This window comes from Haplochromis burtoni, unplaced genomic scaffold (genome assembly GCF_018398535.1).
Source record: "Haplochromis burtoni strain Fernald_Lab_line unplaced genomic scaffold, NCSU_Asbu1 Contig_63, whole genome shotgun sequence".
NCBI lineage: Eukaryota > Metazoa > Chordata > Actinopteri > Cichliformes > Cichlidae > Haplochromis > Haplochromis burtoni.
Window position 1 is genome coordinate 1 of NW_024582424.1, and position 60,528 is coordinate 60,528.

At 40.5% G+C, this 60,528-nt stretch overlaps 1 protein-coding gene across 1 annotated transcript; it reads left to right on the plus strand.

Moving 5' to 3' along the window:
- Positions 1-14,286: 14,286 nt before the first annotated feature.
- LOC102288646 (adhesion G-protein coupled receptor V1) lies at positions 14,287-42,854 on the plus strand. The gene is made up of 7 exons (XM_005922915.2): positions 14,287-14,532; positions 19,741-19,919; positions 22,901-23,058; positions 28,837-28,958; positions 35,437-35,622; positions 38,882-39,059; positions 42,414-42,854. The coding sequence occupies exons 1-7, from the start codon at positions 14,521-14,523 to the stop codon at positions 42,530-42,532; spliced, it is 954 nt and encodes a 317-aa protein (XP_005922977.2). The 5' UTR covers positions 14,287-14,520; the 3' UTR covers positions 42,533-42,854.
- Positions 42,855-60,528: the final 17,674 nt, after the last annotated feature.

Here is a 60,528-nt window from a genome sequence, read left to right on the forward strand (position 1 = left end):
GAGGGCCCTCATAACGCTGCTTGCAGCTTTAATTTTAATTATATTTTATTTATATATTATTGACAAAAAATATAAATTCTTATATTGGATGTATATATTTACTTGTCAAAAACAGAATGGAATGGAAATGTGTGCATGCTTGAACACGTCCAGTTTCTGTATGTGGGAAAAAAATTATATATATATATAAAATACTATTAAATTACTCTTCCTTTGGGATTAAACAGCCCACCGCCACGTCTCAGACAGACATTCCCACACACATTCAGTAAAGTGTTTACCCCTGTGTTGCCATTGCTTTATTCCAGTACATGGGAGGTGTTTAGGTGACTCTTACTTCTGGTTATAAAGGATTTCCTGTTAGCTCTGGGACCAAATCCAGCATTCAGAAGTCTGCCCTTGTATCCACATGCACAAAGTCACACACACATAAACACTACGCTAACTCTTTTTCCTCTTGCACAACAACCACGGCTGTCATTTCCCATCTCTGAGGAGAATACAGAAGTTGTGTGCTTGCTGACAAGATTCCTAAAAGTTCCCGTCTGGCGTCACTGTGTATGTGCATGTGGTGAAGGAGAGGGGTAGGGTTTGAACGAATGCATGCAGTTTCTCAGGTGTTCAGGGAGGGGAGACGTATGAAATGTGCGGTCAAAGACGTAGTTTTGTACAGAAGATAAGATCAGCAAGAGTCTTTCTGAGACTCTGTTTTTCCTGAGGAAATGTATCTGTTCCCGTCATGAATCAGTAAACATTGGGGGGTTTTGAATGTTTTTTAGGGTCTGATTCTCTGGTTGACGTCAGAGTACATGCCTAGCTTGTCCTATTGTGTGTTTAAACCCACAAGAGTTTATAAATCAGAACACAAAAGAAGGAAAATAGCAAGAAAATATAATGGTTACCAGCCTGTCCCTCTCAGACAAATGTCTCAAATTTTGTACAGTTTATATCTAAATCTTAGGATGTTATTGTTTCGTGCATTTATTAAAAAGTCAATAGCAGGCTAAAACACAGCATGTCCCTATTAAATGCATTACTGTCTCAGAGTTGAGCAAATGGCACACAAGGTATTTAAGGGTATAAGTGTCAGTAGCTGAGGCCTGTGTCACCGTTTGTGTATGGGTTCCAGGAAATGCTCATGTTGCAGGAGCCACGGTGTGTATGTGTGTACCTGTGTGTGTGTGTGTGTGTGACAGAACAGTGGAGGGGTAAGTAAGGCCTTTTGGGAGATACTCTACTCGAACACCTCGTGCCTTTGTTTCCCTAGCTCCTCTTATCTTAATTTGTTCCATCTATTGTTAAAGTCAGCAGCATTTTTCTTCTACACGCTCACTATTCATTGTGTCCATGTCTCTTACCTGTTACTGAAAAATGAGCCAACACTGTACAGTAATAGCCAACTGCCTGACGTTCTCTTACCTTCATTTCCTTATGTTCATCTGTTTTTTCTGTTTCTCTGATTTTTCCCCTTCTTTCACCGCTTTTACATGACAAAATACTGAGTAGTGTCCCTTCTTCTATTCGTTGTCCCCTTTATCATTCTGGCAGCAGGTAGCCTTTGCTTGGAGCTGTGACATTACCAGCAAAAGGCTGTTTCACTCTGTCTCCGTCTCTTCTTTCTAACCCTCTAAAGGTGGCTGGGTGTAACTGGTGTGACTCATTAGTTTAAACAGTGACAGTATATGTAGATGTAGCAAAACAGTCTGCAGGCTGTGGATTACCCTGAAGAAAGAGTACAGAGTACACACAGGAGACAACATTTCTTTTTACCACAATAGCAAATTAAACACAAGGTAATGAGAATGCACACAGGCTCAGCTCACCTGTACAATAACCCACAGGTTAAGCAGATATGCAACACTTCTGCTGACATGTTGTTCCTTAGGGTTTGTGTCCGAGCACACTACTGCAGATAAAGAAGAGTGAGTGATTCTCAGACATAAACCACTTGTGATAATTGGACTCTCTATCCCTGGCTCAGTTCGCTGAAACACTCAGGCTAAATCTCCCTTCTGCCACCACAGTATGAAAATCAGCCCTGTTTAAATGAATGACGTCAGTCTATTTTCTTTCCTGCATTTTCTTTGCAAAATTTTTGAGCATCAACCGGCTTTTTAAGATCATGCCACAGCATCTCAATTGGATTCAGGTCAGAAGTTTGAGTAAGGCACTCTGAACTCTTCTTTTTTTTTCTTAAGCCTTTCAGAGGTGGACTTGCAAGTCTGTTTGGGATCATTGTCCTGCTGCAGAACCCAAGTGTTCAGCTTGAGCTCATGAACAGATAGTCGGAAATTCTCCTTCAGGATGTTTTGGTAGACAGCAGAATTCATGGTTAGATTTACCACAACAAGTCTTCCAGGCAGCAAAACATTCCCACTCTACCACCTACCATATTTTACTGTTAGTAGGATGTGTTATATAAATGCTATGTTATTCTTATGCTAGATGCAACGTGACTCAAACCTTCCAAAAAGTTCAGCTTTTGTCTCGACAGTTCACAGAATATTTTCCCCCAAAAATGTGGATGATCAAGATGTTTTTGGCAAATGTAAGACGAATCTTTGTATCTCTTTTGGTCAGCAGTGTTTTTTGTCTTGAACTCTCCCATGGCTGCAATTGTTGCCCAGTCTCTTTCTTATTGATGAATCATGAACTCTGACTTTAAGCAAGACATGTAGAAGCTTGATGTTGTTCTGGGTTCTTTTTTGACCTTCTGGATAAGTTGTCGATGTGCTCTTGGAGTAATTTTGGTCGGCCGATCATTCCTCGGAAGCTTCATCACTGTTCCAAGTTTTTTTCATTTATGTATAATCAGGGCTGGACTGGGACAAAAAAATCGGCCCGGGCATTTTGACTAGAGACCGGCCCACCAGGTATTATAGGAAAAACCATAAATCCTTTGAATGAAAACAAACGTCGTTGTAACAGTGATGTACACCGTCTTGTTGGTATATATTTATCAGTCTAATAAACTTAAACCTACACCATCCTCCCTATTCTGGTATTCTAAACAGTGCCCGAAAGTAGACTGCTTGGTCGAGTTAACCTCCTGAACTATCTACAACACATGGTGAAAACCTGAAATTAAGACAGAGAAGACTAGAGGTGAGACATGACCATTACTGATTACTGATGACAGATTTAGATATATTTTCATAAACTATTCATGGCAACCTTTAAAAAATGAAAGGAGACAGGAAGACAGGTGAGAAAGAATAAAACTTAATTGACTTTTTGATGGCATTTTACACACAATACTGGTACAGTATCTAGAAAATGTGGGAAAATACTGGCATCATATACAGTACTTAGCTACTTCTGAAGAAATTATGATGAGACCCTAAAAAAATTACTATGTACAATAATGGATTTCTATACCTTTTACATCAGATGAAAATGTTTGTTGTAAGATTCAGATAATTATTTATTCAAAGTTTTTAAATGACATAAGAAAGAAAAGTATTTCTTTGTGCCCCCTTTTCCCTGTTAATGCCCTACCTGCCCCCCTGGCAAAACTTTGCTAGATCCGCACCTGCACAGTTACCAGCTGTCAGCTACTTAGAAAAGGATCCTGGTGTTATTTGTCTCTCAGAAACAGTTCATAGCTTTCCTTCAACTCATTCATGTCACCTAAAAGGTAAACCTGTTTCTCCATCACCTGTTCAGCTCTGATGATCCAGTAAGGACATCTCCTAGTTTCATCTTCATGTTTCCCTCTCACCAGATATACAAACCGATATCATGACCAGCAGGTTTACAGCTGTGGCTCCGGCAAACATCAACTGATACTATAAATTAATATTAAATTAATTCTAACCACAGCTGATCAAGTTTAAACGTGCTGCTGTTGTTTAAGCGCGACATCTGCTGGTTATCGCAAAGTGGGCGATAAACAAACAAGAGAAAAGCCGATTAGCTGATCATTGATCAGTTTCATGATTGAAGTAGCAACAGGAGAGAGAGGAGAGAGAATGACAGGAGAAGAGGCAGCTGTGCAGCAAAGACACAGAATAAATCCAGCTTTGTGTCTTTTTCAAACTGTGTTCCTTTTCACCTCAAAACGAAACGCGCAATATTTTCTCTGAATACGAGACGATTCCGTTTTTTTACGGGACGGTTGGAAACTAATAACTAACCTTATAAATAGAATAAGATAAAACAAGTTCAACATCAATAAAATCATAGCACCTGCCCAGCTGTATATAAACTCCGTCATGCTAGCTAGTACGCAGTACGAGTTATTGTAACTGACTGTAAAAAGTCAGCATAACGAAAATAAACTCCACCTAAACTTGGTTTATATCTGACCCAGATAGACTGCAGGTCATAACTTCTTACCTGAAGTTCAGTTCACATATCATACTGATATGAATCATAGCATATTATGGAATTCCAAAAATGGCTGCCAGGACAGCTGCCACCACACTGATGTGACACACTACAAATCAACTCTTTGATGCTGCACTTAAACATTCATCAAATATCACGTACACATATACACATACTGTCCCTCAAGAAGACACTGAGAAAAAATATAGAATAAGATTGAGACTGTAACTTTGCCATAAGTCATAGGTGTCAAACTCTGGCCCGCGGGCCAAATTTGGCCTAATTACATTTGGCCCGCGAAGCCATACCAAATTACTATTAGAGCTGGCCTACTGGTATTATACAGCTAATATATATATTGTTTAGTATTAAGCTTTGCTTGTTCCATATTCAGCTTTCCAGCAAAACTTATTTGAGTCCATAAGAAAAGATTCATTCTTATATCTGGAGGAAGATTTTTTTTTCAATAAATATTAACGTTAGCCCGCGACTTTGTTCCAGTTTTGAATTTGACCCACTGTGTATTTCAGTTTGACACCCCTGATTTAAGGGATTTGGGACTTGATTCAACAGGTCTGCCAGTAATCAGGCCAGAGTGTTTTTACTGAAGCTGAACTTAGTCACAGTTAATTCATGATTTAATGATTTAAACTTAACGAGACAGGTTAAGTTTAGATAACTTTTCTCTCTTAATCAATGAAATCATCATTTAAAAACTGCATTTAGTATTTACCCAGGTTATCTTTGTCTAACATTAAAATTAGTTTGATGATCTGAAACGTGTAAGTGTGACAAATAAGTAAATCAAGAAGGGGGCAAACACTTTTTCACACCGCTGTATATTGTAGCCTGATTATCTTCATCACTGATGACTTTTTGTGCAGATAAAGTAAACTGCACTTTAGACAGCTTACTGCTCGTTTGCATTACACTGCTGAAGTACTACTAAATTTGCATTTCCATATGTTTAAAAGACATTACATATCTGTGTTTTTGATCTTCTAGCTGCATGTGTGCCTGTTTATTTGTTAATATGTAGCAATGCAAATGGATTAAATCTAGTGGTTGTTTAACCATATGTTGTGTTCAGAGAGCCTAACTTTTTTAGCCTCTGAAAGTTACATATAATTCTTTTCTGAAAGTGGGCTATTGTGACCTTAGAAGCATCTGAACTTCTATTTTTACACATAAAGCTAAAAGTCACAGTAGATCATTTTCTACAGTTGCCTGCCTGGTAGCTGTGAAAAAGAGGATGCATCCAAGAGCAAGTCCCAAAAGCAGTTAATTCTGAGTGTGGTTTTTTTTGGGTTTTTTTGAAAAACTGTGATAAATAATTGTGATAAGTCCTGAAAGCATATTCTTATGGACAACTGTAAAACTGAGTTCTAAAAACTTTCTTGCCTAAAACTTACATTCATTACCTGCTTTAACAGTTAAAGGTATTATATAAACCGTCTGTGCATAGACTCTCCTGTGGCAAGTTAAGTCAAGGGCCTGTTTTATTCTGCAGTTACTGTCATTTCTGTAAATATGTTTTTCTGTCACGCAAGCTCCTTTTAAATTTAAGGCCAAAGTGTTGTGACTGCAAGCATCAGGACCGTTGAGACTGTGAATGATAAACAAAGTGGGAGCCTACAGTTGTCAAAGTCCCCAATATCTTGTTCTATTTTTGGAATTTGACAGCTTGTCTTGGCAGAGCTTTGTATGTTGAGTTGAGTGAACATTGGAAGTTTAGAAAAGTGTTTACACCGAAACTGTTGAGGCCATTCCAGCATGATGTTTGCACACGTTTTCTAGGTTGAGTTGAGCAGGATGTCTCCCTGTTGTTGTCACGTATAGCACATAAGACTCGCAGTAATGGTTCTGCTACTGCCACGTTGTACAGTACACGTTTTTGTGAGTCCTTTAAAGCTGTTGTAGATTTTACAAACTGCAATGAAAGTTTGTAAAATCTACAAACTTTCATTGCAGTTAGCAAAACAGAGCTAACAGAGTTAGCTCTGTTTTGCTAACTCAATGGACCGAAATAGAAAATGTGAGCCACCCAACTTCCTCAGTGAGTCATAAAATAATGAACTTAGGAAGGAAACGGCATATTTCCTGAAAAGACTGAGACATATCTATATAAAGGCCTTTTGTTCTTGGGTTACCAGGAGATTGTAATCAGTCTGCCTTGGCAGTTTGTTTGTAATGTGTGTCTAATTGCAGCATTTTCCTGAACATGATTTAATAACTTGAGCTTTAAATGATGAAAACTCATATTATTTAAAAAAAAAAAGGGTTCCATGGTCCATGGATCATGGAAATGGTCAGACAGGCGTACGTGATATAAACACAAATGTTTGCAATCTTGTTAAGAAGTGACCCACTCATTTAACCCACTCCCCCCAATATACACACATAACCCCTGCCTTACAAACTTTGGCTGAGCAACCAAACCCTCATCGCAATAACCTGTAGGGGTCACTATAGCTCCATGACGAGAGCCAAGTTCAACAGCAGCGGTGAATGAAGTTTCTGATCAATGACTTCCCTGAGCTCTGCTCATTTTTATGACTAGAGCTTTTTGAAGCCCACAGAAAATCCTTCACAGGCACAGGAGGGAACATGTTTGACTCACATTTCCATCTCAGTTTTCTTTGAATGAATTCACCTGTTGTGGAATGCAAGTTGTAAACAAGTTTCCTCATTAGGCAGAATTTTAACTGCTAGTTATAAAGTGTGCAGTCAAGATATTGTTTATATCCAAGCAATCTGCAAGTACCTTGCAAAAATTACAAGAGCCCCCAGTTAAATTACAACTAGAAGATTAAGTTGAAGGTCCAAGCAACCTGTTTAGTCATAATTTATTGAGTTAGATAGAAAGGGCCAATTGAGACTACTATTTATTAAATGCATGATGTCACAGCAGTTGGTCTTATTAAGTCTAAATTACAAAGGGAGACACCAAAGTAGAGTATATGATAGATATGCTGGCAGGAGTAGCATGAATGGAGCAAGCAATATCTTATCCAGAGTTTTTCACAAATTGATTGGCTTTACAGCCAGCCATTGCCACACCCTGAGGACTGCTCCAGATCAATCAGTTTTCTTAATCAATGGCTTGTTAGACGGAAATGAATGAAACAGCTTAAGAAGGTCAGTGTAGGTTTCTGCAGGCTTTGTGATCACTGTAGTTAGACTTGCAATTATCCCGAACCTTAGAAATATTGCTAATCTGGAAGAAGCAGGTAAGCGTGGAAAGACTGTTCATGGCGGGGTTGTCATAATCAGATGTGAATGATTGTAGTAGAGAGTTTCTCAACATTTGTGAATAGAACACAATTTGACCTATATTTTAGCCTCCTTGATGTTTTGCTGTATGACATTTCATCTGTTTATGCAGAATAACATAAAGCAAATGTCTTTACTGGTCAAACCATGGCAGAAAACTGAAGAAGTCAGTTTGAGGGCTGAATCACACCCACATCATGAATGCACTGTGGGACACACAGAGGTTTGTGGTAGGGCAAAGTAGACCCATTGAGTGTGTGAGCTTAGGGAGCTGACCTTGAACAGCTGGTTACAATGTTTTTATAGCTCTGTGTGTGTGTGTGTGTGTGTGTGTGTGTGTGTGTGTGTGTGTGTGTGTGTGTGTGTGTGTGTGTGTGTGTGTGTGTGTGTGTGTCCCATTGCTTGCAGAGAGTTTTCTGTCTGGTCTCCAGATTTCCTCTCACCAGATGTTGAAGAAACAAATTCAAGAGACTTCTTAAAAGTAGCCATGTTGAGATCAAAGCAGCTTCAGTTTCCAGCAGTACTGAGGCTCTTTGACTGAAGCCTAAATAGGAGAAAGAGGAGGCCTGTTAGGAATGCAGCTAAAACTGCTTCATGTGGGTGGTACTATTGAGTCCTCTGTATGGAGGAGTTAGCATTATTGCTGGTAGCTGTGTGAGTATAGAATAAGCAGTGACAAAAAGATCCAGCAATAACAAAAACAACAATGTGGTTAGTTTCAACAGAGTATCAGTAGATTGTTTATGTATTGATATCTATTGATATTTTTCATTCACTTTTTGTGTGAATATAAGGACGAGGGGTCTTAACAAAGTCAAAGAGACAGCATAAACAAGCCTGGATTTCCACATTCCCCAGACTTTAAATAATGACCCTAATGACACTGTGAATTTGTTGACAGCTTTTGAGTTTGTCCCCTATTGCTGAATCACCTCTGCCTCTGAAAGCTTGAGACCTGCAGGCTCTCACACTATTGTTTATTCTGGAAATACAGTATATCAGTTGATCCCAAAATACACGGCGGACGCTCCTGATATCATCTTCCTGTTTTGTGCAAGCACATACATCCAATTACAGCACTGCAGTCTGTCCTCACGTAAGCAAAAGTAGCTGCAGCGTTGTGACTGTTTGGATGTGAAACAGAACAAAGAGGGTGGGTGTTTATTTGCTAACAGCTGGCTCAGCAAGTATGTCCCAACCAAAGATTCAACCCAAAACACCTGTGAACTTTACTTTTCCCTCAGACCTTTAAGCAACTGAGCACACTTGAAATAGCTGATCATTATCAGATATGTTGGGAGCATATGTGATTTTGTGAGTTGCATACAGAGGCTTTAAGTTGCAAAAATACTTAAATAGTTTCTTTTTTTTTAAAAAAAGCAAGAGTGCTACTCTGAAAATGTGACAGTAGGAGGAATCATTTTCAGTATTTTGATAAAGCTGCGTCATGTCAGCAAATGCTCAATCGCTTCTTCTTCTTTGCAACACACACTGGCCCACTAACCCACCTCTCAGCCACTTTTGTGTCACCTGTTTCTTGCAACTGGCTGCACTATATGTATCAGCACATTGAGGGGCTGCAGCATGCAAAGACTCTGATGCAATTCTGCATATTCTAGAAAGGTGTTTCTGAGGTGTTTGTGAGATGAGGAGGTATGAATGATTGCGATTAGAGAAATAAAACTGGTCCACGGTAAGTGAGAAAATTATGGTGGAAATGAGAGTGAAGTGGTAACGTTATATATTTCTTTTCCCCTTTTGTTTTCTTAAGCTCTTTCTGAACAAAGGCATAAGAGGAAACACCCAGGGTGCAGGCTGATGCTGGAGCCAGCTAGATCAGACCGGTAGCTGTTAGAGAGTAGGGGGTGGTGAAGGAGAAGGGAGGCGAGAGAAGAGGAGGGGGAGATGGGATGAAGGGTGGAGCAGCGGATGGGGTGGGAGAAGGGGGAAGAAGGGAAAAAAAAGATGTGACGAGGAAAGCTGGAGGTGGAGGAGCAGGGGAACGCAGAGGTTAAGTGTTTCGGGACACAATATGAGATGGATACTCTGGCAGACAGCTTAGACCCCACTCCATCAGTGATGTAATGCATATGGCAGATTCTATTTTTAGCCATCCTAGTACACTTAGCTCAGCATACAGGGCGATCGATCAGCTGCACACTCACTGCGAGTATTAGAGCTGCAGCCAACAGCACCTAAATATTTTGCCTCTGTGCAGTTTGATGTTGTAGGATTTCTCCTTTGTCGTGTTAACAAGTAAATATGTGTTTTTGGTGGCATTTTGCACTGTATATTATGTGTTCTTTTGTCTTTATCTTGACGATGTTGCTGTCGGTATCATTTAGATTGCCAGGAAAAGTTCATGAAAAAGGGCATTTAGTTATTTTTATGCCAGTTTGTTACAATATGTTAAATGGCCTGTATTTGTATAGCGTTTTACTTAGTCCCTAAGGACCCCAAAGCGCTTTACATATCCAGTCATCCACCCATTCACGCACACATTCACACACTGGTGATGGCAAGCTACATTGTAGCCACAGCCACCCTGGGGCGCACTGACAGAGGCGAGGCTGCCGGACACTGGCGCCACCGGGCCCTCTGACCACCACCAGTAGGCAACGGGTGAAATGTCTTGCCCAAGGACACAATGACCGAGACTGTCGGAGCCGGGGCTCGAACCTTCTGATTATGAACTGCCAACTCATGAGCCATGATCGCCCCCTATACAATACAAAAATGTGTTTACATCTTGTCCAGTGAAAGTAAAATTATTCCCAAGGCAGTAGGAACAAAACAAAGCACAATAACAGCAGTGAATGGGGTGCTTCCAGGCCACAAAACAAATGGGGGCTTTCTGACATTTCTTGGAAATTTAGCCAAAGCGATGAATGAATAGTTATTGAAGCTCAACGTCATTGGTCTAATGACAAAGTCTGTGGATGAAGAGCTGCTTCTGTATTATTTTCTGTCTAATTTTCTTTGTTATTTACTTGTTTTCAGTTATGTTGTGGAAAAAAACTGCATGCCTGAATTGTATCTTTGTATACTGGGGTAACCGATTACCAGGACAGCTGGATGTGTGTGAGCTTTGGTGATTCCTGTTTTATCAGACACAAGAACATGCAAGCACACACACAGCACAGACTTCACTGACAGGACTTGTATTTAGAGTCCTGTATCACCTCCCAGTGTCGGCTGTGAATAAGTCTATAGCCTGAGGGTCTAGACAGGTTGACTCCCAGTGTGTTACACAATAGGGGAAAAAAGAGCCTGGAGACAAAAAGCAGATCAGTAGCTTATAAACTACCTGATAAACTTCATGTCCACACCTGTCACTTCCCCTTACTCTACCAACCTATTCCATATTGGTAGGTCACACTGCGAGTGGACTGAACAATGACATTCATACCTTCTTTGCTAACTTCTGTTAGCTAATTAGTTATAGCTATCCATGACAAACTGAGCCCTGTAACAGAGGCATCCTATTAAAAAATATAAATATAGTTTGTGTTTAATGTAACCAGTGATTCATTACCATTCTGACAGTTGGCTATAATCCCATTATAAGATTTCCATCTGAACAGTGACTACTACCCAAATGATCACTCCTCTCATCAAGTTTAATAAAATTTCTTTGGCCACATAATAAGGGGAGTAATCATAATGATTAAAACACTGTAAGCATCAGGGTGCGGCTGTGTGGCAGGCAAGATGTGGATTCAAATGCAGGACTTGGGAGAAAGAACATGAACTCAAAAAGCAGCTTTAATGCTGAACTCTTCACCTAAAATACAAAATAGACAGCGACTAAGCAGGCGCAGACGATTCAAACGCGAAGAATCTCCTGGGAAACATGGAACTAGAAAACACACAAGCACTAGGGATTATGAAACAAAGGACAAGGGGAGACTCAGGCAAGATATGCATACACAGGTAACGAGGGGAGATGAAGCAGGTGTAAGGACAGTTACAGATACTAATCGGGAAAATGAGCCGAAGGAAGTGAAACCTAACACAAAAACACGGAGAACAATACCATAGCAAGTCATGACAGATTTAGCTAACTTTGATTCAGTGCCCTACATAAGAGTTAGTTGTCAACCACCTGATATGAAGTGTGATGTATTAATATGTCCCTGTTGAGTGGTAACAATAGAGTGAGAACAAAAGCAAAAAAGAGAGCCTGCTCCTCATGTGCTTGTGTGTATCTGTCCGTACTACTACCTACTGAATGCCTGTTGGACAAGGCAGATAAAAAACAGACGAGTTCTAATCAAATCAAATCTTTAACTTATTCAGAGTGGTTGCTTTTACCTCGCTTCTGTTGTTGAGAACAAGAACAGTACAAAAACAGAGCCTCGTGCATTTCTAAGAGGCAGTTACATGTTCAAAGCACTGCATACGTTCATTTCAGTCCTTTCCCTTTCCCCCATACATAGCTGTTTCTCTGTACCTGTCATTTTGTCACCGCCTGCTATTAGGTTCACTTCCTGCGACTATTAAGCTATTTCACAAAAGGCTATGCTAAACTTGTGTGGATTCATTGGTCAAAGCTGTATTATTGCATGAAACGGACACAGAATCTGACCTAAAAAATCATGAAACTCTTACAATGAACATAGCCAAGATGCCAGTGAGGCCTTGGACCTCACGTTATTACACGAGGTAATTATACTTTCTAGTCACTCTTGCCCTTCTTGCTCTGGCACTTTTTGCTTAGTACCTATGGTCAGGCCACACCCATCTCCCAGCAGGCTGTTTATTTCGATTCCAGCTACGTACTTGTGAAGTTTTGTGACTTTATCTTGTACGTTTGCAGTTTTCTCCCAGATATTTGAATCACCTCTGTGGTGTCTCTTGAACCATCATTTGTCCACACAAATAGCGAAAGCAACATCTTAGCTACACAATCACAGCTCCAGTGTCTCAACATGTAAACACCTACTAAATTATTTACAAAAAAAAAAGTTATCTATTCCAATTTTGTCATGATGATGCATACAAACTCACACACTCAAGGTGAAAACAATATTACCTGTGCTATCACAGCTGCTGATCAACTGAAGTACACATTAAAGAGAATGTTTAGTATTTATTGTTACTCTGCTTGGTTTTTCAAAGTTATAATCTTGGTGCGTATATCTACATCCCGTTGGCTCATGATTTTATATCTTGCAGATTTTAAGCATTTGGTAATTTCCCCCCATCATTTTGCTTTTAGGCGACATAAGCATAACTCTGCTAAAAATACCTAACCCTGTTTTTTCCCATAAGCTACCCAAACAGCTTGTTGATTCAGGCATCATTCCAGGTAGCTCAGGCACGAATTTCCTTCCTATGCCATCCTATCCACATACACACCCTCCAGGGCTTGGTGTACCAATGAGAAAGTGACGTATGATTCTTAGTTTCCTTAAAATAGGGACTGACTTTTCCTCTCGCTCAGCAAGAGGATGCAGACAGGGTTGGGAAGTGCTGGAAAATCCAGAAATGGACATTTTGGGATTTCCTAGGTTAACAAAAAGTTAGAAAATATGACCGACCAAAATTTCAGTGGAAAACCTATAAAGAATAGACATTCGAGAAGTGACTGCATGATGTCAGCCTATTTAAACATGCAGTATTTGTGGTGTCATCTAAAAGGCAACAAGTATAAGCTGTGGGTCGATGAGTTTGGAAAACAGGTTTCACCATGCTTATGCGGTAACTGTACAGACTGACGTGATGAAATCAATGAAACCACAGAGTGCTACTGGCTTACTAAAGCGCACGGTCTATATATAATGTATATTGTAGTATCAGTATACACTGAGGTGTTTCAGAGAGGTAGATATCTGTATCTGATCTGTAAAAACTGTGACTGTTAAAGTCAGACCTAATTACTCAAAGATTAGATGCTAGTTAAAATTGAAATTTATTCAGCAGACACCTTTCTTATTACCTAAAGCCATTTTTGCTACTTGTTTGTTGACAATAATGAAAACGTAGGCAACACTTGAGACCAAGTTATCATTTTTCCCACAACTCTCAACTCCTGCTGTCGTCCATTCACCCCCTATCTGGTCCATGGCACTGGTAGTGATCCGACAGGCTGCAGGTTATGTAACAATCACCCGGCCGCTTTGGCACTAGAGTTTAATAAAACTTTCTGATGGACAACAGAGCAGCAGTATTTTGTGCTGTTCTCATGGGTTTTCGACACAATCCTGCCTCTAATCATATAGATTGCATTTTTGCCCCATTGCATTCATGCTTATGAAACTCGCTCTCCCTTGCTGCTGTCTCTTTTGCCTTCTCTTGCTCGCTCTGTCTCTCACACACACATATGCACACTTTCCACAAGCTGTTTTTGTAACGTGCATCACCCACACATTTTTGCATTCTTTGTGTGCGTGTGGGATGAAAGGACGATATGACAAAACATATTTATCAGTGTTGTAGATGCTTTTACTTCTTCTTCCGCCTTCAGAGCTTGCTGCAAGGTGATGTAACAGGTCTGCAGGATGGGATATCTCTCTTTGGGAGGTGTGCATATCAGAGTCCTGCAGTCTTCTTTAAAAATGTATACACTATATAACAGGCAATAAATGGCCTCATGCTCAATGTGGACTGCTGACACTGCACTCAACCTGTGTGGGTGTCAGTTTGGCAGGCATGCAAAATCTGACTGTGTTGTGCAAAATCTGCATATGCAGTAGCTGAAATGAAAACTTGTTGCTTTGTCTTTATAGTCACAAGGATGAAAAGTTGAGTTAAAGACAATACTAAACTATTTCAAATGTGTGTTTCTCTTTTTATCATGTTTGTCTGCAGATTTGTTTCCTGGTGTCAGCTTTCCGTGGCCAAGTGTTTTCAGAGGACAGCTGTGCTACTCTGGCGCTCTTCTCTCATTATTTCCATCTCAGTCAGTTCTTTTGGATGCTCATACAGGTAATGATAGGTTCACAGTGAACACTAGATACATGTGAGGAGGAAAAAATATATATAACACTTTTGATTTCTGACAAGTGGAAAAAATGTATCTTTCTGTAACTGCCTTTTGCATTTGTGCAAACAACATTTGGAAGAAGCGACTGCTATGGCAACTGAAGATTGATGAGATACAACACATGTGCTACGGCAAGGGGGAGAAAGGACGTCAGGTCACCCAAGACTGGGTACCAAGTATGACTGAAGGAGCGTTAGGTGCGAGAGCAGCTGACCTCACTTGAAGAGGTATACCAGAGAGACAGAAGCCAGGGGAATAAACCGCTCCAAAGAACCAAGGCATACTCTGCTAATTGACGAGAGACACCCAGAATAGCTAACCGAAGGCCAAACAGTCCTAATCCCCAAGGATCTCCAGAAAGGACCAGTCCCATCCAATTACCTGCCTCAGTACCACGTGGAAGCTCCTGTCAGACATCATAGTGGCACATGGCTCAATACATAAACAGGGCACAAAAAGGAATTGGCAAGGAATACCAGATTGGCAAAACAATTTGGTATTCCTTCATCAGGAACTCAATGGGGATGTGGTGAACAACACTAGAGGCCAACTTCAAGCCTATAGCACATGTCACCATCAAGTGTCATTGACAAGATTGGCTACAGATACCCACTACGGAATAGAACAATCATCAGGCGCCATGGATGACGTCAAGCTGTATGCCAATAGTGAACGACACATTGAGTCACTGATCCACAACACTAGGATCTATAGTAATAACATGTGAATGTGAATGTCATTTGGACTGGAGTGTAGGCAGATGGTAACAAAGAGATGGAACATACTCAGAACTGAGGGGATCTCACTACCAGAAGGCAACATTGCAGACACTGAGGACAGCTACAAGTACCTGGGAATCCCACAGGCAAATGGGAAACACGAAGAGGCGTCTAAGAAAGCTGCAACCACCAAGTACCTGCAGAGGGTAAGGCAAGTCCTGAGGAGTCCGCTGAATGGGAAGAACAACACATATGCCCTGCCCATGATCAGATACCCTGCTGGGATAATAAACTGGCCAAAGGAGGCAATAGAAGCCACTGACATGAAGACAAGGAGGCTCCTGACCACATATGGTGGGTTTCACCCCAAATCCTGCACTGTGACACTTTACGGAAAATAGCCACAACAGACCATGTGCTTAGTGAATACCTCAGGCAGTAGAAACCCAAGAAAGAAGTGGAGAAGGAGAACAACCATCACGGAAGGACAGGCCCCTGCACAGTATGTACCAGCAGATAGAAGAAGTGGCTGGATCCAGAGATCCCACCAGTGGCTGGACTGAAAGACAGCACAGAAGCACTAATCATCGCAGCACAGGATCAAGCTCGGAGCACAACATAAATAGAAGCTGGGATCTACCACACCAAGCAAGACCCCAGATGCAGGCTGTAAAAAGATGCCCCTGAGGCAATCCAGCACATAACAGCAGTGTGAAAGATGCTAGCAGGCAGGGTATGCATGGGACGCCATAACCAAGTTGCCAGTATAGCATATAGAAACATCTGCCATGAGTACTGCCTGGAAGTGCTGAAGTCAAAATGGGACATGCAACCAATTGTGGTCGAGAATGACCGAGCTTAGGTCCTTTGGGACGTCTGTGCTGTCTGTTTAAATATGCTTCTCCACCTTCCTCCTGCCTATTTTATCTCATAATTTGGCATTGCCAAGGTTCCTATTCTTTCTTTTTATTTCATACATATGGCATTTGGTTTATGTGCAACAGGCAGTGAAATTTGATTGTTTTACCACATCTACTGGGGCAGTCATAAAGTTACCAGTGCACTGCACTGGCATGCCCTTTGCCCAGGATCACCTTATAATACCTTACAAGGACCCTAAACAGCTCCTTCTTAACAAGACCTTCTTATTCTTTTATTTCTTTCTTTGCATTATATTGGTCAACACCAAAGCCACCCAAGATTTTTAGGAACATGAAGACTGTAAACATACATCTGTGCATTGTAATTGTAATCCTGGAAAGAGTTTATTGATGACTTATGACCTGCTGCAATAGCAAAGGAATGCAGGGAGAGGTTTCATCAGCAGCTTTAGTGCTGCTGCTGCGGTGATAAACCCTTTTCCTAAGTAATCCGCCTCCTAACGAGTCCTGAACTGCAAAGAAACAAAGGTAGTTGCGTAATACAGGAAATCCTTGGATGTTTGTTTATTTATTTGTAATTTTTGAAATATAACCTGATTAAATAGATTTGACAGACATTAGACAATAACTTTATCTATATTATTTGTCTGTGCCATACATATGTATTTGTTGTGTAATTCTTCCAAACAATCTTAAATCCACTTGATGACAATCAAGCTGAAGGCTCAGGCTCAGTTGTTGTCATTTTTTGTTTTTTTAAGAAGGGAAATGGGATTTATCACCATCATAAATCACAATTTATGCTATTATGAGTCAAACTGAATTCACAGTAACAAAAACACCGTCACATAAGACACATGTTACCAATAGGAATGGTATCCCTAAATGAACTTCCCCATCTACCCATCTTTTCCTACCTGTTGTCCTTCTCTTGCATAACATTTGCCTTGTTCTCATCAATCTTCAACCTTTTGTAACATGTGACATGCGTACGTGAACATAACCAGTGTTTACATAGGGAACATAATATGTAATAATGTTATTGGTAAAGTATTATAAGATTAGCTGTGGCATAAGCTGACCACAGCAGGGTAATACTGGAACCATGCAGCGGCGTACGTGTTGGACGCAGTGGGCTTTTTCTCATATCTGATTGTTTACTATGACTTCTGGGAGATTTTAAGGGATAAAGTCTCGGGCCGAAGGCTTTCATGTGGCTTAAGCGGTGTTAGAATTTGGATGGGCAGATCTGGAGCTCAAATAAAATTGGTTGTGACGTGCAAGCTGGTTTTAGACACACATGGTAGTAGTTAGTAGGGTAACAGCTGACTGGATCGAGTGAAGGACACAAACAGTGATTCACCCTGTAAAGAATTCAAATAGGAGGATTAATGAAGCATGAAGAAAAAACACTTAGGCTTTTGTTGGTTTATTTATATACTCACTCACAGATTTGTTTTTTTCGTAACATGCCCTGTTCGTTAAGGTTGAATTTAAATAGAGAGCCAGACTGTGTGATAGAAAAGGCAGATATGTTACAAAGGTAAGGAAGTGTTATTCATTAGAAGCACAATTTCAAAAAAGACGGGCGAACAAAGCAGGACAAAAGGAAGAGAGGAAGAAAAAGTAATACAACGTAAAGGCCAGGACCATGGCATTGTTCTTTAACACCCCTTCAAAAAATATCTTGTTATTTCATAAATGTCAACTCTAACTGTGAATGTAGCTGACAAGAAAAATATTACCGCCACCTTGGCTTTCACTGATGCGGGGAACCGAGACCCTTCCATCCTCACCAACATCTCTGCATTGACCCCAGTGATGTCTCACCACTCAAGTTTCCCTCAGATCAGGTAGCTGCTTTCAGATAAGTGGCTTATATGAGTGGGCGCCAGCAGCTCATCTCAGGGCATGACAAAGACCTGAATCAATAACAGCAGTGTGAGTGTGTGTAATTGAGAGTAGTGAGAACGGGCACGTCCAAAACCTGATCAGGGGAATATGCACTGGCATAAAGCTTGAAAACACACAATAATGTGGCCACTGTCCAGAGCAGCTATGTGTTGAATGCAGAGGTTTGCAGTTAACATCAGCTTACTAAAAATTGCACATTATTAAATAAGTGTACAAAGTCTTAAAGGCATCAGGATTAGGATTTCTGGGATTTTTCCTGAGCTAGCTAGTGAAGCCAGGATGACACATTTCTAGCTTGCTAAATAATATCTTTATGTGATAATGCCTGTCCTGTTTCCTCGCCAATTAGTCATCCAGTCATTTGGGACTTTTAATACAACACCAATGGTTCATGTGACCAATTTACAACTGGTATTTACCTTCAGTGGTAACTTGCGGTTTTGGCTTTATTTGCACTGCGGAAACTAAATATAGCTCATATCTAAAAACTTGGTGAAGTAGTCCCAACATGATCTGCACAAAGCATGAACTGTTTTTATTGGAAAATTACAAGACCAAGCAATATGAAAAAAGTTTACTTAAACAGTGTGGTAGTAAATATTTAAAAAATACTGCATTTTTTTCTGCGGTGAGATTGAGCCAACCTATTATTGTGGCTCCATGAGTGATATGGCCACTGCAAAACAACAGCTCAGCACAAAGTTGCCCATAATCCCTTTACTGTACCACAATGACTGCAGTTTTCTCACAGCCAGTGAATAACACTTCTTGAATCTGACTGACATTATGTATTATCTCAGGGGAGTCGAGCTGTTACACAACGGGAACCGTACAGTCTTGTTTGCTGCATCTGCTGCATCTGTGTTTGTGGGTTTGTGTTCATGTTGGTGTGGTTATGAAGCAAGGTCTTTTTGGGTCAGTGGTTATACAATATTGTTACGGTAGAGGTTGAGCAGAGTAATCATAGGGAGAGGTCAACATCATTTGACCTTGTGTCATTAGTTGCATCACATCTTCCTCTTTGCAAATGTGTTGCTCGAGTGCTTGCAAACAGATAGACATTATCAGCTGTTATTCATTACAGCTGTTGACCTGTTGCATACATTTTAATAGCATTTCCTTTTTTTCATGTTCAAATGTAATACTTTATAGACTTTTGTTTTTTATGTATGTTAGATGGCAAAAAGCTTGTAAAACAGCTCGTAACGCACCATATATGAGCGAAATGTGAAAGAGAAAATGAAGTGTTAGTGTGCTTGACATGAGGATAAGACATCGTCTGCTTGCTGTCAACAGGTGTTCACATAAGCCAGTTATGCAACAGTGGATGGCTTAGTAAAGCAGATAGATGAGACTATAAAAGCCTTCTAGATAACTAAGCAAACATAGATATTTTTGGGTGTGATATGCGGATGGATATACTTGTGTGTTTTTGTGTTTTACTGACTATAAAGACCAAATGTGCACACAACCGAGGAAGGTTTAAAAATCATCAAAGGGGAAGATGTCGAGCCTTTTCTCCCCCTTTTATTTATTGTGCTGCGATAAGTTTAAGATACATTTCATAGTCTGTAAAAGTTACTTTTTTATTTTTATATCCCCGTGAATAAGTTGTTTTCTCAAACTGTTTTCTCAGGCGGTGAACTTCTGGCAAGTGCTCGTGATGAATGATGAGCACACAGAACGCCGATACCTGCTCTACTTCCTCCTGGGGTGGGGACTTCCTGCTTTGGTCATCATCATCCTGGTCATCGTGTTACTTGGTGGCTTTGGATGGAAAATACATGAAGTATATGGACTGGTGCAAGGCGATGTGTGAGTTAGCAACACATGTAAATACACACACAAGTGGTCTTTTTGAACTGATGGCATGTATCCAGTGAATCGTAAGTACACTTAGGAGAGTATTTGTTAAACTGGTATGAGTCGTTTACAGTGATTTCAGTTTCTTTTTTAAGCTTAGGGAAATTCCACTTCAGACTAGGTAGAGCAAACAGAGCCAGTGAGCCTGCCCAATCAAATGACTGAATGAATGAACGTCTCATGTTTGTTTGCATGCCTCTCCCCACACTGAAAAACTTCAGTCTCGGAGGTGGAGTCTTTGAGAAATCACGCCATACAGAGCCTTATATAGCTGTTTCCCTTAAATTACCTAAAGCACAGAAACAATAGAAGAAATCACTGTGTACAAAAAACACATACAAAGGTCCCAACACAGGTGAGTTGCCCGTGTCTTTATGTGCATCCATCTTCCATGTCTTTCATTTGTGAACAAATGTTCAATAATAGTCAAAGAAGTATGAAGCTGAAACTCCTAAACCACATCTATAATAAGTCAATGGTCTAAGGTGTGCCTGTTATCCTTGGGATCAAGTATCTGTGGGTGTTTCCTGTGGATGGGAGTGTGAAACAGTGAGCGCATACAGGAGAGATTTAAGAACATAGAGGAGTATTCAGTTTCCCAGGAGCACACCTTCCTCTTTGAGGACATAAGGCAGCTTTTCACTTCTTTTCCTTCTCTCGCTCTGTTTCTCTCCTTCGCTCTCTCCTCTTCGGTGTTAACAGCTAGTCTCTTGTTTTCTCACCACTCGTTTCAGTTTCGCCTTGCTTGCATACAAAAGTGTTAAGCTCACACCTTGTGTCAATAGACTTTGTATCCTTTAGACTTAATTGCTTATGGGAGCACATTTTTTTACTCTGTCTTTTTGCTTTCCACTACTACACTCACGCTGTAGTAGAGAGATATGAAGATTTATGGATAAATAAGTGCAGAACGGTGTAAAGTTACCATTTCCATGCCTCTACCATCACTGTTGTGCTGGGACATTGTCTTTCATATAGACCAGTTTGTACTTAACCCCAGCTATGTGCATTGAGCATATTAAGGATTTCTCTCTTCTGATGGTTATCACATTATGAGGCAGTGAGTGACTATAATGTCCTGTGGTTTCTGCCTTTTTTAATCTTTATTGTGGATCATATGTTGTACATCTTTAAAAGGAAGAAAACAAAAAGCCAACTTTAACATTGAATCCTCTCTCACCACCCATGGACAACTGCTCAGCAAAAGTGGTCATAAACATTTCAGCAGCATTAAATTTTGTTTTGAATGAGTCTAGTTTGAGACTGATTACACTCATGAATATTTTGACCCTTTTGTAGTCTCAAGTTGCATCTTCCAAACATGGGGTCTTGTGATCACATGATTTAAGTAAAAATGTTATCATAGAGTGGTAACATAGGATCTTACTGTGGTATACATTTAAAAGAAAATCCCAGCAGCCTTTGGATGAAAACCCTCTATAAAAGGCATGATTAACTTTCTTTCTCTCAAGCTAAGAAATGGGTGCGTTAGACCCCTGGGTAATGTTTTTTTTTCATTCAATTCAGGAATCCCTGGGATTTCCCATCCTTGTGAGACTTTCACTATAGTTAGAGGTCATCCCCTTAACAAGGCCCCAACAGTACAGCTGTCCATTTTCCACTGTATTTAGACTAGGGGCCCGGCTGTCTTTTTGTGACATGGTGATCCAGCGCTTTATTTGGCATAGCTCATCTTATGTTGTGACTACGACAGATCCAATTATTTTTCTGCAATCACTCAAACATGCGGAAGTCCTGTCTGATTTGATGCTCGCACCGAACCAGAGCGTGAATGTGTTTTGTGAAAAGGTTGTGGTCACATCAGTGTTGTTCTAGTTGTTTGGCAACAAATATCAAGGATGTTGATTTTCCCAGAGGAAAACCGCAGTTTTCTTTAATAAAGATAAACATGCCTGAAAGATCCTGAGACGGTAGTTCAAGAGGTTCACCGGGAAAACAGCATAGAGATAGACTGTATAATACTGACAGTACCAACTTCTTACTGACATTTTAAAAAAAAATTGTATTAATAATTCTCCAAAGAAAGTTCTTCTTTACCTGTTAAAAAGGATGAACAGTGGAAATCACGTGACCCCTATGGATATATATTCTTATAATTGCCGATGGATTTATCGGTGGTTGTGTCCGATGTGTCACAAAGCAACAAAGTATAAAGAAGAGTTGCGTTATGATTAAATTAAATTAAATATAGAGCAGTTTAATATTTTCAGTTTTTCCAGACGTTATCTGTGAGTTAGATGTGTTCTTTATGCTATGGTGACACAAAGGATCACTGTTTGGAAATAGCAGCCAAAATTATTGCAGCCGTGTGAAAATTTCAGATTAAACAGAAATATTTATTAACTGCTTATATTCAGAGTCTAGTCAGAACCTCACAACAGAAACAGAAATAACAAATAGTGACATAGTTGCTGCAAAATGATGATTTAACTGCTAAACGACAAACATTTCGCTCTTATACAGGACTATAACTACAATACAACCAGATGGTAACCAGCTATGTTAAGTCCCCCACTCCAAAGAGATGTGTTGCAGAGAAGTTAATTGCAACATGTCGCCAATCTGTCTGCTTTTATAAATTAGACAGCAGTTATTTGCAAGCCTTCACTACTCTGTCTGAGAGTAATTGCAGTTGGTGTGATTTGGACCCTGACTGTTTGGAGATAAGTTGCCTCCCACCAGATAACCCGTGCAGTCACCTTGCAGTCAAAAGAAGCAGCTCATAGGTTGAGAATGTTGCATGTTCAACCTCTGGGGAACCCGCTTGTTGCTACAACTACTTGAAGTTGTTTGCAGAATATAAAAATAATTCAGTGCAATCATCAGACAACTGGAGATTTTTTCCTAGTTGCAAGATGGCTTATTGTAAGTTTTGTAAGTGTGTCTTTCATCTTATTTTCCTTATCTTCTAGGTGCTTTATCCCAAACATCTATGTAGCTCTGTGCACGGCAGTGCTGGTGCCTCTCATCTGTCTTGTTGCTGTGGTGGTTGTATTCATCCACATCTACCAAGTTACTGAGCAGTGGAAGGCCTACGATGACATTTACCGTGGACGGACTAACAGCACAGGTAAAAACCAAATATGTGACTACACACACAAACACACACAAATATATTAATGTATGCATAAGCAGAGATTTTATTATTTTACCACTTCCTGTTACCACAAAGAGATCATGGGAGTTACATCTGCATTTACACTCAGTCACACCCAATTTCTTTCTTTCGTGGACATGTACAAACACCACTAGGATGTCCCTCTGGAACGAAGCTACAAACAACATACCCTTATTTTGGGCAGAAGCTTTCATCCCCTATTTTCCAGTTTGCTGTTTGCTGGAGACAAAAACAGATTTAGGGTTTTTGCAGAAAGTGCAAACTTTCAGTTATCTAACACACACAAAAACACCCATCAGCACAATGTAGTAGTAGGTGTGCAAACTTGTACATTTCCAACTTGTAGATTATTCAGAATTCTTGTTTGCACACACACATCCATCATGGATTTATGACCCGCACGAATCAGCTCTGTTTATACAGTGCAGTTAGTCCCTTTGGCCACACATGAAGATTCAGCCAAACCACTTTACTTGCTGATCATCGGGGCTGCAATCAATGGCCATCAGTGGGAATCGGCAGGCTTTAGCTTGTTTTGCTCAGTCAAGGCTCTCCGGTGACAAAGCCAAACCTGAATTAGTGCCAGTTCTTTTGTTGGCAAGCAGCTTGCCCGCAAACTGTGCAGGAGTGTTGAGGCAGTGTAGATGCTTTACTGAGTTGCAGGTATGTGTGCATTATTCAAAAAGGAACAGCACTTTCTCATTCACAAACCAGGCTGAGGCAAAGGGCCAGCCTGTAGGATTTGTACTTCACATGAGCAGTTTTTTGTGAGGAAAGCGAAAGAAAATAGAGTAAATTGGACAAACATTTATGTTTGAAATATGATACTCTAATGTGTGATGATTCACAATAGCCTAAACTTTTGACCTATACTGTACATACATACACAATTGTACATATCTACATGCACATATAAACATAACATGCCCACAAACACACTTTAGTGCACATTGTATACTCCAGTGTTTGCAGTGTACTCTGCTGTTGTCAGTGTCTCAATATGTCTAAAGTCCAAAGAAGAATAAAACAATTATGGGAGAATATATTTATTGCTGTAAACACAGGCTACCCTTCTGCTCATTTCCCGGAATTACTTAAAGGTTGTATGAGTTGACTTAAAACAACAGGAACTGAACCCTGCACTATGCAGCAGCATGACAATCATGACAGTCAATAATTATCCCTATTATTTGTCCACTGCTTGCAGGCTCTGTGTGCGCTTCTGCAGTAATCCAAATAATAACTATTCATATTAAGCACTTAGAGTAAACTCAACCTTGACTTTCCCAGCCAGCTGAGATTCGTGCAGAACCTGCTGGACTGCTGATGCTATTTTGACAATGAACGCCATGTGCATGTTTTCAAATTCCTTAGTGAAGCAACAACCGATGAGATAAGCTAACAGCTAATCTGTGTCTGTCTGTGTGTTTGTGCCTGCGTGCCTGCGCACGTGCACGCAAGATTATGAGAACCGCACATGTAAAATTCACAGGACTGTGTGAAATTTAGCAGAACTTCTGACGTCAGTGAAATCAAGGAAGTGCGTTGGTGGGCTTTCATTTATGTTCCTCCCCATCAACAGATTTGAGAAAGTCTGGAGTTCTGCCAATGCAGGGCAGCGAATAATAATAAACGAACAAAAGGTACAACAGTGCATATCAGAAGCACAACAGTGAACCCTTATCTTGTGTTAGAAAGACTTTATGTTCCTGTGTTGCGCAAGTAACCAGACTTTAAGTTGAATGAATAACTATTATTGTTGCAGTTTTATGGCACTTAATGTTCCCTGGCTCCACTTTTAGCATTGATTGGTCAGCAGTATGGAAACACAAATAAATGATGGATAATGTTTAATTACTTAATATTGTTTTATTTACTTTGTGTGTTTGAGTGTTGCTGCTTTATTTGTATGCTAAGCGCATGCTTATATTTGTCATATCCTTATTAGTAATGGCCTTGAAATGCACATCCTTATTTGGACATTGTACTTTAACAGCTGATTGTTTTTATCATCTTGTTTCTAGTATTATTTTTTTTCCTTTGGTCATTACTCCTAGCTGTAAGTAGATGCACTCAACACACGCTTACTCCTGCTTGTTGTTATTACAGCTGGTGACTTCTCTGTGACCTTAATGTTAGCACGATCTCGAGTTTCTTTCTGGTTGTTTTCCTTCTGTGCATGCTCACTTCTCAGTTTGTCTTCTCACACCAAGAACGCTGCACTGGTCAAATTTGAACTTGAGCCTGTCTGCTTGCCTGTGGATGAAAGCAGCGTGTGTTTGTTGTACAGAAAGAAAGATAGCCATGACATCATCGAGCTTCTCTGAAACACAAAGCTTTTGCAGAGGATTGCATATGAATTCATGTCTGCTTATGCATAATATGAACACACACACACATGCACAGCCACACAGGCTCTTTGCTTCTACTTAGTGGTACAAAGCCAAACAGTCAGTCAGCTTTTTGCAGTTAGTCTCAACTCGGCTCTGGGAACCTGTTCTTACTGTGGGAGCTCTGGCCTGTCCACAGACAGGAATGTGCTTACATGGTTGGAAAAAGTCTAACCAGGGAGGGAGGAGATGAAGACAGATGTGCAAGACACACTAAAGCCAGAGAGAGAGAGAAAGAAAGAAATGGGAAAGATAGACGATAGAAATTGATAGATGGAAGATAGGAAAAAGTTGTTATTTAACCTACACGTGTTTGTAGACAGTTTGTCCACATAAGGCAAACCGAGATGAAGTGTGAAATAATAATGCATCAGAGGCCGTGACCAAGGCCAACAGCGAAGAAAGCACTAAAAAAGTATGATAGAGCTAAATAAATAAAAATACTCTGTGATAAGGAGCAGAAGTTAGAGCAGGGTGGAAATGACAGTGTGGTGGATGTGGCACCTAAGTGAGGGGTTTTTGTGCAAACCTGGGCCCGTGTCCTGTGTTTCCATCCTACTTGTGAAGAGAACTGTACACTCTGTCCTACATAACACCTTTCATGCAGACTGTAAGGAGAGTGACTCAACAGTGTAATTTTGAATCTGATGTTCCCTTCAAATCATCGTAAAAACAGCTTTTACGCCTCATGTAGCTGTAAAATTTATTATGTTTATCTTCTGTGACCCTGCACTTTTCACTTCAATACACACACACACATACACAGCATCACAGGTATTGTGAGCCTAATAAAAATGTCTTTTACATTCTTTGATAATGCAATGTGGAGTTAGTTATTAATCTAATGTTTCATAAACAGATCAGTACTGTAATCAAAACCAGTTTCTTTCATCTCCGGCTGCTTGCAAAAGTGAAGCCATTCTTCTGTTTCAGAGACTTTGAGAGCTAGCCGTGCCTTCATTTCATCTCGCCTCGATTTTTGTTGATACCTGAGTGTTTACTCAGGCGTCAGTCTGTCATCAGTTAGCCGACTGCTGCACGGTTACTAACTGGCAGAGCAAGCAAGACCACATATCTCCCATACTAGCATCCTTACACTGGCTTCCAGTCAGTTTTCAAATTGATTTTAAGATTTCATTATTCGTTTTTAAGCCATTGCACAGGTTAGCACCCTCATACCTTTCTGATCTTTTGAACTGGTACACTCCTGCAAGATCATTGAGGTCTGCAGATCAAATGCTCCTAGCTGTCCCAAAGTCCAGATTGAAGCACAGAGGTGATCGGGCCTTTGCTGTGACTGCTCCTAAACTGTGGAACAAACTGCCCCCTCACATCAGGACCTCCCCAACATTAGACAGTTTAAAACCCCCTTTTTTCTTGTTAACCCACTTTTATTCCTTTGCTTTTAAATCAGAATGAGTTTGTACTACTTTTATTTGTCTTTTTTCTGACTCAAATCTTCTCATTTTATGCTTCTTTTCTTAAATTTTGTCATGTCCTCCTATGTTTTTATCTCCTTTGATTATTTTATATGTACAGCACTTTGGTCAACAGTTGTTTTTAAATGTGCTATATGAATAAATCTGACTTTGACTTTACTGAATAACCCTGCACTTTATGTGTTAAAGCCATATTTTAGCTAAAAATCTGTATATATCTGTATATCTGTAAATCGGTATTGGTTGCCAACTGCAAGCACCTGATGATTTGACTACAGGCTTAAGTTTCTCAGTACTCACTTGTCACACCCTGCTTTAATCCCTCCACTGTTTTAGCTTTTTAACTTTTCTATTCTTCTCCCTACAATTATTTCAAGATGTTTATCTCAGCATATTAGCTAAGTATTAATAGGAGTCAGGCTAGTATTTGTATGAACAAAGCAAAACTCATCACTATGGTGCAATACTCTTAATTTCATGGTGGTAGCACTCCTAGTGTTTTTATTTGAGATCCCACATTTGCAACATACTTAGCAGGGAGGATGGGTGTGGTGCTGGTAATGTGGATGTGTTTTGAATATTCTTTTGACAGTGTCCAAATTTGACTAGTGCATTGCACTTGTGTTGGTTAGCAGGCTAACAGATATCCTCCCATTTTTGTACAGCAAGAACAAGCAGGTTAAGAGAATTATTTGTGCAAGTAATAATGAAGTGCACTCCCTTTGTAAAATGTTCTCTGCTTTGTAAGGACCACTGGATACTTACTTAATTATCTTAAGTCTGTCCCTACTTCAGTGGGGTTTTTTCTTGAATTGTCACATCCTGAAGTCTGAGGTGACAGGATGTATTCCTGTCAGTGGGCTGCAGGTTGACTAGCTGCTATGGTCTAAAAGCAGTAAATGCTAAGAAGACCTTTTAAACTATGCGCTTTTTAGTCGTATTGGTGAGATCAGTACACTTTGTGTCAATGTACAGTTGTTACAAGGTTTGTCAAAGTGTTACTCTCAGAACTTGGGGGTTGTTTTTTGTTTGGTTCAGTTTAAAATAAAATAAATAAAAAGCCATAATTCCCCCTTTGGTAAATGTGTAAATGTAAATGTGTGATGTTTGACCTCTGCATGAGGACAAGTATTCGTATGTTTCTCCATTTTGACAATCTATTTTGCACCCTTAAAATATAAAGTACATCTGATGTGAAGATGTTGACACACCAGCTGCCTGTTTGCACAAAGAAAAGAATTGTGCACACTGTCTCTTAGATCATTTTCAGCCCATTTTAGGCAGCTAAATGATTTAGTGGTATCACAAATGCTGAATGGATGAAGCCCTGGATAGAGAGTACAGCTCTGATCGCATGTGTGCGTGCGTGCTTATTGGCATACTCAAGTATGAGTGTGTGGCTTTTTACCCTCCCTTATATGTCTCCTCAATGTTGCTTGAGTCTCTAATCTGAGTCCACGTAAATCCACATGCAAACCACAGGAAGTCAGAGAACTGTTGGAGCAGAAACGCTGCATCAGTGTTGTATTAGGGTTGTAAAATGTGGATCATTAGACAGCTCCTGAATTAGATCCCCTTCCTCCTCTTTTACCAGACCTTGCTTTGGAAGAATGAGTATTACACCACAGCATATATAGTTTAATATCAAGAAACTAGAGAATCTAAATAGAAATGATAACACACCAGCAGCTATATTAATTCTCCATCAATTACTATGTAATGTACGGTAGTTATTCTGCAATATGTTCAAATTAATAAGTGCATGAATGTCATACAGATAAAATAGTATCTAGAATCTCAGTTCAGCTGTAATGTATAATGTATTGTATTGGCTTATATATATTTGAACAACAGTGCTGATATTGTTTTCATTCTGTTCCTGTTGTTATCTTGTGCTCCAGAGGTGCCGCTGGTCCTCTACCTGTTTCTGCTCGTCTCCCTAGTTTGGTTGTGGGCAGGACTCCATATGGGCTACAGGTACCTGTGGATGCTCATCCTCTACGTCATCTTTAACTGCCTGCTGGTGAGATCATTTCCTTTTCTGTTTGTTTGTTTGTTTCCTGTTTGTGCATATGTTTTCTTCTTGTTGTAATTAGAGTACAGTTAAAAGTTATAAAGTTAAAGCACTTCTTTTTATATCTTCAAGCTCGATGTGTGTACTCTTTCTCCAGGTTTGATTTTTCTTATGAAAGATATTGTTTTTACCTATCCAATCTCAAATTTTCAGCTACTCTCTGAGCTAAATGTTGCTGTAGCTGAAAATTTGAGAACGCTGCAGAGTGTGTGTGTGTGTGTGTGTGTGTGTGTGTGTGTGTGTGTGTGTGTGTGTGTGTGTGTGTGTGTGGAGAGGTATGATGAAGGGAAGTCCATTCACTTTGAAGGCCAGCTTTGATGTATCTGACGGGCAGAGTAAGAAGTGCCTCAGGTGTGGAGAGAGAGAGGCAGGGTTATCACTGTGTCATGTCTCACCAACGCCTCTCACTGCTATGTTTGTCCATCTCTCCACTTTATTTTTGTCTTTTCTTGGTCCCTTTGTTTGCATCTTTTTATAGTTTATTTACTCCCTCTGTTTCTCTCAGTTCTGTATTTCAGATGTCAGTGTAGCTAAGTAAAGATATTTCAAATGCAAGATAGATTACTCTACCACTAAATGCAGTCCAGTACATATTTAAATATTTGCACAGTGAGATCATTTTCACAAGCATGCCTCTGCATCACGCCACTACAGATTCCAAAAAAAGAAATAAGGATGGGAAGTGTAGATGCTGGGCTTCAATCTAGAGGCTTAATAAAAAATATAGTCCCTATAACCAATTTCCACCTGTTCAAAAGAAACTGGACAAAATGAGGACTGTCATTAATGATCAAATATAAAACCTGTGCAACGATATCATCGTGAACTCTGGAACACATTGTGCAAGTTTTTGTGGATTTTTCTGCCTTCAGTTATGTCCTTAGTGAGGGAAACGCATGCTTACTCATGTAACTGAGACATTTGCTTAAAAACTTTTGTCTTCTGGTTACTAAGGATTTAGCTGTGGCTCATTCATATCAGTAGCTTTATTACTTGTCTTTAAATTGTCTTCTGTCAATTTTACTTAACCTACTAAATCATACATTTTCTGGCGCAAAGGTTTAGTTTTGTAGAAGTGTTTAATGCATAATGTGTTTTTTTAAGAAGATACCCACGAAGCTTTCTGGATCAGTTGTGCTTAGTTTTGCACAATTGATTGTTTTCTGTCTTATCTAGTCCCTAAATGTTTGCAGTGATCGGGTAGACCACCATGTGCCTGTAACATGTGCCACAAGAGGTCTGTGACAACCAATGTTGATATGTAGCATCTACATGCTAAAGACAACAGCGCTTAACATAAGTAAACATCTCCTGTTAGTCCAGTGACTGAAGTGAAGTGATGTCAGCAGCAATGGTCATTGTCGCACTCGACACTTCTTCATGACCAGCAATACTTTGTCCATCCCTGTGACATCACATAGCTAGTTTGATTTTATTTAAAATGGACTTGTGATTGTTAATTTACATGCAAAGTTTTTAAATACATTTCCTCAGTTCTGCTTGTGTGTCTTTTAACCTGGGTAAAAATCCTCTCACTTAGAAACATTTCAGACTAAAAGCCTTTGTTTCCTCTCTAAATACTTTGATTTGTTCTTGGGCCCCCTCATTAGGCCCCTGAGGTATCAAAGTTCTTAGCACTGCTGTCACACAAACATACATCCGCCCACACAATAGTACAAAAAAATCTCCTCTTTACGCTAATTGGCAGATGACTAGTAGTTTGATAACACTTTTGCTCTCTAAATGAGGACTTTTGGGCTTTTTGGTGGCGACGTACAGTAACAGCTAAAAAGAGCTTCTTGCTACCTTATTTGTATTTCAGCAACTTAAATGTAGCTTAACTTTGACTTCAGATAGGACAAGTTCTATCAAACTTTGTATCATCTGGAAAAAAAGAACTGCTGCAATTGATTTTCAGCCGTGCCTCATACAAAGTTCCAGCTAAAACAGCAGCCTCTGGGGTCTGCACCAAAAGTACCAGAAGTAGGGATTTATCAAAGTGGAACGGGTAAGGGTCCCAAAGGTACATTGTGTCCAAGGATATTGATTAGCCATAAACAAACTCATCTGACCCACTTTCTACAAAGCACCACTAAAGAAAGGTCAGGATGCTGTAACCATGTACGAAGCATGGCTGTTATCATATTTATTTGTATGCAAGATTTGGGTTATGTGTTTTTTTTAAAGCACATTTAATTTGTTTAGCGGTGATGGAGGAAAAGCGTTGCTGTGAGAGGACTCATTGATCATTTTGTGTCACTGCAGAACTTCCATTAGGGACTAAATCGAAAAAAGAAAGTAAAGTTTAAAGAAAGCAACTGTGATACTTGCTCTCTGTCATGAACACTCGAACAGCAAGATTTAACAAAATATGATGATTGTCACATTTCTTAACAGATATGACTTGGTAACTAGAGTAATCTTACTTTTGTTTCATGATTTTGTGAACTCAAACCCATATGGAATATTTTTAGGTTAACTAAAGAAATTAAACTGAGATATTTTTCAGGACACGGTGCTACAGGACTGCCTTATTCTCCCAGTATTATTATTCCAGTGCATTTTTGAACATCTTATCCTTCCCATAGGTTTTCAATGCCGTGAGCTTGGAATTTGTTAGGCTGTGCATCTCTGCTGCAAAGTCAAGTACACTTGTTTTTTTGTTTTTTGTTTCCTTCATGCCGTGAATTTTCCATTAGGAGAATTTTCCATATTTACCTCATTGGTGTTGTTGATGTTAACTGCTGATTACTGAACACCATTAAACAGCTGCAGATGTTACAGCTGTGCACAAGTGTCTGTTGCAGAGCCCACATTGCTCTTTGGTTAGGTGCTGTAAAAACAACCTCTTGTTGCCAGTTAAAATCAAGCTGTGAAATACATCACATGTTTGCAGCTATACTGTGGAAAATGTGACTTTTTAGCCAACAGGCCACAGGGTTTTCTTTTCTCTCTACAAGCCTTTGATCCATCCTTTTACATAATACAGCTGTCAGTCACATCATGCTGAAATAGAAGACAATAATCAAATCACAACAGCACAACCCTTCATTATCTCCTCCTGCACGTTCGATGTACTGATAAACACTACGTCACTGTATCCGTGTTGTCAGAAGCCTCACAGCTGTGAAGCAGGACCATGCTTCATTACAATTCAATTCAACCCCCACTTGCACATTCAGCCTTGGCACTGGCTAAAAATAGGACACAGGATATGTGTATATTTTTATGGAAAAGAAGGCGGTAGGCAATTAGCTGTGTGAAGCCTGGAAGTATTTAGGGTTTCGGTCAAACAGCTCTTTTTCTTTTAGCACAGAAAGCACAGAAAAATCTGCAGACACAGCACTTTTTGCAGTTGATGCAGTTTAGTATATTTAATCACTTTGAAAGAAGTCAGAAAACTTGAGAGCTATTTTTTAATTATCTCAGTTTTCTAATTTTATCATCTTGCCCCCCTGACAAGCAGTACATTTCTTTAGCTCGTTGCTGTTGTCATTTTTAAACGCCCTACTTAAAAACCCACAAAACAGAATGCTGTGTAAAATTGTACTCAAAACTTTGCAAATTATTTAAACACCATAATTAATTTAAAGTAGCACAAAGGCAACATGTCAAACTATGAGATTTTATTGTTTTTGATTTGATTCATTTTAAGGTTGATGCGGGCGACATGTTTTGAAGATGTTAGGAAACAGACCATAAAAGAGAAGCAGCTTAAATAAACCCTGCAAATCATTTGAAAAATTGAGAATAAACTTTCTAAATATGAAATTAAAAAGAATTTGAGGATTTTGTCATCTCTGAAATGTAAGATCCTTTGTGTATCTCTGTACACAAAGGAGAAGGCCAAAAATGGCACAAATGGCAGTGATGTGAGATTCTTTTTGTGAATGCCTGCACTTCCTCCAGGATGAACACAAAGGGACCATCAACTTTGTTATCAGCACACATTTCAAAAGCCAGCATGAGGGTGTTAGTGCACCTAGCATGAATAAGTTACCAGCATCTGAAGGAACTCTTAATGTCTGCTACCATCCAGCAACTGTTTTCTTTCAACAAGACACAACCAAACTACATTTGTATTACAACAGCGTGGCCCTTTTGTAAAATAGCCTGCCTGCAGTCCAGGTCTGTTACCTATTGAAAAAAAAGCTGGCACATTATGAAACAACACTGCAGTGAAGAGAGCACCAAACTGTTGAGCAGCTTAAATCCTCCACCTAAGAATGGGAAAATATTTCAATCTAAAGAGTTGTTGTTGTCCATGTTGTCTTTGTCTTCTTTAAATGTCAGGATCATTATGATTTCAATCATGCAAATCATTGCTTTCATATGTACATTTTGCTCAGCACCCCAAATGATTTTAAACAGGGTTGTATCCAACACAATCAAATGCTCCTTCTCACGGTCCGTTTCACATCCCTCAACACCATCCCGTCCTTAGTGTCCTCTTTTGGACTTTGCCTTCGATCTTCAAAGACATGGACTCAGCGATCAGGGAACACTTACATAACTTACCTATGGCTGTTAAGCCTGTTCCTCAGGCCACACAGCTTGCTAATGATCTGTGCTAATCACCCACAGTGCTGTTGTAATGCAGAAATGCTCATGGATAAAGACATACACACCCGTATATGAATACACACCTGGCTGCTTTCTGTTCCATGTTACATGCGAACACACAAAGGAAGACTAATTACCTTCTTCAAGCTATACGCAGAAAATCCAAATATATATATCCAAATATAAGGTCATAACATCATTATGACTTTACATATCCCTCAACATAGCTCCTAGCCATGAAGTGTCCCATTTACTAAAGGACATGGTTTAAAGCTCTCATTTTGCAATTCATGCACAATTACCTACAAGGCACACTAATTTATGGGAACACAGTGTACGATTCACCAATCTGTTTAAGTCACTGTGTCAGAAAACAGCAGAGTATACGGCACTGTTTTTAACCTGCAAGGTCTCCAGTGAGCTTATAAACAGGCTTTCTTTCCTTCTCATAATCTGGATATTCCAGTTTTATAGTGCCCCCATAAACACACAGTTCTGATTTACTGTTCCTGCTCTCTTCCTATTAATGTTTACTGTGGCCATCCAGGCTGCTTATAATCCCGTTCTGTCAATAAACTCAAGATGAGTAACGTTGATTGCTCTGCCAGGAAAGTTGAAGCTTAATTACAGACACGAACCTTATGTCACAAAGTTTGATTTAAGGATTTGAATAAGTTGGGGAGTTGCACACACACACACACACACACACACTGACAGATTGATATTTATTTTCACAAAAAAGCAAAGTGTTTACATTTGGTTTTATCAATGAAACAATCAGTCCGTCAGGTTTTGCCTAAACATATTTTATTACTGTATTCATTATTTTCTTCCATGTTGTCCAAAAACATACTTTCTCTCCCCATGTGTAAACGTCTTTAATAGATCTGTGTTGGCCTGTATTCACACCCGCTTGTGGTTTGCGCTCTTGTGCGTTCCGTCTCTGTCTGTGGCTGCCATCATCGCCCGATGATGGGTGTTGTGAAATATGGGCTGGATTCGTGGTATTTGACGCCCTGGTGTTTTGGGGTAATTCGCATCCTGGTGCTGTTGACCAAGCAGATAATGGTAATGATGAAGAAGTGGAGGAGGCAGAAATACCAGTATGCCAATGATGTCACTGCCCCAGTGGTGAAGTAATGCTTCAGTAATCATGCTGAAAGAAGTGAAAGAAGTTTAATTCGGAATGCAACAGCAACACGCTGCACAAAAATAATAATGAGTATAGTATTATTTAATATCACATATGTTTATGTAATATGTACAGAGCTTAACAAATCTATTAGACTACCACTGAGTGTGAGGTTTAAGCCACAGCTGATCTAAATCAACAGTTCTGGTAATTACTGAAATCATTTTTTATGTCTCTGTAATGGTTAATCCACCAGTTATGTGCAAGCTCTTTAATCCAAACAATATTTTTATGCTAAAATCTATTTAATTTTATTATTCATTCATAATTTTATTATTTTACAAAACAGTTGGAAAGAATAGTAAAGCACATTATTATTTTTAATTAAGCTCCAAAAGTACAGTTATTTACTTGCATTCTTGAATAGAAAATTAGGTTTGTTTGATGAGTATTTTGTGAGTTTTCTTAGAAAATGGGTTTAAGGAATAGCTATATAATTTTTTATCTTTTGACAAAATTTCTAAAATATTTATGTCTTTTTGCTTTTATGATAGGTGGTCTAATGAATTTGTGACGCACTTTTTTGGATCGTTTGGTTCTTTTACCCTCCAAGCCTGCCACTGCAGATTGATTGAGCCGGCAGTATTACAGATTTCAGATTAATCATACTGAAGAGCAGAGCCATAACTTATTCCTAATGTTGAATTTTTCTCCCCACTGCTTTCTCTACAGGGCTTGTATGTGTTTGCTGTGTACTTCATCATGCACAACCAGCTGTGTTGGCCAACTAAAGCAAGTTACACAGTTGAGATGAGTGGACAGGATGGGCCGGATTCTATGTACCAGGGAATGGGACCCACCCCTGTGGGAGGCGACATCAGCAAATCAACTCAAAATCTCATCAGTGCCATGGAAGAGGTACACATACAGAGCTTACATTGTCATCACATTGACACGCTTATGCAATCAAAGGCTGACATATGGGAATAGTTGGTTACACAGATTTACAGCAGTTATCGTGCATGTGTTGCCTAATCTCTGATGCCTGGACTTTTCACATTTGTATTTGACTTACTGATTAAGAAATCCTCATTTCAGGCATGAAAAGAAAAGATTTTGTTCCCCATCCAGACTGTTGAGGTCTGATGATGACTTTAACTCCCATTCTGACCACACATCCATTACAGTTTGTGGTTGAGTTTGTTAGAAATGTGTAGAAATCTTGCATTTGAATGGCAGATGTGGTGATGACGAGAAGAAACCATAGTGACAACCATGGATTACATGATAGAGTAATCATTTGTTTTGAGGAACTTCTGTGTCAAACTACTGTGAAATTTAGTTTTTAAGACTAAACTTATTTCTGCTTATTCTTCTTTAACTCTGTTTCCCACGGCTCGTTTGCACGTTCGCCGTTGTCTAGTTTACATTTCTAGCACATTCATACTGATTCACTTAGATTTTTCAGACTGATTCTCCTGCTAACAGCCCCATCAACTTGTTTTGTGGTTTTGTGACCCTTCTGTTAGACTTGTGCATTGCTTGCAAGCACAGAAAACATGCTTTACGCAAACACACTGCTACACTAATTCTGCCAGTCGTACTCTGGAGAATACCCTATAAGGACTGAGCTGGTGTGAGGGAAGGACAGAGAAAAAAAAAAACAAGGGTGGCGGGTCGGTGTTGTGGGGGGGGGGGCTTCTTTTCCCCTGGGAAATCCACCCTCCCTTTCTCTCTCTCGATCTCTCTCTCCACACGTAGGAATCCGGTAATCTTGTTTTATTCATGAGAGCACACTCTCGCCTCTTAAAGATTTGGTTACAGCCCAAGAAAGAAAGGTGCAGTTAGAGACCCCTGAGAAAAGCAGCACTAGGGGTAGATTCTGGATTTTGTGTGTGTGTGTCTGAGAGAAATGGACCGCTTGAAAGGAAATTAGAAAAGGAAAAAAAGTAGGTAACAAGTATAAGAACACATATTGCAGGTGGTGACTAGCATATTGGCCTCATCTAATCACTACAGCCCTCCAAAGTGGATGTGACAGATTTGAAGTGCCTGGTGGTGCTTAATTCACCTCACCCGTACACTCTGTACTGGTAACAGCAAGCCTGAGAAGCTTGTACAACACGTACCCACGTTTATGCACGTCCATGAACAGATGAGACATTCATAATGAATTAATACAACAGAAAACACGATGAGATAATGGAATAATCTGGTTCTTGAGGTCAAAATAAAAGAGATATCTTCTGGTTCCTCTCTTTTGCATTTCTTTTGTTCTTTCTAGTAACTTCTGTGATTTGTTGTGTTAATGCACGGACATTCATCTTGAAAAAACCCTCTATATACACAGACAAGATGCCATTTGTATAGCCGTTAGTATGATTCAGTAAGAAACTCTACACTGACCTCACTTTCACCCCTTGCACCCACTCTGACCCTGTGGGATGACTTTAATTCTTTGGGGTGCTTTGACACCATGCACTCTACATAACCCAAATTCATCACAGTCATGATTACTGTTTGCATATGCGAGTATATGTTTGACCTCAGTTTATCCTGTTTTTGGTTGTTTTTTTTGTGTTTGTTACATTAAAGACTCATGTTTTTTTTACAGCTCATAAACTTTCATAAACCCATATTTTATTCACAAAACACTACGGAAACCATATCAAACTTAGAAAACTGAGAAAATGTATCATTTTAGGCATAATATTAGCTCGACTTGACTTTGATTGCAGGAATATATCTTCAAAGATGAGATAGGCGCTACAAAAACCTGGAAATGTAAGTGGTACTAAACAGAAACACCTGGAGGAACAATTTGCAGCTAATAAGGTTAACTGACCACAGGTCTGTGAAATGACTGGGTATAAAAGGAGCATCTTAGAGAGGCAGAGTTTCTCAGAATTAAAGACGGGCAGATGTTCACCAATCTGCAAAAAAAAGCTGTTTAACCCTCTCAGGCTCAAATTAAGTTTTAGTTGCTAATGCACAACCAAGTCCTGCAGTGGTACTTCTGGGTAAAAAAAACTCATAAAATATGTATGTGGGGTAATCAGGTTGTTAGTTTTTAACTGTTGCAAATCTGCAACGCCTGCCTCGAGAGGGTTAAGGTATTGCAGGTAATTGCTGAAAAAGATGTTGATGTCTCATCATCAATCTGGAGGAATTTCTGTCCATGAGAGAAAAGGCCAAAAATCAATACTGGATTCCTGTGATTTTTGGGCCCTCGGGCAACACTTCATTAAAAAAAAAGGTTTTATTCTGTCATGGAAATCCCTGCAATCCCTGCCCTGGGCTCAGGAACGGTTCCACTAATCATTTTCTGTGAACACAGTTCACTGTGCCATTCACAAATGCAGGTTAAAACTCTATCATAAAGAAGAATATGTGAGCATGATCTAGAAATGGTGTCCTCTTGTCTGGGCTAAAACTCATTTAAAATGGACTGAGGCAACATGGAAAACAAATGGTCGGACGAATGGAAATTCTTTTGGGAAAACACGGACACTGCATCCTCCAGACTAAAGAGGAGAGGAACCATCCGGCTTTTTGTCAACACCCACTGGAAACTCTGCTTCTCTGATGGTATTGGGATGCAGCATTGCCTGTGGATTTGGCATTTGTATCTAGAAAGGCACCAACAATGCTGAAAGGTATATACAGGTTTTAATGCTTCCATCCAGATGTTCACATTAGTCCTATTTCACCAAGACAATGCTAAACTGCAGTGTAGTACACTGTATTAGTGTGTGCACTGTATTACAACGTGGCTTCATAGTAGAAGAGTGCAGGTGCTGAATTTGCCTGCCTGCAGTCCAAACCTTTCACCAGCTGAAAACATTTAAAGCATCAATAAAAGGAAAACTGTGACAAAATAGATCCAGGACTGTTGAGCAGCAAGAGTGGGACAACACTCCTCTCTCAAAAGTCCAGCTACTGGTCTCCTCAGTTAGGTTGTTGTTTTTATGTGTGTGTTCAAAAATCACCCAATTGTACAGTTTCTCAGTTTAAACATTTGATATGTTTAGTAAGAATAAAATATCCATTTCTGAGAATTTCTAATTATTTCTTTCTGTTTTTATTTGCATTTTCACAGCATCCCAACTTATTTGGACTCTATGTTATATTTGGTGATTTTTTGGCTTGTCTATTTAAATACACATTTATCTATCAGGTTTCAGCAGACTGGGAGCGAACGTCACTGCGGCCTAGCATTCAGCCCAGCAGTGTGTTTAAGCCCAGTCCTGTGATGGAGACGTACACCACCGAGGGAGGCTTCATCAACACCAACCTGGTCACTGCAGATGAGGATTCACAGGAGTTTGACGACCTCATATTTGCCTTAAAAACAGGTGAGGAGAACTATACTACATACCTTTCAACAGATTACACAGGAAGCAAGTGTCAGAAACACAATTTGATACTGAATATTCCTTTGGGTGTTTTTGCTGCACTAAATATTTTGACATAAAAGGACAAACACAGTATGCTTGAGAAATAAATCCAATTTCACCAGTTGTGTGGTAGGTCTCAGTCAGACTACAGTAAAAACAGGACAACAGCCTCTGTGTGACCAGGATAAAATTAATGGCTGGGGAGTGATTGGATCCAGTTTTTTGATGTCCGGGAGTGCTTGCAGGTAGCTCTAGCAACTGGTTTGCCAGAGGCCAAGCATGCAGCACCCCCAACCTGCAGTTGCTTACATCTATGTGCTTATAAATTATAAATTATCATCTGTTTACATTTGGTCCAGTCTGTGGCTGACAGAGTCACACCTGATGCGTAGATTCTGCCTAAGTCCAGCTCTGGGCCCGGTTCAGCATTGCATTTCTGATGTTCTGATGGGTTTTTTTTTTCAAAAACAGATTGACCCAGTTTGACCCAGTTTAGTCTAAAACTGATAGCACTGACTCCACCTTATTGCCATTATATCCCTGTTTTATCACCATCTTGATGCATCAAAGTCAGTTTGGAGATGGCGTCTGACTGCAAGCATACTCAGACCTGGTCCACATCTTTGAAGCAACCATTTCAAAAGCATAGAGATCAGAAGTTGATTGCACACAGTCGCTGTAATTTTGGTTGTGCAACAGTAGCCAACCATTTCTTTCCCCGAGTGTGACCGTAGCCTAAAAGCAGAAAAAGATGTTATGACTTCCTAAAATTTAGATTGAACGATAACACAGAACGAGAGATGATAAAAATCAGCCTGTGATTAAATGCCACAGTGTGTGTGGTGTGTTTGAGTGTCTGTGTGTATATGTGTGTGCATGTGTTTGTGATTATTATACCCTGTACATACATAAAGCATCTAACAGTGCCTAATGCATCCATTAATCCAGCAGTATCACTTCTGCTTTGTCATTCATTTGTTGACCTTAAGTCTCTCAGCTGTCATTTTTCCTCTATTGCCATCCATGTTTAATGAACCGAGGGCCTAGCCTGCTCATCAATACGCAACCAGCGCATGTAAACACACAGACACTATTCAAATCATTGAGACTTTGCTTCACAGTGTCCGAATGAGCCGTTTCCACACGTCTGAAATCAAGGTCATCCACTGCAGACAGTCTGAAAGTCGTGCCTGAAACATACAAAAGAGTATTTGTATAGTTAATATTGTATTAGATGCTTTTGTAAGTCTTACCTGTACATCATGCAGTCAGCCGCTAGTGTTAAATCTCAGTAATATAAAAGACATTACAAAATGGGATGCCAATATGTCAGCAAACTAGGTTAATGTTACCCATTTAACGGGTAAAAAACCTACTGTTTCAGCTCATCGTCAGTCATTGTTATTCCCAACCTATAACGAGGACTCTTGATGAGCAGCTAACTATTGCAGCAGCAAGAATATCTCTCACAGCTTTGGTGTCACGTCATGGAAAGAATAAGTGGCTGGTCCTCTAAAATTGCGATTACTCTGGAAGGGATAAGAAATACATAGTCGAGATAGACCAACCTGATAAGACTCCAAAGTTAATGGGACTGTGGCAGGTCACACTGAATTTCACAGGTAATCTCTTGGGGTTCAGGGAAAGAGAAATAGTTTTCAGAGGGAGTACAGTAATCATTAACAGTTCTTCAACAAGCCAGGCTTTTGGCAGCTTTCACGGCATTGCAAGCTACAGTCCTGCAGCTTTATCTGACTTTGTGAGAAAGCTTGTTCTGTTTGGGTCATACAATACCTGACTTTTCAGTCTCGAAAACCACACCAGGCTCCACTATACTGAAGAAACCCCCTAAAAGCAAAACTTGTAGCTGTGGAGAGTCAGATTAACAGCAGGCATGTTGATAGATGCATTTATGTGAAAGTTAAAAACTTAGACAGAGAGAGAGGTTCTTATCCTCTTATTGTTTGTGTGGTGACAGGGTGAAGCAGAGCCACTGTGTCTCTGTCACTCTCCATTTCACTCTCTCTGTTTCTCAAAGAGTACCTGCTGTCCTGATTTGTTGTGATGTTTGACTTTGAATAACCTCCGGGATGCAAAAGACATGCCAGGGAATTTATTGGTCCCCACAGCAAACTCAGCGCTATGAAGTAATCTCTCATATTATTCAGCGTGGTAAGGAGGGAAGTTTGCAAGGTTTAATTAAGTCAAAGTGTTTGGCTCTATCCAGATCTTTGGCATGGCCTCAAGAAAATAAAGGTAAATAAAAGTTCCTGTAGTTGATCTTTGCTGTGTGCAAAATGAAGCGTAAATCTGAAACTTCTGTTAAAAGATGTTTTCGTGAAACTCGATACTGCGCTGATGTTTACATCTCAACTCTGTCATTAAATTATCATTTTTTGCTCCACCAGTCACAAAGGACACTCTTTCATTTCATACTTCCCCTGACCTTCTCTTTGCTCGTACCAGCCGTGCTGAACTTATAACCTGGGCTAATCTCAAGCACTCAGTCAGCAGTAAAGATAATTTTCCTATTATAATTACATAATAGGGTTCCAGCTGACAGGGGTCAGCAAGTATTGCAGTAATCTGGGTCTTCGCACTTTGTTTGATCGTGAACCATTAACCACATATCGAGGTGCACGCTCTTATCTTGGCACCTGCGCCCGGTGCTGTTTTGTACAACTTAGAGCTGATCATTAACACGGCATAGGATGGAGGTTTGAAGGATCTTATTTTGCAATCATCGCTGGGTGAGTTTCAGTGCAAATCCAGCAACGTTGGCGCTCATTATCCAACTCTTCTCAAGTATGTCAAGCTGAAAGCATCCAGAAGTCACCAAAGCACAAAAGAACAAGTCTGATGATGTTTTTTATTCAGATAAAATCTGTAGCAGCCCTAGCGTTTATAAAAAACAAGTCCAGTTTTGCATTTTTAAAAAGCATGTGTTTAACATATTTTTGATTATGTTTTACCAACATGCAGTTACGTGGTTTACCCATTAACATATAATGAATTATTTTGTTTCTCTACCTGCCTCCAGTCCAAGCATGTTAGCCTGTTCCCTTCACGTCTCATTACCATGACTGATCAGACTTGATATCCCAGAGTTCATGACATGCAGGGATGATTTCATAATAGAGCAAAATAGATCATTTGCTCTATAAGGACCGATTATAGTGGGTATTAGGTGGTCCAACTTACTAAGCGCTATAAGAAGAAAAATGCACGTGAATATACTGCAGAATAGAATGTATAAAAAAATACAACGTATCATATTTTTGATAAAAATGCAATGTTTTTGTTTCTTCTTAGGGACCGGCCTTAATGTCAGCGATAACGAGTCCATACCAGGAAGCCACGACGGAGGGAGCGTAACCAACTCCCAGATAGTTGAGCTTCGGCGTATCCCCATCGCCGACACACACCTCTAACCTTCACACCTCACACAGATCCCACGTCCCTCTGTTTTTCATATCACAAATAAAGATTACAAGACAGTATTTTTATATTGTAAAATCCTTTGCACTAAAACAGTTTTTGAATAGATGGTTTTCATATAGATGTTTGATACTGTATGGGATTTTTACTGTACATGTGTTCACAAATACGAATAAATGTTTTACTAAATTTATTTTTTAAACGCTCTTGTTTCTGAATGTATATTTTGTTTTGTTTTGTTTTTCTGTAGAGACCTAGGCAAAGATAGAGAATGTAGATTGTGTAACTTTGTCAATAAATAATGTACCACATGAATTGTGTTTGCATGTTCTGATTTCATTTTTACGTCTCATAACTTAACACTAAGAGACAGCTTGCTACCAGTGAGCGGGTCTTTCACTATGGGGTCCCAGAGGTCACACTCTCACAAGGAAGGATTTGTGTCATTATGTAACTCCCTGCAGGAATTTCACAAACTCATCCCACACCTTCGGGAGATCTGCTTGTATCTGCACTGAGTGAAGAATGAGTGTGTGAAAATATGAGGCAGCAAATATCCACAGTAACGGTTGAGCTATGCAAGCTATTCAGTCACATTTTAATCTAATGTGCGAACTATACTCCCTAAAGAGTCAGTGAGTGTAAATCTACAAAGACATACTCCACATTCAGGCAACTTCTTGGAAACCGTCATCTACCTGACCTTCGCTCTGCCTTTTCCTTCATCAGCCCAACGTTTAAACCTAGCTCCTGGAAGTTGGCAGCACAAGAGACTGTTACTGTTACTGCAAAATAGGAGTGCACAAGTGTGAGATTCGCAAGAGGAAACAAAGAAGAGACAGCAGACACGCTTGGATTTTGAACAATGTGACAATCATCAATCCACCTTCTTCATTACAACTTCCAGGATAGGTGGAGCTTGATTGTGGCCATGATCCCAGCTGATAAGAGGAGAGCTTCAGCAATAAGAAGTGTGCATCTTTTGACCTTAATGAGCTTCCCAGATAAAGTCCCACCCTGACAGTAACTGATAGCTTGGTGTTGATGAAATAGTTTACCTTATTCAGGAAGCGACTGTGGTATCCATAAATGATATCTGCTGGTACAGCTTTCCTTGTTGGAGTGAGACGGCATGGCTGGAAACCCCGTGGCATTTTGACCCAGAGGGAGAAGAATTGAACAAATGTTTCCAATAACGATGGGTGGAAAAGTTTTCTCAGACGTTTTCACTTGAAAGACAATATTTTTATTATTGATTGCTTTTTCAGTTTTTTGCTTTTCTTCCCATGGCATGTGCTTTAGATTGATCCTCTCACATTAGTGAGAGGCTTTACTCATGGGATTTGAAGGAACACATTGTAATGAGCAAAAAAGTCATCGCTTCATTTAACAAGATGGTACTCTGCAGTTTAATGGCAGCGGCTCTGGGGGATCGCTTTCTCCCGCAGCAGATGAGTCTGTAATAGTGCCGTTAACTTTTAATTGTCATCTACATTTCCTTCGGCCTGTTTTATTGTTTCCCCCCCTTCTAAGGGAAGCGTCTAACATGCAACCCATTCATGCATTATTGCTGCCTGGCTTACATTTGACATGACATATTTCCATTATATGTCCTGTAAGCTGCATTGTTTGCCTGTTAGCAACATCAAGAGAGATGCAAAGATTACCACATTTCGTGATACTTGGAGAGGTGGAGTGTGAGCAAAACATGAAAGAGCATGTTAGGGCTATGGAGGCTACAACAAATACTAACTGATGTAACTCCAGTCCCAGTGCACATAGCATACTTTGTAGTATTTTTAAATATATGATTACATGTGCTGATTTTAGACATAAAACCGTAGCTCAGGCTCAGACTGATTAAATGTGTTAGTGTGGAGTTGCTTGTTCCTGAGCACAGGATGTCTCAAGACATTTTCAGATTCGTAAGGCGCTGATTTGGTGCCCCATAAAAAGTAATAAGTTTGCTGCCAGAAGCCTGCTTCACAGAGTCTGAGATTAGATGAGCAGAGCTTAACTGGGGGGTGGGAAGTAATTAAACAGCCACAGCAGACAGCATGATGTCCCAACCCACCAGCCAGACTGCAGACAAACATGTTTATGTTGGAGTCCTTGGTCTCTTCTCACCCCTGAGCCTCTGGTCTTTAGATAGCAGATAACTAGGCAACAGCTGATTCACAGATCGCTTGCAGTCTGTCTCTATGTATGCCCCAGTGGTGAATCGGGACTTTAGCTCTCAGTGAGTCACCGCATCCTCAAAGGAAGGTCTGTCACAACTGGAGAAAACTGCCTTTCACGGTACCAATCGGTAATTTCCTGCACTGGAAAATGAAGCCACTGGCAGCAGAAAATTGCAATTCCACACATGGCCACATGAGGCTTGCTCTGAAAGTGAGTCTGTTGGCAAGTTCCCATGTTAACATAACATATAGATGCATTACACATGTTTACAGCATAGCAGAGGGGGAAAATGGTTTATAAATCTTCAGCAGAACTGTACAGGGATATGCAACTGTATAACTCACCCAGGGCTTAAAGTTTAAACAGTGTGACCACTTAAAGTGACAGGTGGAAGAAGCAGGCAGCTAATGTGTCACTGAACTGGACCTACTGGCAATGTTTTTGGTGTTGGCACCTATTGGTTCCTATTGTATTTTTAATACAGTTAATGCAGATTCAGATTCAGTTTTATGTATATAGTGCTAAATCACAACAACATTCACTTCAAGGTGCTTTATATTGCAAGGTAAAGACCCTACAATAATAGACAAAATTACAAAGAAGACCCCAAAAATCAGACAACGCCCTATAAGCAAACACTTGGTGACAGTGGGAAGGAGAAACTCCCTGTTAACTGGCAGAAACCTCTGGCACAACCAGCCTCAGGGAAAGGCGCCATTTGATTGGGCCTGATGGGAGGGAGACAGGGCTAAAGACACACTGTAGAAGAAACCCAGAGTTTAAAAATAATTAATGATTAAATGCAGAGAGGTGTATAAACACATAGAGTAAAAAGGAAAGTTTTCAGCCTAATCTTAAGAGTAGAGAAGGTGTCTGTCTCCTGAATCCAAACTGGGAGCTGGTTCCACTGAAGCGGGACCTGAAACCTGAAGGCTCTGCCTCCCATTCTACTTTTAAATACTGTAGGAACCACAGGCAAGCCAGCACTCTGACAGCAAAGAGCTCTATTGGGCTGGTATGGTACTATGAGAGCTTTGAGATAAGATGTTGTCTCGTTATTCGAGACCTTGTACGTGAGGAATTGAGGAAGTTTTGGATGATGCTTTGTAATCAACTTTATTAAATGGTAAATTGATAGTTAATTCAACTTTAGTATGAATTACAATGTTTTATATGCTTCTCAATTTCTGAAGCAGCATTCAGGTACGAACAGAATTTGGCACACACAACGTGAAAACAAGGATCCCTCCTGCCAACACTTGGCACACTTATCTGTAACCCAGTAATAGTGAGTGAAATTCTTGAATTTGTTAGCACTAATCAGCAGGCATGCGTGTCTATGTGATGCAGTGTATGGATCCACCTCGCTAAACAGGCTTGTGAGCTTTACCTGCTAACCACCCCACCCCATCCTCTAAATATGGTCAATTCTGTGTGTAAAAAAAAAAATTGCTGGTGACTTCATGAAGCTGCGTAAATGCAACTCCACAAACCAGTGAGCGACATCAGAGTGAGTGTATTCATGCTTTGTCTACAGTCTATATCACAATATCCTTCTGAAGAAAAGACAGTTATATCACCAGACAATAGGACATGGCGTGGTGTGTATTTGTATGCTCTGAATGACGAACGTTTGTTATGGCAACGGTCCTTAGGAATAACAGTAATCTTTAATTTCAGTGAGAAGGGTTTAAGCTTCTGAAACATGATCTTTCAGTTTTTAACCTCTTTTCTTTGTTCTTTTCTCTACACGATAAACGTCAACGTCATCACGTGTTTCCTCACTTTTGTGGTCTCTGAACAAGTATGGTGTTCAGGTGAGAATAATCGAGTCTGACATTTTACTGGTACATGCAACACCTGAGATCAGACTCCAATAGGATAATGACCCAGTCCCACCCATACAGTAAAGCCTCACAGTAGATTCTCTGTTCTGGGGAGTGTGTGGGGAGAGTGAAAGGAGAAGTCGGTGGAGGAGTAAAAAACACACAAAGTCGACCTGTGCCACCGGTTTTACCCTTAAAATGACCTGCTGTGTCATTATTTAAGGTTCATGCAGGGAAAACTCATATTCCACAGGGTAATTAAAGTGTCTATCACAACTGTGCAAGTGTCAGATTACATCTAATCGCTGTAAGCATCCCTAAGATATTATGTCTTAGGTGTAATTCGATCAACAGTGATGTCTGTTGGATAATCAATAACTCGCTTAGAGGTAATTTGAAAGTTGTGCAAGTTGATTATAGAGGTGAGGCAGTCAACATGGGATCAAGTTAAGAAGCAGATGGGTTAACATAAGTTTTCTCTTCATAATAAGAGGATCTAAAAGATTCAACTCAGACCCTTTTTTCAGTTTTCGGCAGAAAAGACGCAGAGCCAGCACAACTGCCTGCATCGCTAACCTCAAAATCCAGACGAGTTCAGCTGCAGATGATTTATGCCGTTACTAATCATGTGTGAATCTGTGTATTACGCACATGGGGCTTGTTCTCCCACCACATTCCCCATGCTCCTGTCAGCCTTCCCTGAAACACACCACAGAAGATAAACAGGGAGAGAACAGAGTCAGCGGAAGTTTCTCATCGACAGAAAGTTGCATTTAAGGAGAGAAGACACACGGTTAGTCACACAAGGCTGAACATAAACACGTCTCTCGAGGACACGCTGATCTTGTAGCACACGTGTTTGCATATGTTTAAACTATCTATCCATCTCAGCACGTGTCCGTGGGAGGAAACGGACAATGAGCTCAATGAGGATAGGAGTCAAACAAGCACTTGCATCAGTTCGCATGGATGCGTGCACGCTTGCAGGATGGAAAATAATGACCTTTTCCTTAACGAGATCAGAACATGATTCTCTTTCTGTTCATCAACAAGCCGAAGTGACTTAAACCATCTTGTCATGTACCGTCAATTACATGGCACTCAACACTATGGCACTGGTGTTTCTGACATCATCAACCGCTCCTGGAGGATATCCGGTGGCCTCATCCGTGCCAGCAGTGTCACAGAGATTGAAAACTTTGAGTATGTGTTTATTCTTGGGCGCCTGGATGAAGACTTTGACCTTCTCCAGCCGAGTCTTGAAGTAAATAGACTGCCTTTATATAAGATTTGCAGTACATTACAATAAAAGGATTCAGTGGCAATGTTTTGTAGATTCATTTCGAAGGATTTTTTTTTTTTAAACTTAGAGTATTTAATCATTTCAAATATTAGCAAGCCACAGAGCACAGCCCACATCAACATCAGAAGATATGGCAACAAAATCACTATCAATCTTTATCTTCTAGACACAACATTAAGCTCTTGGATACATGAAACTTGTAATGAAACGTTATGAAATGCTTTACTCGGTTTGCTGACATAATAGTGATGGATGGATAACTCTAACTGTACCTAAAAGTTGTGTAATTGCTTCACCAAAATTCTGCAGTGAGTATCTTAAAAGCCAGCAGGGAGAAGGAATCAGGAGTAAAATCGATGAGCTAACAAGCTAAAAGGCTGACAAGAACTGTATTTGACTGATAATAAATTAATCTAGCGCGTCTCGACCATACCAAGCAGTCTGTTTGTGATTCTTTAAAGTTTTGGCTCCAATTTGGCATGTATGGGAAGCGCCCAGGGCAGCAGCTCTGAGGGAAGTGGTGTCAGGCAAGTCAAACTGTATATACAGATAAGTACAAGCTTACTGATATATCTCAACCCACAAGAAAACATCTGAAGTAATTTTTGTACAATATTGAGACAGTATGCTTCCTGTTATATGGCTGGCAGTTTTGTAACAATCCAAACCAAGAAAGAAAAAAAACCCCTTCAAAAATAGAAGAAGCAAAGGTACGATCATTCTTTTTGGAAAATTCTTCAACCATCCTTAGTTTGGTGAGCAGCTCAATGCAAGTGGTATTTTAAGGGAGTCCGAAAAATAACGGCCAAAAGAGGAGACGTGGCTCGACACCTCCCATCCGCAAACTCCCACAGCAGGCGGATTGAAAGAAGCTGTGCGGCTCAGAGCGGGGGAGACTTCACAGCTTCTGTTTCTGATCACTTTTTATTGTATAGCTATTATTAACAGTGTCCATGGTATCGTGTCCATCAAGGGGTTGTAAAGGCAGAGCCTTTATACAGCCAGCTGGACTCTCATATCATGTCACTCTTGTTCTCACTGTGCTGTTTGGCTGCCACGATATCTGGGATCTGGGTGCGTAGGCATGTTTTTATCCATGTTGACATCCATATAAAAGTCAGCACATTGACTCTCGTAACTCCTCTCATACTCACCAGGGCCACTGTGCTCACATTTTCACAAACCGAGTGCTCATTAAAGTCCTCCATTTGATCCAGACTAGCACAAACCTTCCACATGAGGCTCTCTGATTGGCTGTAGTTTTGGCCTAGAAACATGATAAGGTTGGCAACTTTTCTCGTTTCAGAAGCAAAGGAGTGAAAAAGTACACATGATGCCACCTACGTTTTTAATTTCATCCCAGGGCAGTCGAGACGTAATCAGGATAAACGGCCTTTCCACCGAAACGAGCAATTGTAGTTTGCCTAGGGTGGAAGAGCATTTTCTGACTTCAGCGGTGAGCGTGTGAGCGCTCTATAAATATCACATTCTAGATACAATAAGGGGAAATTTGGGCTTCCAGGTTGGCATGCCTGACTGATATTAGACTGTAAGAGGATGGAGACTGCGTGAGAAGCAGAGAAGAAGCACAGAGAGGAATGAAGGGACATCAAGGGAAACTAGTGGTGACCCGAGTGTGAGACAAATGACCTTTAGAAACCAACGGAAGTCACACATCAGAGAGACAGGCACAGTGTAACTCTGTGTGTGTCCAGCCAGACTCAGCTGGTTTGATCCGGCTGTTCTGTATCGTGCCATGTTGCTGCTCCAGCCCAGTTACGCTCTGACTGCACACAAGAACAATATTGTTTGTTGTTGCCCGTCAGTGGTGAAATGTCAGATTCACGGCGGGACAGGGCAAGACATGAGGGTTTATTGAGGAGGAAGCCGACTGACCGAGTTACACAACGCAGTTAGTGTTATAAAAGGGAATGGCATAATCAGAACAGAAGTTAACTTTTTTTATTATTCCCATTCAGCCCGTATGTCCCTCTGTTTCTGTCACTCGCGCTCAGCGACACGCTCTCAGTCCAAGATCTGTCCTCTAGCTCAACCAGCACAAACTCTGTCACGTGGGTGTTACATATTTGACTGGTACCACGAACATCTTTACCAGGAAGTTTTGCTCCGTGTTAAGACGATCTTTTTATATGCCACATGCTTTGGGGGTCACCATTTTTGCAGTCACCCACCTGTTGTTTCATGCTGGCGGGCACTGAGAACAACAGAGAGAACTTCATGCAAAGCGTCATTTTGGTAGGATGACAGTTTGTTGTGCAGACAATTAATCAGAAATTTGTTTTTCTTCTTTCTATCTTGTTCTTCTTTTTTTGCACGTAAATTGTTCTTATTATATAAACTGTATAAAAACGATAAAATGAGAAAATAACAGGTGCTGGTGCCGCTGGTTAGACTGTTGCCACCGGAACTATTCTGATTCGCATCCCGACTCATTTGCTTCCTGTTTGTGTAAGCAGTAAGCTAAATATTGTCATATCGTCATGGTTACAAGATGAAGGTGCTGGTCTCTTAATAATCATTTACTACCTCAGCAGCTCAGTCCCTTCAGCTTATGTGTGTCTCATTAATCTTTTGCTCAGTTGCTGCAGGCGTTTATATGCAGTCCCAGTTAGTTTCACCCAGTCTGCTTACAGCGGCCATCCATCAAGCAATTTTCTTCCACTTAGATAACAGTGGGGTTGCAGCCTACCCCTCCTGTCACAGGGCGAGAGATCCGGTCCACCGTGGACAGGTCAACAGTCTACCCCAGATTTAACCCAAAGAGACAGACAACCATTCACACTCACACCTACGGCCAGTTTACACCTAACATGCAAATGTTCGTGAGACCATGGGAGGAGGCCAGAGCGCCCAGAGAAAACTGGGAGAACAATCAAACCCGACACAGAAAGGCCCCGGCCAGCCTGTGGATCCAAGCCCAGAGCCTTCTTTCTGTGAGGTGACAGCGCTAACAACCATCCACTTACACACCTCACTGATTTTCACTGACCGTAGCTGAGAACAGAAGCAACTTTCAAGTCATTCCTATGATAAAACGAGTCAGCAAACGAACTGTGCAAGCGAAGTGAGTGTTTAGTTCACCTGACGCTTAACTCTTGAACTAGTAGACTGTTGCATAACCTTTTCTCATGTTGCACTGGCCCAGTTGCACTCCCACAACATATACAGAAATAGGTTTGTGAAGATTGTGGCTACAGTGTTGGGGCGTTTTAAAAGTTGGACAGCAACACAATACGACTCGCCTCATAAATGATCCGTATCAGATATTCTCATCGCTCAGGCGCGGGTACCAGGACGGGCCGAGCGGAGAGGGACCTGATCAGAGGTCAGACTTATGTGCTACACATTCCTGCCTGTCTGCTCAGCTCACAGTCATGATAAACGAAGCTCTCTGCAGCAATGACTACTGCAGCTCCGCTCATTCAGTTGCCAAAAACTGACTCAGATGAAATGAGAGAGACCTTTTAGTTTTCACGGTTTTTTTTTTTTTCTTCACTGGGCAGTCGCTCCAAATGATTAAATGAGTCATGGAACTGGTGCAGACCAGACCAGGCTGCTCTTGTCCTAAAGTGACTCTTGTGTGAGTGTGTGTGTAGTGTGTGTGTGTCTCTCTCTTATAGGAAGAAAAAGTTAGAGCACAGAGAAGCAATTTTTTTTTTCTTTAAGAAATCTAATATCTAACTCCACACTTCTGAGGCAACCCTACAAAACAAAACAAGAAAAAAAGAGTTAGCGATGCTGACTTATCACACCATCCACAGGGGTTAATTTGTGCAGTGAAAGAACAACAGTGTGTGTGTGTGTGTGTGTGTGTGTGTGTGTGTGTGTGTGTGTGTGTGTGTGTGTGTGTGTGTGTGTGTGTGTGTGCAACCACATGTTTAAGGAGGAGGCAGCCTGGCTAAAAAGAAAAAAGTAAGTGCTGTTAGTTCCCTTTATGCTATTGGCTGAGGTCTGTCAGCTGAACCATGGAGCCATAGTCCAGCTCTGGTGGTGGTTTCTGGTTCAGAGATTTATCTTTATTTTAACAGGAGCACCCACTGAGATCATGGGATTTTGCTGGGATACAATACGCTGCCTTAATAAATCACAACAAGAGAAGTAGCTTCCATAAGTTTGACAGATCTCAGAAAGTTATAGGAATTAGTTTAGCCGCATCCTCCCTCATCTCCTCACGGTTCTGTCTGGAGAGTTAGCTTAGCTCTCAATCATTTCACATCATCTCAAATGATAATTAGAATGAGAGCCTTACTTGTTGTTTTCTGCCTGCTGCTGCTGCTGAATCTCTCAAGGACAGGTATGCAACACTTTTCTTTCTCTGTAAGGGAGAAAGGGCACTGCATAAATATGTTTGTGCAACAGCAGCAACAGGGAGGGGAAAAGTTTAATAATCATGACTTCTTGTAGGTCATTTATCTGTTCTGTGACACCGGTCTGTTCCTTGTTATTATAGAGCCAGCTCAAACCCCATTAACATTTCATCAACTCGCACTTTGTTATGATTGATATCCTTTGTGGCTTTCATCAAATTGTAATTTGGACACAGCCAAAAGTGTTGCTAGAGGACAATTTGGATGCACTCATTCTTATGATGACGCATGTGTTTTGCTTGCATTTGTGTAAGGGTGTGTGTGTCAGTGTGGCTGTCTGAGCCACCTGGCCATTCCTATCCGTTCTCCTGGATTTAGCTTTACAGACACCAGCTGGGCTGACAGGCAATGTTGTGTACATGTCTGTCCGTCTGACCCGAGTTTCAAAATATGGGTTCAGAAAATGCCAACTGTCCAGTCCAGTTCAGACCAGACAGATGGAAACTTCTGGAACACGAGCTGGAGTCCCGGGATACCTGGCAACAAATTTAAGGACAAGAAATTTAAATCCTGCGATTATTGATGTTATGCACCATTAATAGCGTCTTGATTCCTGCAAGGTGTCAGGAAGCAGCTCTGTTAAGCCTCAGCAGAGAATACAACAAATAAGCAGCTCCTCTAAAGAACTAGTTTATTCTCTACAACAAGACAGGCAGAGGGATTTATAAAACTGTTGAACTGTTGAAGTATTGGCCAGATCTTTATGAAAAAAGCCTCTGTTTTATAATTGTATTTTTCTGCTAATATGTTGAATATTCATCCTGAGGGTTGTTAAGAGTGTCTTGTTTTGTTCTAGAAGTACAGCTCCATGATGATCTTTTGAGTGCAGCAGGATGTCTTAAGTGTGTGTATGAGTATAGATTCAAAACACCAAGGCAACTTTGCACTTCAAGCTTATCAGCATCCTTGGAAACTTTTACTCCGGACATAGAAATGCTGGCCCAAGAAACAATAGTCTGTGTTAGAAGTAAACAGATTTTTCAATCCCCAGCTGACATACTTTTATACAATATTAGATATTTTTCGCTAGAGCTCCTCAGTTGATACATTTTGTGTATATCTGCAAGCCACAAACTCACTCGAAAGCCCCTTGCAGACTTATAAACATCTGTAGTTTCCCCTGTGAGATGTATTGTAAGACTCGCCCTGTTTACAGCATTGATAAGGACTTTTATGGACATCACTGAGCTATCACCAAGTGGGTCCTAAATGAACGGATACACTATATGTTAGAGGGAAAAAACGGCCACAAGATGTTTGGATACTACTGTGTTCCCAATGTTTTGATCCACAAACACATGCTTTATCACCACGTTGGAGAGCACTTGAGTGTGACATTTTATAAAGCACACAGCAACACAACTAACGCCGTGCAGTGTGCAAATATCACAATAAAAGTGTTATAGCATGCAGTAGTGGACAAAAGGGGGTAGAAAGAAAAAGAGAATTGGGGAGGCAACTGCATCATTTAAGCTATTTTTAAATAAAAGGTCATCACCATGGCAAGCACGTTTGCTTTGCAGGCGGAATTTTAAAGGACAGCTTATAATTTGCCTGGAAAGAATGTGAATCCAGTGAAGAGGAGGGCAGCAGAAGTTGGAGATTAGAGGAGGAGGGGCAGGCAGCGCAGGGACAGAAGTGCTGGGATGGACAGACGGGGTGAGGGAGGCAAAGGGTAGGGAAGAGGTGACAGATTGGATGTTTGGAGGCAGAGGGGTGGAATGACATGGAGAAGTGACTGGAAGGCTCGGACAGGCTGCCCACCAGACAGCCCCGCCTTCTCTGTGCCCTGATGTACCTGTTGTTTTTTAGGAGCAAGACACACAGGAGGGTGGGGAGAGGAGAGAGAGAGAGAGCTGAAGCTGAGCAGGGACTTTGCACAAGAGCAGAGAAGGGGGATGGGAGCTGTGCTATGAGTCAGCCGTGGCTAAAAAAGGAAGCTGAGCAACTTCCACCGGGGGACCAGCTGGGTAAAATAAGACAAGTGGTGAAACAGCACTCCTCAGCCTGACCTCTCATCCCCCTTGAAACAGAACATAAGGGGGCCAAGGACTTTCGGAAAGAAGTTGTATTTCAACTTGCATAATTCCTGCTTGATGTCGCGTACTATTAGTCACATTTTATATGTTACAGATTTACTGACCAGCACTTCATATCAGACATTAAAAAGGATGTTAGAACAGCTTTATTGAGAAAGATCTTATGCTTCTATGCTTCCTCCCTGACTGAATACAGTTATGAAAGAGATTACAGATATTTTCATTTTTATTGAGCAGCAAATTAGGGGCATGTCATCAATTCACCTAGATAGAAACTCTAGTATCATCGCTGTTTTTATGGCAACCTTTTAGTGTCCTTTTACAGGCTGCAGCAGAATTTCACTCGCTCTGTGTTAGGTGACATAACAGAGGGGGTAGAGTGTCACTGGTGAAGTCCCCTTAAGCCTCCAGAATAGAGCAGAGCACCCGGCATTGCTCACCGTGGTGATAAAATCTAGTAATGTGACCTGTGTGGTATAGCTCTTCAGTTTATGTTGTGCAGTGCATTTCAAACATAGAAAAGGGATAGTCAAGTCAGGTTCACTTTGTTTTTCTCCTCAGTTTCATGAGAGTGCCCTAAATCATCGATCTTTCCGACATGGTTATCATACCATCTCATGTAGTGTTGCCGTGACCATCTGGGCCTCTGCAATCCTTCAAATACTTCAAACACATCTGGTGTTGAGCTAAGACTGGAAACTACGAGAGTGAAAGAAAACAGCGTGGATGCACAAAAAGCTGGAAAAAAGAGAGCGAGGGAGGGGAACTTGTTCAAGTACAATCTGTCCAAAATGAACCCCGGGTCACTCGTTCCCCCTCGTGGCCTGGCTAACACTACTGGCTTTGTTATTCTTCTGCAGTCTGCAATCAAGCTGTTATTTGAGCATCTTGATATAAAAGACACTTTACAGCTGGATTCGCAAGTGCATATATAGATTCAAAATCCCTTCTTTAGGTCACATAGACTATCTGCTGGCACAATTAAAATGACACAGTAAATCTTTATCACACTTAACTTGATCTCTACTTTTTGGTGATTTTGGCTATTGCTGCGGGAGTCACTCATAATCAACCTATTTTGATGATTAGTTCTGAGGATGTGCTGGCAAAGAGATGCACAAAGTGTGCAGGACCTTTCCTACTTAATGGCATGGCAAAGTTGTGGTGCTGCACATGAGTTGCAAACTTGCCAGGGGACTCGGGTGCAGTGTGTGTGTGTCTGTATGTGTGAAGGATGGTTGGAGGTGGAATGCTGACCATGCTGGGACTTTGGTATGGCAGGGATGGGAGTCTTGGCATAAGAACATAGCCCACTGTAATTCTGGCTATCATGTTCCTGTCCTTACTAAACATGGAGACCCACAGCAGCCCACCCAGCTCCACTGAGAACATTTAAAAGGATTTTCAATTAGCACCATCGTTTTAAATTATGTGTGGTCTGTGTGTCAAGGCCGAGGTGGCACAGACACAGCCAATTTCAGCTCATTTAAAAAAAAACAAAAAAAACCAATTATGTTTTCTTACTATAAACAGACAGATCAGTGAGGTGAGAACAGACTCTGGAGACCCGAGGCTGAGATTAGTCGAGGAATCTGACATCTGCCTTTCATGGAGGAACAAACTTAGTCAATCAGGCTAAAAACTGACAACTGACATGTATTGTTTAATCACAGCAGCAGCTGCTGCTGACATACATGCAATTTTTAATATCTATTTACCGAGGTCATTCATGCAAGGACTAAAGGTCCCCATGAGGTTTAGCCTAATATTCACCAATCTGCCACAAGATTAAACCTGCTGACAGGTGAAGCAGATAAGTCTGGTAATGCTGTTAAAATGCAAAGTTCTGCTAGCAAAACTCTGTTCCCAGCATTTCTGTGAATGTTATTTAACATGCTGGCTTCCTACCTAAATGTAGTTACAAGCCAGGCAAGCACACATCCACCATGGCAACGGCACTCCCTGAAGACAGCTGCCTTTCCAAACTGCACAGATTCCAGCCCAGTCAAGCTTCTAGACTTGACTGGAATCTGTGGAGTGAAGCTCCTGGGAAAACCCCAATCCATGGACCATGGATCTGCCCAAAAGAAGGCAGGTTGTTTTAATGTTGGAGCTGTATCAAGCAAAATCTCAGCATAGTAAACGAGGAAATTAAGAGCTTTGTCCTACCGTGTGGCTACTTCGTTTTTGGCTGTCTGGCTTTCTAGCTCTTTCTTTGCTACTTTCTTTGTGCTCAGTAATAAAAACAGGTGGAGCTCTGGCTGAATTTAGCTGCTGGCTAATGTTCACTTTCATGCAGGCTGTGTCGTCTAAATTCTATATCCTTCCAGAATATCTGGATCCCTCTGTCGCTGAAAAATGTACTGTTTTAATCTTCATGCGAGCATGGTTCAGTGACATGGCAACTAGTTTAGCAAATAAGGTTATCCAGTTACAAATGTGATGTAGAAAGGCCAGAATTTGTGAGTCTATCTGTAGTAAAATGTGTTTGTCTTGAGAGAAAAGGGTACACTTTAATGATAACTACACAGTAGCTCAGTTCTGTCTGTCAGCTGCAGAGGTCAGACCGTATGGCTTAGATTATACATGTCTGTATTATACTAAATCAATGTGTGGATCATGCTGAAATGCCTCTCTCAGTTTATAAAAACAGTGGTCATAATTTTGAGTTTCTGAGATACATTTACGCCTATTCCCAGATCTGTGCTTTCATTGCAGTATCAGACCTGTGGCTATGCTGGCTATCCAATTGTTTCATAAGAATGTGTGAGTTCACGTCACTGCCGCGTTCCAGTCCACTCAGCGTGTGTGTGTGTGTTTGCATTTCTATTATGTCACAGTGATGATGTGACACTGGCAGGCAGGCTTACAGGGGCCTCAGCCCCAACATCCCCCTCCACGCTGAACATGCCTAGTCACACCAGGTTGCCGAGAACCTCTGGATCACACGGGGGCTTCTGGGTAGTGGGATTATCCCGTGAGAGGAAACAGCTGAGGCCTGTGTAGCGTCAGCAATTGCTAATCAACACTCTCACCACACACACATGCATGCACACTGCCACAATCTATGGTTTCCCTTAGTAATCCCCTCCTCCTTTTTTTCTCCCCAGTCTACAGGGGTCACAAACCCACAAAGGCCCGGGCCCACAAAAGTCAAAAGGGGCCAGGGGGGATTGAGGGTTGAGAAGAGGAGACAAAGAGAAAACTGAAGTGCTGGGTCAAACCTGGCTGGGCTGCTGAGTCATCACTGAGGCTGGCTTGAACTAATACTTTGCAAACATTTCCAGTAAAAGTTGATGAGCTGTCTCTTCGAATTTGCCTTGTTAATTTTGGGAAAGAAAATTGAAAGCGGTTCCTTCATTCCTCCGTTTCTACTGCACGTCACAGAGCTTAGAAGTATCAGAAACTGTGAGGTGGTCCAGTTCTGCAACAGCATCGACGTTCTTCATGTCAGTGAGATCATTTGTGCATCTTGTCCCAGCTGGATTTGCGACAAAAACAGAAGGCCCTATAACACATCCTTTCACATCTGGCGGGATCGAATTTGTTGAGCTCACTTGTGCACACATGCACATAGTTTGTAAAGAAAAATCAATCAGTAAAAAACTGGGCTGACGTAAAATGCAAGTCGATGCATTACGGATGAAATTGACTTACCGGTCTGCAAAGAGACTGTTAAACATAGTAAAGAGGTCATGTGTAGACAAACCACCAAGAGAGCAGCACTATAAAGTTAGAAAGCTGCAAGTTGTACAAGTTAAACATTTATCTGAGTTTAAACAACTAGGCCCAGTTAATGTTGGCAAACTTTAACACTGATGTCTTATTTCAGGACAGACTGGGCTAAAAAAAAAAAAAATACTGCAGTATTTTAAAATAAAATTACAGGGAATTTGAAGTTGTATCAACACAAATGTTTTTGGTTTTAACACAAAATGTGTGCATCGTCCAATATCTTAGTACTTGTGATCCAACTAATTTCAATTCCCATTCAGTGTCCTTTTCAGTACCTTGCATCTTTTGCCAGCAAGGATCAGTGCTACCTTCAAACCACCTCTAGGGGCAGTGTTGTACTACTTTTCAAGAGATGATTGGCTGCCTGTGTGCTTGTAAGTCTCTTGTGGCCCATTTGTATAGATTTTTTTTTTTTATTTTAAGTAAAGCACTGGATAATGATTAGTCATTTAAACAACATTTGCTTTTGTATTTAGAGGATGCTTTGTTGTGATCAGTTGTATATGATGGCAGTCAGTGAAACGCAGCAAAGGTGAACAAGTGTGCAACTACTGACCTACACTTATTGCGTGTACAGCTTTAGAGGGAAAACACACACAGGAACCACAGTTGTGTAATTTAGAACAAATGTTTATTCAAATCAAGAGGAAGAACTAGACGAAAGGTTAAAGCATTCAGAACATACTATATTCATAGAATATCAATACATCATCGTGATGGAAAAAAAATGAAAATGAAGAAAATTCTTTGAGTAATATTGCACTTTGTTTCCAAAATGTTTCAGATCCCATCTCCTACATTGCATCTCTCTGAACATTTCAGTTCCTGCCTTCTTCAGGTCAGGAATTTAGCTTAGTTTTGACACTGGACTACTCTGAGGCCCAAGCAAATGGACTATGGAATTGACCCACCTGAAACAAATATGTAAGCTTATTCATTACCACGTAGTTTGATTCAGTTTCCCTAAGATAAAAGCCCCAACAAAGAATCGCAAAACAAGTACATTAGTTACCACAAAAAGAAAGTGTTTTGTCCCAGGTTACATAAATGTTTCTTGAAGGGAGAAGGGTGCTGATCAACAGCTGCCACTCCCTGGCCTGAAGGGGATCAGACAGGTCAGGGAGACCAACCCAAAAGGTTGTTTGTTAAAATTATAAAAACCAACCTATCAATGCCCAGAAATACATGGAAAAAGATAATAGTCAACCCTCATCAGCTTCAGAAAAAAAAAAAAAAAGACACAATCGAGGCCTGTCCAAGATGTCTTTTTTTTTGTTTCTTTGTTTAAAACAACCCTTGCTTTAAATGTCTTTTTTCTGTCTTCCCTTTTTGTCCATTTAAAAAACAAAAAAACAACCCCCCCAAAAAAAACAAAAAACAAAAAAACACGGAAAGGTCTGAAAACATACAAGTGTTAAACAAAGAGAAACGAGAACAAGAGTTGCAGAGACATTGAAAAATGAAGCATCATGATCAAGTCCTTTCTGTGTCAAGGCCACTAAGATAAGATCACTTTAATAATCTGCAGTTCGCTGAGCACTGTCAGAAGCTGTACGGTTAGTTGCCAGCAGGATCTTGATAAGAGCATGCACACACCGAGCACACACACAAAGTTGCCTTAGCTATGTTTTGAAATGTAAACTTAGGGAGAAAAAAAAAAAGTTACTAATCTTAAAAAGACTGAATAATGCATTTGCGTCCTACACAACACCACTTTACTTAAAAATCCTCTAACACATGGTTAATACCAAGTAGTTATTAAATCCAGACCTTCACCACTGAATGCTACTTTTTTTTCTTATTTTGTGTTTTTTTTTTCCTTTCTTTTTTAAAGTGCTGCTTGTCATCTTTTCCTGAATATGCTGAACCTCTGTTACAGCTGGTCTTTTATCATGAATGAGTTAGGAAACCAATGTATTACTCATTTCAATTTACTACTACTACTGCTACGACTACTACTACTTGCTCTGACCAGCATGAACAGAAGTTTAGCAACATTCCCAGCATTTCATTTGTGCTGAATTTACTTTCTTATTTCAAAAATATTTTTCCATCTTTTCTTCTTTTTTTGGAATTAGCATCCTGGCTTCACTGGTCTGGTAAAGTCTGTAATGGATGAAGTGGGAAAGTGCAGCAGGACATAAAGGGAATGTGATTCGTCTCAAAAAGAAAAAGCTGCCTCGCTCCTCTGCAGGTCTGCCTCTCGTTTTGGTAGTGAACAAAAACTTCATTATTTTTTCTAAGCAGTGCAATTAAAACAAAAACCTCAAAACTTTATCTTCTCTCTCTCTTTTTCCTCCTTTTAACAAGTGAGAAGACCACCTGAGACAGTGCTATTCGGGCAGTTATGCAAGCCTGGCTTGCCCTGAGATTAGGAGTAGAGGGGCTGCAAACAATTAGGGTGAGTCCCTCAATAGGGCACCACATTATGTCTCTCTCACACACACACACACACACACACACACACACACACACACACACACACACACACACACACACACACACACACACACACAC

Excerpts from the sequence above, each read along its gene's own strand:
- LOC102288646 (XM_005922915.2), top strand. Across the intron at positions 19,920-22,900 it reads GGACTGGTGCAAGGCGATGT|GTGCTTTATCCCAAACATCT; the intron begins GTGAGTTAGCAA and ends CTTATCTTCTAG. Across the intron at positions 35,623-38,881 it reads TCATCAGTGCCATGGAAGAG|GTTTCAGCAGACTGGGAGCG; the intron begins GTACACATACAG and ends TTTATCTATCAG.